This window comes from Panthera tigris, chromosome C2 (assembly GCF_018350195.1).
Source record: "Panthera tigris isolate Pti1 chromosome C2, P.tigris_Pti1_mat1.1, whole genome shotgun sequence".
Taxonomy (NCBI): Eukaryota; Metazoa; Chordata; class Mammalia; order Carnivora; family Felidae; genus Panthera; species Panthera tigris.
This window is the reverse complement of record NC_056668.1, coordinates 84,864,860-84,936,948: the sequence shown is the minus strand read 5'-3', so window position 1 is coordinate 84,936,948 and position 72,089 is coordinate 84,864,860.

Sequence of the window (72,089 nt, the reverse complement as noted above, 5' to 3'; positions counted from 1 at the left end):
GAAACTCTGCCCAGATGGCGAAGTCCTCAAGGCCCTGACCCACAAGAGGCCTGCAGAGATGGAGAACAAGGTGCTTCTCCACAGACTAATTAATTTACTAGTATAGCACCTGTTCCAGAATAGATAGGGCTGGAAGGGAAAGCAGTCCCTGGGCACAGTGGCAAGCTTGCGGGTAAATGGATTTCAGCTGATTATATTAAGCTGATGCTTTGATCATCTAAAGGCGTTAAAATGGAAATATGTTTTTTCTGGCTGTTGGCCTCCGTGAGTGTGGTTTGTGTTATTATTATTATAAATGTTGGGTAATAGAAAAGACGGTTTTAGATTTCACCACGTCCCATTTAAAAAGTGCACAGTATATTTGTCTATTTCTTTTCCAGTGTAGAAATGTATGTTGTTATAAAGCTGCACCTTTTAAACATTTCTGCTTTCTTGTTTCCATTTTATTCCAGCCAAATTACTAGCTGGAAATCAAACACCACACAGATTCCTTTTAGCTAGAACATTTTATTATGTACTCACACCTTTAATTCAATGTGTGTAATTAGGCTTTAATCAGCTGAACACTATTTGTGAAAAAATATCAGACACTTCTTTAAATGAAATTCTGGTAAAGTCATGCTATTTAAGCTTTGGTGACTAGTTACTGGCACGAATAAATCCTTGAGTAAACAAGGCTTGGTAGTAAATGGATTTACAATGTGAGTCTTTCTGCACTCAATTTCACTTTATTGCCTCTTTGATTCCCAAAAGGATTAGAGGTAATTTTTCCAGTCCTTTAGATGCCATAAAACTGTTTCCCTTTCCAAATTAACACTATGATCTTCCGTGTAATGTGTTTGGCAAACATGAGGAATTTATAAGACCACTAGTCTTATGTTGCATAGTAATGGAGATAAAAATATGGTGTCTTAGATGTCATGGCCTTATACTGGGTGGCTTTCAGCAAGGTTTTAAAAGGTTAGTGGTTTAAAAATAGAAAACTATTCTTGCTCATATGGAAGACAGCCTGAAGAATGCTAATGCTTTGGCAAGTTAAATGATTTCAACTATTTCTATTACCATTCTGTGTTAAATTCTGACATTGCAACAGTGAAGTGCTATTAACATTATGATGGGTAAAATTGGGTCTTTTTTTGGGAAGGTATCACACATAATATGAAAACAGAGCAAGCACACGGATTTAACACATAATCCTAAGGCTTATTTCCAGATTGTCCTGTCTGGTTGTATCCTTATAATCTTTGGAACTGTCTGTTCTGTGGAAGAAATTGAAAATTTCATGGCTGTTTTTCCTTGGCTTTCTTTTCTAAAACTCCAAAAACATTAAAAAATTTTTGTTTGAGTGGATTATTTTTCTGATATGCATTCTTTTTTTAAAATAAAAATATATAAAATGTATATAGTGAAAAGAATAAATTCACTGCTGTCTCCTGACCCTGGTCCCTCTCTTCAGCTTCCCTTATTGACCAATTCTTTGTGTGGCCCTCCAGAGGTATTTTAATAGTGTTTGGTATGAATTGAAGGATGTTTGGGTTGTTTCCAGGGATCTGCCTCTATAAGCAATCCTACTGTAATAACCCTGAGTATGTATCTCTGGGCCGGTGGTGCAAATGCACCTCTAGTATGTGTTCCTACAAGTAAAATTACAGTGTCATAGTTTGCATGCATTTTGAATTTAGATAAATATTAAGTTGCACTCCAAGTATGATGTATAAGTGTGACTACTTCTCCACAACCAGGTTTGATTTTTACCCCCAACCTGAAAGGTAAGTATTGTATCTTATTATTTTCATTTGCATTTCTTTAATTATGACGAAGGCTGAGTATCTTTTCAAATGATTAAAAACCACTTCATTTTCTTTTGATGTGAACAGCCTGTTCATGTCCTTTGCCTGTCTCTCTATTGGGCCATCAGTGTTATTCTTGGGGGTTGAAGAGCTCTTTATGGAATAAGGAAATCAGCCATCTGTCTGCCAATGTGCAGCGTTTGTCATTTCAGTGGCATTTCCCTCATATCTGTCGCCTCTCATTTACCATGCCTTCTTTTTCTCTTCTTTTATCATTGGCAGTCTGGATTTAGGGTTGCTTAATAACTCCTGGAAACTAGAAATGATAATGTCATGGAAAAGGGGTTAATTTAGGTGGTTTGCTAACTTTGACTTTTGAGAGGTAGGAGGAGAAGGACTGAAAGGGCAAAATTAAAAAGAGGGTGAAGTGACTTTAGTGATTTGCAAGAGGAGCTTTTATGCTGATAAGACCTTGGAAAAAAATAATGTTTATACAAAGAAAGGCATCAATTTATTTTATCCATAATTTTCTGCTGTCTTTTGCCATTATTACAAGTATTTGTGTTAGAGTAAGAATTTTCTTTCCAGATGCTTTGGCCATAAAGTCATATTTCTCTGTTTTGGACAATTTATGGTCAGGAAATGGAAGTTATTGTAGGGCCACAAATTCAGCGCAATGACCTTGATCCTGGCTGCAGTGGAGAGAGGAGAGAGAACAGCAAGACTGACAGCTCTTGTTTAAGCACAAGTAACTTTATACCCAGTGCCACATCGATGACAAAGTAAATACAGAGACAGGTTTTAGATGTTATGGCTTTATCTCAAAAGAAAATGTATTTGTGAAGTTACCATCATCACTGTTATCTTCAGAGTAATAGTTAAAAGCATAGGCTCTGGAAACCAACAGCTTGAGTTCAAATCTTGAGTCTTTTACTTCTCGGCTACATGTCCTTTAAGTTCTCATGTGTAAAATAGGGATAAAATAAATAACTTCATAAATTGTTCTAAGGATAAAATGAGAGAATGCATGGGACTGGCATAAACTCCATCAATGTCAGTTCTGATTCTTAGCTTTATTAATTATCCAAGAGTATTTATAAAACATTGTCTAAATTATGCTATCCTTGGCTGGTTTAAAGTAAGTGAATGGACATCTGTGAAACGTTCTTACATGTGCTAAAACATGTTACAGCCTTCATTAAACCATAATTGAATAGTTTCTGGGTGAAGTTACTCTGTGGTATCTTTTCTCCTTTTGGAACCCTTATCCAAACCTGGTTTAAAGGTAAACACCTGATATTGTAGTAGTGGTTATCGGAATGAAGTTAGTTCTGGCAAGGGGCCTCATGTATGCTTCTCTAGCCTTATGGTGAATATTGTCTAGCTTCTTCCACCTCAATCCCCATTGCACTTATATATTTGCTCATGCTGTTCCTTCTGTTTGAAATGCTACTCCTGCCTTTACCATTCATGTAGAAACATATATATAGTCCTCTATTTGTCAATGAAATTGGTAGCTAAATTTTATCCTAAGTCACTTCTGCTGATGAACAAGAATAATGCAAAAGAACACTGCTAAATTGAGTACGACTATCCAGGATTATAACGGAGACGAGTGTGTTTATTTATTAGTTTTAAGTGAATGACTTTCAATCACTCCAGTCAACATTTCTGATATGAATATTTCACGTGGAATGATTGCCATTGTGTTGGTTAGTTTTGCAAATCAGAACCTATTTGCACAACACCATTAGGCCAATATATCTTATCATAATATTTGCCAGTACCGCAGGTTTTACAAATTAGTTATTGTGACTGTAGTTTTCTATTAACATGAATTTACTGATTAACTAATTTATTTACTTTATGAGAGAATTCATATAGCACAGCATCAATGTTCCGTGACTAAGAGTGAGGGCCTGGATCCTTGGTATTAAAAACAACTACCACCCATTGTACTTTTTTTTCTTCCTGGCTGTGCATGCCTGGCGAGTGCCTTGTGGAAAAGATTATAAAATAGTCATTTAGGAAATTAATTGGTAACATTTATAGGCAAGATCCTGAATCAAGCCCACTCAATTTATGAGGGTTCCTTCATGAGTGACTGATTGCAACTTCATCAGAGGAAGATCATTGGAATTGTAGTTCCTAACAACTTCCTTTTCCCCCTGAAATAAATAAATAAATGAAAATAATGAACAAATACCATTTCCATCTATCAAATAAGTAAAGGTTCCAAAAACAGTAGTCAGTACTACAGAATGTAGTGAGATGGGTACTTTCATGAAAAATTGGTAAGGCTGTATATCAGTACTTTTCTGGAAAGTAATTTGGCAATACATATTAAGAACCTTCAAATAGGTTTCTTGGCAAAATGATTGATGGTTGATGAATTTAGCCTCCTCTCACAGGTTCCAATTAAACCCAATTAAAGGAAATATGAAAATAGGGAAATATCAATAGCTAAACTATATTACTATAACAACTACTGCTGCTACTACTAATCTAAAAGTAGATTTCCAGACACAACAAAAAGTTGGGAGATGGATGAAAGAAGGACAAGGAAGAAGTAAAATATGCTATTTTTGATCTAATTTGGGAGTCATTAGATGCTGTTTCTTTATGGGGAAAATTCTGTGCGTGTGTGTGTGCATGTGCATGTATGTGTGTGTTAAACCTAAGGGTAAAGGCTAATAAAACAAAATAGGAAAAACGTTTTCTAGATTGGTAGAGAAACAAATAGAGGGTATAACAAACATGGTTCAAGACGCAAAAACAGGCAAATAAGAGAAAATAATAAAAAATAAAATAATATAATGGAGAAAATAATATAACATTTCAAACTTCAATTTAGGGATGTAGGCTATATGAATAATAAGGCCAATTAAATTTTAAAATTTAGTTTAAAAATTTTTAATGGTGGCTATAAAAGAGGGTACAGTTTGGTACCCAAGGCAATGGGAGGTCTCATTCTGGATGTCCAGAGGCATGGCAGCACTCTCACTCCTGGTCAAGAGCTCTGGCTATAAATAATCCCACTTACCCAGAGTGAGCAGGTTTATACCTTTCAGTCTAGAAAGATTTAGAATTAATATCCTCAGTTAGTTGCCATGGAAATTGTTATCCTTTGGTAGGTATGCATGTTTCAACCCTAGGAAAATTTAAAACTAAGTATGAAAAGGCAAAGAGAATAAAAACCATAATATATAAATGTTTTTGTATCAGGAGTTACATGCATATATTTAGTATCTTATGTACTTGTGCTGTTGAAATTAATTTGGTCTATAAAGTCTATTCAAAATCAATTGATTTTAGTCTATTAAAGTCCTGTAACTCCATTTTAAAATCATAATTTGATACGTTAAATTGAGTAAGTGATTTAGATTTATATTTTTAAGTTGAAATCTAACTAAAGTTTAAGCACAACATCAACAACCAAAATAATTGTATTTATAAATGTAAACAATGGATTTTTTACTTATGCACTTAGGAAGGTTTGTTTTGTTCATTCAGACAACTGAATTACTTAAAAAAGCAAACAAATATATTAAATATATAAGTACAGTTTTAAATGTTTGAAGGTGTTTAATAATCTGTAAATGTGATTTAGCATTACCAAAAATCCTTAGAAATGATTGCTAAGGTCTGCCAAACTTGTAAGTAGAATTATACATTTATTAATTTAAGCTCAACTTAAAAAAAAAGAAAAACTAGGTTTTTAAAGTTTGTACCTTATTCCATTGAATATAAATTTTAAAACCAAAATTAAAACGAGTAACAGACATTTCTGTATTTAAAAACTACCCTCAAGGACAAACAAACAGAAACATCTCACATCAACAGATATGGCAGTAGATAAAAATAAATCCAGAGTTGGCAATATTAATATTAGAAAATGTAGAATTTAAGGTAGGAAGCATACAGTAGGATAAAGGAGGTCGGTTTATATTAATGAAAAATCCACTGTGAGGATAAAATAATCATGAACCATTATGTGCAAATAATAGCACTGAAACTTTTTATTAAACAAAAATTTACATATACATAAATAAAACTAATAGAAACATAAGAGTAGAAGGCTTTCCACACTAACAGCAGAAGATGTCTTGAAACCCTAAAGCCAGTTCAGTCCTTTCTACCCTGAATTTTCTTTAAACTTTTTTTCTTTAATGTTTTTATTTATATTTGAAGGAGAGAGAGAGACAGAGCATGAGCAGGGGAGGAGCAGAGAAAGAGGGAGACACAGAATTCAAAGCAGGCTCCAGGCTCTAAGCTGTCAGCACAGAGCTCCATGCGGGGCTTGAACTCACAAACCGTGAGATCATGACCTGAGCCAAAGTCAGACACTTAACCAACTGAGCCACCCAGGTGTGCGGTGCCCCTTCCCTGAATTTTCACTTCTAGGAATCCATCCTTATGATATCACTGGAAATGTAGACAAAGCTTTATAAGCAAGAATATTCATTAAGTGTTAGTTATAATAGTGAAAGGTTAATTATTCAAATGTCTAACAATTGGGAAGTGATCAGATTAAGGCTCGTAATTGAAAGGATCTGTGAACACCTAAAATTATATGCCAAAGTTGGTGTGCCTGTCTGTAACTTTCATTAGCCTCACATGTTTCATGTCCTCATTATAGTAAGAATAACTAAGTAAGATTTTGAGCATCTATAAACCGTGAATAACAAAGCCACTAAAACTTTCCAAATAATTTTAATAACATTAAAGATTAATTTTAATTTTTAAGTAACCCCAAATAGTTTTAACAAATTTAAAAGCAAGCATAACAAAATGCTTATTATATTATATGCAGTGAAAATCAGCTAAAAATTCTCCACATGTATAATGATTAATAAATCACACACAAAGAGCACACATCCATCAACTCAATCATGGAAAGAAATATCTATGTGGAAGCTTAACTAAGGGCAGGAAATTTGGGCTGTTTTCTTCACTGCTATAGACATCTAGAGTGGTGTCTAGCATGTCGTAGGTACTCAATAAATAGTTCTTGGGGTGCCTGGTTGGCTCAGTTATTTGGGCATCCATCTCTTGATTTTGGTTAGCTCAGGTCATGATCTCAGGTCATGATCTCATGGTGAGATCCAAGTCCTGCTTGGGATTCTTTCTGTCCCTCTGTGTCTGCTCCTCCTCGGCTTGTACTCTTTCTCCCTCTCAAAATAAATAAATAAACTTAAAAAAATAAATATTTGTTGAATGATTAAATGAAAGTTCATCAAAAGAGTTAATAATGATGGTCTCTAAGTGGTAGGATTGTGGGCGTTCTTTGCTCTCTTTATACTGCATTTTCCAATATTTTTCTTGTGAAAACTGGGTCAAGATATCCCCTATTAACAATTTTTATACCAAGGAGAAACCATTCTTTTCTTCCCCAAGATTCCTTTCTCTGAGGCAGGATGACTGTGATACAGTCTTCAGCATCTGAGGTAAATCATATCACCCTGCTGCTTAGAAGTCTTGAATGTTTTTAAGTCAACTTTTGTGTTCAGAGTTTACAGTCTGGTCCCAAAGTACCTTTCCAACTGAATTCCCAACTCTCACATGTTAGAAAATGCCGTTACCACTTTCATTTGCTGTTCAGACTTTGCCACCAGGGAGCTTCCAGGACCATTCTGGCTAAATGGCCATCTTGCTCTTCTTCCATCCCAATCTTCAGAAATCCTGCCCATCCTCACACTCCCTCATGCTTTGTCTGCACCGTCCCTCCCCAAAATGAGTTACCTCTCTGATGTTCTTCAGCACCGATTCCATCTACTGATTCTTTTGGCTCTTCACCCTGTATTTTTACTGCTTTTCTGAAATGTTTTATTAAGTGTATGTTAGGATTTCCCTAAGGTGCTAGTCAATTTCATGGGATTGGGGAGAATGGTGCTTACTTTATATCTCTCATGAAGCCTGGTAGAGTACATTGAACATAGCAGGCACCAAACACACATTTATCAAAAATGACTGGATGCTACTCAGTCCTGCCACTGGGAAGAAAAGTTGAAAAAGGAGAGTTTGGGAGTCATGCCCACCTCTGTTGATTACTATTTAACGTTGTGACCTTACGTTAGCTAATCTCTTCGAGCCTTTAACAGCAGTTTACTGCAGTCATTTTAAGATCTTACACTGTCTTCTTAGCTCTGACTGGCCCTGGGTAAATTATTCTGCCTTTCTAAGCTTCAGTTTCCTCATTTGTTAAATAGGACAACAATACCAGTTGGTTCATATGGTTGTCAGGGGGGTTAAATGAAATAAAGCTTGGGAAAGCCCTTGACATGGTTCAGAACACATGATCAAGGCTTGCTCAAAAGATAGCAATTATTTTGGTATTTGGGAGGACTACAATGGTGAAGAAATGGCACTATTTCTCAACCTACTTAAAATACTTCCTGTAAATTTTAAATGAACTAATGCATAGAGAGGTACTTAGCATGATTCTGACTCAATAGATGTTGACAGTCATTATTTTAGCTTTTTATACAATGGATAAGTAATAGCTATTTTGTCTGTAGGGTTGTAGGTTGGATTCAATGTGAAATTAGTTAGTATAAAATGTGATTAACAGATGATAATTTCCTTCTTTATCCGTTCTTATTCCCCTATCCTTAACCCCTGTGCCCTACTACTACATCTTGAAAGCCTTATGTCATAGTATTATACATCTGAAGAACTGTTGGGTCTTCTAGTCATGTATGAATATAAAAATGGTTTGTGGAGAAATGCTGGTTCCCACTGAGTTTCTCTCTATGTTCTATGTCTCCCAGTGACATTTGCTTTGAATGCATTATGGCTGAAGTAGAGATTATATTCAGATTGTTGTAGCATAAGACCAAAAGGAATCATAATTCCATAGTTTTGCAAATGTAGAAAATGAGGCCCAGAGACGTTCTGTGATTTACCTATGGTCACACAGCATGCTGTCTGTATAGTCGTATGCCTTATGCGGATCTACTTGCCTTTCCTTCCCCAGACTTGGTGATTACCTGTTATAAACCTTAAGACTCATGTGAAACCTGAACAGCATTCTGCAGAGAGCCAGAAAACATACCTCATTTCCTGCTGGATCACCCAGAAAATACATTGAAATGAAAGTTCTTTGCTCTTATTTTTCCCCATAGCTTATGTTATTCATTAAATGGCTATTTAATATAAAGAAACAAATTAAATAGGGGAGGGGGAGGAAAGTGTTTCTTTAATTTTTGTCCCAGTTGCTTTTTGTGCAGGTGGATTGCTGTAGGAGTCCCTTCTCCCGAAGCCCATCTGGGATGTTAGTTTAGCTCTATTGATGTTTAAGACTCCGTCTTTCATCATAACCACATGCCAAGACAATAAGTAATTGAACCACATGTTTTGCCTTTTTAAAAAGGTGTAATCTCCTTCTGAAGTGTAGAGACGTTTAGCAGGATTTTTCTAATTTATCTGTCATCACACCATGCGGGCTAGGCTCCAAGCCCCGACTGCAGTGTCTCTTTATCACTGTCTTTTGATGAACACCTGTTTCCAGCATACAAATATATCTGCTGAGATGCAAAATTAAAATAATTTCAACAGTATAGGAATAATTAGGAACCTTTTTTTGAAAGGTCCACCTGTTCCAAATATCAAAATACCCTCTTTAGTAGCATGTACATCCTTTTGTTACTATATATTGTTTGAACCAGGTATATATATATTTGAAAATAATTCTCCTCTGATATTCCATTAAGTCAAAAAATAAATATGTTTATTTTTCGTTATTCAATTGTAAACCATTTTTGAGAACAACCAAAGTTCCCTATGTTCACTGAAAGAAATTCCTAAAGAGACTATATCTCCAAAACATTTAAGGGAAGAAACTCTATAAATGTTTCATTATTTAATGACTAATTTTGTTAAGTTAGTTAAGGATTCGATTTCTTCATAAAGACAACAATAATTATATGAATCTTAAGTTAGTTTTAATAAATATTATTTTTTGAAGGAAAAGATAAGGGCCCTTATAGGAAAAGATTTTTCATTAAAATTTGATATATTAAAACACTCAAGTCAATAGATTTAATATGAATAATTATTATTTATAATTATCATTCATGTCAATTTATATTTAAGGCTTTATCCATCATGCTTACTTTTGGCTTTCCCATGTACTTTGAGCTGGGTGGTTTGAGCCTTCAAGATGAAATTATATAGCAACTGTAACCCCCTACTTCTTGGGGCCCTCACCAAGGGTGACCCCCTGTTCAACCACATTTCCAAGAATTCATATAAAAAAGATAAGAACAGATATTTTGAAAATCAATACCCAGAGTAAGAGACCTTGATATACAACAAGCTATGTAATAATTTCCATTTATCATTTAGCTATAGCGGTATTTGCTCTGGATAAGAAGTAACTCCATATTTATCCAAACAGCCAATGAAACAAATTCACAGGTGAAAGCTAAGTTAATGTAGAAATGTATTGTAATTTGTCTTTATTTTCAGAATGTGAAATCTGAAGTGCCAGAGTTTTGGTTGTTTTTCTGACAACCATACAAAAAAGTAAATCACCAGTTGCCTGGCCCTTACATGCAAAGTTGTCCATAAGACATTATGTGGCTGGTTGCTTTTTAGCTGTCGGGGACATTTTGGGCAATGGTTATATACACAAGACTAATTACACTAATTAGTCCACACCAATGTGTGAGCAGTAAGCATGTTTTTACAATTAGGATGTAATTTTTAAAAATCCTTTATTGGGTATATTTAGAGACACAGCAGTTTCAAATTTGCCATACAATAGGAAAAGCAGTTATCCAAATTGAATAAATATAAATTTCAGCTTGGGCAAATAAATTAATATATGGCAAATGAAGCCTACACTTGTGTCACAAGCACACACTTACATAAGAATTATTTTTCTAAGCAGGTATATGCATTGTAGCTCTTGTGGTCATTAAATTATAAGGATCTCAAATCACTTTGCTTAATGTGATGTAGCACATGATATTACTTCTATAGCTTTTACTTCTATTGTGAATAATTATGTTAGCCAGAATAATAGCCCTTCAGAGATGTCTGCAATCAAATCCTCAAACCTGTAATATGTTACAATAAAAAACAAACAAACAAAAAATTGAAAAAAAAACAATCTTGTATCTGTGATTAGGTTAAGGATCTTAAGAGGTCATTCTGTATTATCTTGGCAAGCCCAAAGTAATCACCATGTGTCCTAAGTGAGAAAGAGAAATCAGGAGAGTCAGTGTCAGTAATATGATATGAGCAAGACTCAGCCTGCTGTTTCTGGCTTTGAAGGTCAAGGAAGAGGCCAAAAACCAAGGAATGTGGGCAGCATGTAGAAGTTAGAACGGACAAGGAAACAGATTCTTCTCTGAGTCTCCAGAAAGGATTATAGCCTTACCACACCTTGATTTTAGCTTACTGAAACGTCTAGAATTATAATATAATAAATTTGGGTTAAGCAGCTAGGTTGGTGGTAATTTGTTACAACAGCATAAGAAACTAATACAGTTTTTTCTTGGCTTCTCCTAGTCTCAGATTCCTCATCTGTAAAGTGCTAATACTATTTGCTTATTATTTTTCTATATGAATGCATAAGATAATGCATGTGAGATTGCTTTAAAATGCTCAAAACTTGGAAAAGATAAGATTTTTCAATAAAATAAGTAAAACTATTTCTAAATTTTACAGTAAGACTGAACCATTTGAAAGTCTTCTCCAAATCCTATCAATTAAGAAGTAGTGACTAGAGAACGTGGAATATGTCCAGATTCATTAGAAAGCATCAGTCAGAATGTATCCAGGCAGCCAGAGAAAGGGATCGAGTAAATGAACTGGACAGTATAAAACACCGAGAATATAAGTGATGTCAACAGGGCAGCAGAGATTCAACAGACAGGAAATTATCTCAGCAGGGCTGAGGAAAACAAAAAATACTGGTATTCATTAAAAGAACAAACTAGATTACTTATAGTAAAACTAGTTTAAATACCCCTTAAACACTATTTTCTAAAAAGATGGGTAGACAAGTCTTTTTGCTCATAAGTATTCACTGCTGAATTATTGTAATTGGAAAAAAAAATTGAGAACCATCTTAAGTGTCCAACAAGTAGAAAATGATGAAATAAAATATGATTTAATAATAGGTTTAGATACTATGATTAAAAGTACTCATGAAAAGCTTTTAATAGACTTTGTGGGAAAACAGATACATAGATGGAGTATAATAATAACTACATAAAATCCTTGAAAAAAAACCGAGGAAATTTATAAATTAAAATGATGACTACTTTGTTCTAGGCACTTTGTTAGGTAGTGTGAAACTATAGCAGGGAATAAAATATAGTAATTGACTCCTAGGAATTTATAAGCTAATGGGCAGGAAATAATAAACATTACAGCACAGGTGTGAGGTATAAAGACAAGACTAAGGAAGAATAGGGGAAGTTGAGATTAGATGACTCATGGAAGAGGTAGGGTCTAAGCAGGGCTTTTATATATGACTAGGACATAAAGAGATTGGGGAGGACAGGAGCATGTGTGGGTAGAGTTGCCATTGGCACTGGCAGAGAACAAGGAGAGGATAAGGGTATGCTTGGAGAGCACTGAATATTCCCAGGCACTCAGAGCAGAGTTTGGGGAAAAATCATAAAAGACTGTGATAGAATGAGAGCGAAGAGTTGGAAAGGAAGCTGAAGGCTTGGCTGGTATATCTGGATATCAGCTTTGCCCACACTAAACCACCAGCTTCCTGACACTGAACCACCAAGACAAAAGACTAAGAAAAAAGGCATACAGTTATCTTAATATTTTACAGTAAGGTGGTTGACTACGTGTTTGCTCATCATTTAAATATTAGGGATGTTGAAGACACATCGATAGAACAAGTGGATTGTCCCACTGATTATATCTACCGGGGCAGAATTTTAAAGAGGTGATTCCAACTGGCGGCTCATTTGTCCCAGTCAGACCCTGTGGTGACTGCCTTAAGTAGTACTGTTACTAGAATTCAAATGCAGAACCTTGAGGTTGGCTTCTTCCATATTCAGCAAGTCCTCCCTCCCCCAACTTCTGTAACTTTTATTTGGTATTTGTTATACGCATTCTCTCTCCTTCCCCAAACAATAGCTCTTCAGTGGATAAAGTGGGGTCTTCTTGTGTTTGTTCTCCTTTCTCCTGTATTTGGGCATAGAAGGATAAACATAAAAGTTTTTTAAATAAATGAATTGGCATTCGGTCCATTTGTACCGATTGTGTTCAGCAGCACCTGCTCAGCATTTAGATTGGAAAGATTTCTGTTGGATTTAGAAGCCCTTGCCTGAGATATTTAGCAGGACCATGGCAACATCCTGAGTCCTCCAGTGTTACCTTACCCTTTTTCCCATTTCCACTATGTTTTCTGATTGAACATATTAGTCATAATGTGTTTTGCATGGTTCATAATTTAATTTTCCTTCCTTTTAAACTATTAATATAAATGTCTAGATTGAGAAAAAATAGCTCCATCTCCTTTTAGAAGATTTCTTTCCCAAATGGTATTTTAAAATCCTTTCTGTCTCCATCGGTTATCTGATCTGTTGGCAGTTTATGCTCCACTCTTTAAGGGTCTCTTTAATGGTGTGTTTTCCAGGTCTTTTGTCACTATTACTACCCCTTGGATTCTTTCCGGATTAGTAATCTATGTCTCTGTGTGTGTATGTGTGTATACACACATACATATATATGTACCCCCCCACACACACACACAAACATACAGCCAAAAAATTGCATGTAGTTTTCCAGATGGACTTTTAGGAGTGTGGTAAACAATGGAATAATTACTTCCCATGTGAGCTTCGGTGACACCCAAATGGATTCGTAGGTGTCCTGTTTTCCTTTCTGTTATCCCAAAGGATGATGTTCATTAAGAAATGTTCAGATCTTTGCTTGAGAAAAAGTTAATGAGGAAAAGTTTTGCTAAGGAACGAACTAGGTGATGCCAAAATACTAAAAAAATTATCTAAAAAATGGACATTTCTGTTGGGAAATATTACATTTGATAGAAATCTTAAGCTTCAACTAAGTAGTATATTTTGTGTTTGGTGCAGTAGTAGAGAGGAAGTAGAGACACTCGCAAAGAATGGTAATGAGAATATCTTATTAACACCACCTTTAACCATGCAGCATTGGAATTTCCATGAAAAATGGCCAAGAACATAAGAAGAAGTGAGGTTAGCATTAATTAGCATGTCATATTCCTACAGATACTTACATATGTTTATTAAATAGCTACCTGTGTTGGGCACTGTTCTATAAGCTATGGCTATAAATGTGAACAAAACTGTTTCTGACTATAAACCAAATTATTTCACTTATCTGCTCCAAACTCTCTAATGGCTTCTTCTCTCACTAAGAGTAAAATCCATATTCCTGACTCTGGTTTACAAGCCACCATAGAATCCAGGCCCTGCTCCCTCTTTGACCACATCACCAGCCCTCTCCTCAACTCACTCTACTCTAGTCACCTGGGGCCTCAGGGCTTCTGCCAGCAGCGCTGGCAGGGCAGAGCTCTGGGAATCACTGTCTATTAACTTCTATTTTATGCCAGGCACTGTGCTAAATGCTTTACAGACATTGTTGCATTCAAGCTTTACATTAAAGCAGAAAGATGGTTACTACTGCTCATATTATTTTTATTATTAGTGTGTTAAATATTACTAATATTAATAGTAGTATTAAACCATTACTACTATCTTATTAAAGAAGAGAAGTTAAATAACTAGCTCATGGTCACTCAACTAGTAGTGGTGAAACCAGATCACTATGCTCTAAAGACCTTCTTGTCTTTGGATTTTGTGTTGGAGGATTTAACAGAAGGAAGAGCTTGACACCAAGAAGCTTGAAGATTTATGTGCCGAACCCTTCATTCACATATTCAACAGAGTTACCTTGAGCCTCTTTTTAGATGAAAAGTCCATGGGAGGCACTTTTGTGAGTAATGGACAAAAAAACCTCATTTTTTCAAGAAACTTTCAATTCAGTACAGTTATTGTATGGATAGCAATCATTCAGCTGACTTCCTAATCTGAACAATTAACACTTCTCCAACTGACTTGTGATTATTTGAAACTAAGTATTTAACACTCTTCTAAATTCCTTTTGAATTAAACAAAGAAACATAAATTGAAAGTTAAAAAATATATATTTCAGTCCTAGAAAGGTAAAAAAGATTGGCCAGTAGACCAGAAATTTGGAATTTATATTATATCCTACAAAAAGATTTGTATAACCTCCTGCTATTGGAGTGCTCCATGGTTTCCTCATCAGCTTTTCTCTTCAGTTATACACAATGCACCTCAAATGCTGCTTTGAATTTTCCCCAGGACTTTAAATTTGTAAACCCCAGTGACTACTAGACATCATCACATCGACAGCTAATTGGCATTTTAAATTAGTCAAAATAGAACTTGTAATTCTGCTACCATCTATCAAACTGCCCCCCCCAGGCATTTGCATTTCAGTAAACACCATCGTTGTCTACCTAATTGCTGAAAATAAAAATCTAAATGTTATATTTAATTCTGCTCTTGTCCTTATACCCTCCCCGCCCACACCCCAAATGCATTCCATCAGCAAATCTGGTGATCTCAGTAACCAAAACATGCCCCAAATCTGGTGACTTCTCTCCATCTCCGTGACCTGACCAGGGGATGCTCTTGTTTCTTCTAGAGTGGATTCCTATACAGCAGCAGAGGGATCTTTTACAATAGAAAATCAGATCATGTTACTCCTGCCCCACAACAAAAACAGAAAGAGAAACAAAATCCACAGTTTAAAACTCTCCAGTGGCTTTGCATTACACTTAAAATGTACCCTCCTTATTTGGTTATGAAGTTATATTTATCTGGTAACTGCTACTTTTTATCACTTTCTCACTTAATACGCTCCAGCTTCTTTTAATTTTTAAAGCTCACCACCTCTTTCCCACCTCAGGATCTTTGCACTAGAGTTTTCTTTCCTCTCCCCAGTATCAGTAGGATCATATTTTATCTTTGTGTTACTGGCTCTTTCTCATCAAGTGGGTTTCAGCTCCTTAGAGTGAATGGCCCACCTCAATTTAAAGTAGATACCCCTCTTTAATTCTCTACGTAGTAATTACCACTGGCTGAACTTTTTCCTGAGTATATTTGTCTATGGCTGCTTTTTACCTTCTTTTAAAATTTTTTTTTTTTTACCGTTTATTTATTTTTGACAGAGAGAGAGAGAGAGAGAGAGAGACAGAGCATGAGCAGGGGAGGGGCAGAGAGGGAGGGAGACACAGAATCCGAAGCAGGCTCCAGGCTCTGAGCACAGAGCCTGATGCAGGGCTCGAACTCACAGACCGCGAGATCATGACCTGAGCCGAAGTCAGACGCTCAGGACGCTCAACTGACTGAGCCACCCAGGTGCCCCTGCTTTTTACCTTCTAAGAAGAAAAGTTCCCTAAAAACAAGCACCATCTCTGTTTTGTTTAGCACAGAATTCACTCTCCCTACATGATACATAGTGATCAATTAATATTTGAGCAAGTGGAATGATTTCCTTGCTACCAATATGGTTTGGAAATGTAACAAAAATATAAAAATTAATTATTATAATCTAAATGTAAAAATTATTTCAACAAAATCTGAGCAATAGGATAAAGCTATAAAAAGAAACATTAAAAATAAAAAATAAGATGACAAAAGTTAGACCAAATGCTACCATTTATTACAATAAATCTGGGTTAAACTCCACCATTAAACAACTATTTTCAGATTGAGTTGCAAAATATATTCAACATATTCAATATTCATATGAGACACACCTAAAGTAAATGGATAAAGAAAGAATAGAAATAAAATTAAGCATCTTTTCATGTGCCTGTTGGTCATCTGGATGTCTTCTTTAGAGAAGTGTCTATTCATGTTTTCTGCCCATTTCTTCACTGGATTATTTGTTTTTCGATCCTGAGAAACTTAACAGAAGACCATGGAGGAGGGGAAGGAAAAAAAAAGTTAGAGAGGGAGAGACAAACCATAAGAGACTCTTAAAAACTGAGAATAAACTGAGGGTTGATGGGGAGTGGGAGGGAGGAGAGGGAGGGTGATGGGCACCTGTTGGGAGGAGCACTGGGTGTTGTATGAAAACCAATTTGACAATAAATTTCATATTAAAAAAAATAAATAAATAAATAAAAATTAAAAAAAGAAAACTAAGGACAAAAAAAAATCTGGAAAATGAAAAAATAGGGGTGGCAGTATCAGACAAAATAGAAAAAAAAAAGAGACTTTTTTGTTACTCTTTATAGAATCTTTTAAATTTTAAATTCAGGTAAAGTTGACATACAAAATTATATTAGTTTCAGTTGTACAACATAGGATTCAACATTATATACATTATGCAGTGCTCACCACGATAAGTGTAGTTTCACCATACAGAGTTATTGCAATCTTATTGACTATATTCCTTACGCTGTACTTTTCATCCCCATCACTTATTTATTTTATAACTGGAAGTTTGTACCTCTTAATCCCCTTCACCTATTTTGTCTACTCCCCCACCCTCTTCTCCTCTGGCAATCACCAGTTTGTTCCCTGTATTTATGAGTATGCTTCTGTTTTTTGTTTGTTCATGTGTTTGGTTTTTTTTTGTTTTTTGCTTTTTTAAGTTCCACATATAAGTGACATCAAATGGTATTTGTCTTTATCTTATTTCATTTAGCACAACTCTCTAGGCCCATCCATGTTGTAAATGGCAAACTTTCATTCTTTTCATGGCTGAGTAATATCCTATTGTGTATGTATACCACATCTTCTTTATCCATTCATAGATTAATACACACTTAAGTTGTTTCCATATCTTGGCTATCATAAATAATGCTGCAATAAATAGAGGGGTACATATACCTTTTCGAATTAGTGTTTTTGTTTTCTTCAGGTAAATGCCCAGATGTGGAATTACTGGGTCATATGGCATTTCTATTTTTCATTTTTTCGAGAAACCTCCATACCATTTTCCATAGCATCTGCACCAGTTTACATTCCCACCAACATTGCACAACGGTTCCCTTTTTTTCCACATCCTCACCAACACTTGTTATTTCTTATCTTTCTGATATTGGCCATTCTGACTGGTGTGAAGTGATACCTAATTGTGGTTTTGAGTTACATTTCTCTGATTAGTGATGTTAAGCATCTTCTCATGTGTCTGTTGGCCATCTATATATCTTCTTTGGAAAACTGTCTATTGAGGTTCCTACCCATTTTTTAATCAATTGTTGTTTGCTATTGAGTTGTAAGAGTTCTTTATATACTTTGGATATTACCTCTTATCAGATGTATCATTTAAAAACATCTTCTCCCATTGAGTAGGTTGCCTTTTATTTTGTTGATGTTTTCTTTCACTGTGCAAAAAAGCTTTTTAGTTTGAGGTAGTCCCAGTTGTTTGATTTTTTGTTTTTGTTTCCCTTGCCTGAGGGGACTGATCCAGAAATATATTTCTAAGGCCAACGTCGAAGAGTTTACCTATGTTTTCTTTTAGCAATTTTATGGTTTCAGGTCTCACATGTAGGTCTTTAATCCATTTTGACTATATGGTGTTAGAAAGTGGTCCAGTTTCATTGTTTTTCATGTAGCTATCCAGTTTTTTCGAACACCATATATTGGAGGGACTGTTTTCTCCTCATTGTATATTCTTGCCTCCTTTGTTGTATAAATTGACCATATAAGTGTTGGTTTATTTCTGGGCTCTCTGTTCTCATTGATTTCTGTATTTATTTTTGTGCCTGTATCATACTGTTTTGGTGACTATACCTTTATAGTGTGCTCTGGAATCTAGATTTTGAAAAAAAAATTTTTTTAACGTTTATTTATTATTGAGAGACAGAGCAAGACAGGGCATGAGCATGGGAGTGGCAGAAAGAGGAGGAGACACAGAATTTGAAGCAGACTTCAGGCTCTGAACTGTCAGCACAGAGCCCAACGTGGGGCTCAAACCCACCAACTGCAAGATCATGACCTGAGCCGAAGTTGGATGCCCAACCGACTGAGCCACCCAGGTGCCCCTGGAATCTAGCTTTTGATACCTCCAGTTTCATTCTTCTTCCAGATTGCTTTGGCCATTTAAGGTCTTCTGTAGTTCCTTACAAATTTTAGGATTATTTCTTCTAGCTCTGAGAAAATTACTATTGGTATTTTGAGAGGGAGTTTATTGAATATGTAGATTACTTTGGGTAGTATGCATATCTTAACAATAATAATTCTTCCAGTCCATGAGTGTGGAATATCTTTCCATTTATTTGTATTATCTTCAAATTCTTTTATCAATGTTTTAAAGTTTTCACAGTACAAGTCTTTCACTTTTTTAAGTTTATTCCTAGATATTTTATTCTTCTTGATGTTTTCTTAATTTCTCTTTCTGCTAGTTCATTTTTAGTGTATAGAAATGTAACAAATTTTGTGTGTTAATTTTGTATTTTGCAACTTTACTGAAGTCACTTAATAGTTGTTTTTAAAAATATAGAGTGTGAGTGGGGGAGGGGCAAGAGAGAGGAGGAGACAAAATCTGAAGCAGGCTCCAGGCTCCTAGCTGTCAGCACAGAGCCTGATGCAGGCAGGAAGCCACGAACCATGAGATCATGACCTGAACCAAATTCAGATGCTTAACTGACTGAGCCACCCAGGTGCCCCCATTTATTCTAATAGTTTTTTGGTGGTGTCTTTAAGGTTGTCTATATATAGTATTATGTCATCTACAAATAGTGACAGCTTTGCCTCTTTCTTACCAATTTGGACACATTTTATTTCTATTTCTTGTCTCATTTCTGTGGGTAGGACTTTCAGTATTGTGTTGAATAGAACTGGTGAGAACAAGATCTTTGTCTTGTTCCTGATCTTAGAGAAAAAGCTTTCAGCTTTCCACCATTGACTATTGTGTTAGCTGTGGGTTTGTCATATATAGCCTTTATTAGGTTAAGGCATGTTCCCTCTATATGCACTTTGAGAGTTTGAATTTTGTCAAATACTTTTCCTGCATCTATTGAGAAGATCATATAATTTTTATCCTTCATTTTGTAGATATATTGTAGCATGTTGATTAATTTGTGGATATTGAGCCATTCTTGCATTCCTGGAATAAATCCGCATGATTATGGTGGCTAATCCTTTTAATGTATTTTGAATTTGGTTTGCTAATATTTTTGTTGAGGGTTTTTGCATCTGTGTTTACCAGGGATATTGGTCTGTAACTTTCTTTTTTTTTTTTTCTATAGTGTCTTTGATTTTCATATCAGGGTAATACTGGCCTTGTAGAATGAATTTGAAAGCATTTCTTCATTTTCTCTTTTTTTGCAGTAGTTTGAAAAATATAGGTATTACCTCTTCTTTAAATGTTTGGTAGTATTCACCTGTGAAGCTATCTGGTCCTGGACTTTTGTTTATTGGGAAATTTTTGATTACTAACTCAATTTTATTCTAGTAATTGGTCTGTTTAGATTTCCTGTTTCTTCCTGATTCAGTTTTGGAAGACTGTATGTTTCTAGGAATATACCCATTTATTGTAGGTTATCCAACTTGCTGGAATCTAATTTTTCATAGTAGATTTTTATAATCCTTTGTATTTCTGTGTTGTTGGTTGTAATTTCTCCTCTTTCATATATGATTTTGTTTATTTGAGTCCTTTCTCTTTCTTTCTCAATGAGTCTGTCTAAAAGTTTATCTATTTTGTTTATCTTTTCAAATAACCAGTTTTTTGGGTCATTGATTTTTTGATTGTCTTTTTAGTCTTTATTTCATTTATTTCTGCTCTGATCTTTATTATTTCTTTCCCTCTACTAACTTTGACGTTTGTTAGTTCTTCTTTTTCTAGTTTCCTTGGTTGTGAGGTTGGACTGAGATTTTTCTTGTTTCTTGAGGTAGTCCTATATCTATAAACTTCCCTCTCAGAACTGCTTTTACTGTGTCCCAAAGATTTTGAATCATGTATTTTCATTTTCATTTGTCTTAAGGTATTTTTAAAATTTCCTCTTTGATTTCTTCATTGACTCATTGGTCATTTAGTAGGATGTTATTTAGCTTCCATGTGTTTGTGTTTTTTCCACTTTCCTTTTTTTTTTTAAATGTATAACTCATTTCTAGTTTCATACCATTGTGGTCAGAAAAGATGCTTGATATGATTTCAATCTTCTTAAATTTATTGAGACTTGTTTTGTGGCATAACATGTGATCTATCCTGGGGAATATTCCATGTGCACTTGAAAAGAATATATATTCTGCTGTTTTTGAATGGAATGTTCTGTATATATCTATTAAGTCCATCTGGTCTAATGTGTCATTCAAAGCCACTGTTTCTTTATTGATTTTCTGTCTGGATGATTTATCCATTGACATAAGTGGAGTGTTAAAGTCTCCTACTATTATTGTATTACTGTCAATTTGTCTCTTTATGTCTGTTATTATTTGCTTTATATATTTAGGTGCCTCCATGTTGGGTGCATAGATATTTTCAATTGTTATGTCCTCTTGTTGGATTGATCCCTTTATCATTATGTAATTTGTCTCTTGTTACGGTTTTTGTTTTAAAGTCTGTTTTGTCTGATATAATTTTCTCTTCCATTTGTAGAATATCTTTTACCATGTTTTCACTTTGATTCTGTTTGTGTCTTTAGATCTGAAGTGAATCTTTTGTGAGCAGCATATATATGGGTCTTGTTTTTTACCCATTCAATCACCCTATGTCTTTTGATTGGAGCATTTAGACCATTTACATTTAAAGTAATTATTATATGTACTTACTGCCATTTTGCTAATTATTTTCTGATTGTTTTCTAATTCTTCTCTGTTCCTTTATTCCTTTCTTCTTTTTCCTTGTGATTTGATGTCGGTCTTTAATGTTATGCTTGGATTTCTTTCTCTTTATTTTTTTGTATATCTGTTATAGACTTTTGGTTTATAGTTACCCTGAGGTTCATATATAACATCCTATCTATTTAGAAATCTGTATTTATTTAATGGCTGCTTAAGTTTGAGCACATTCTCACTACATTTTATGCTCCCCTCTATTTTTTATGTATATGATGTCATATTTTGCATCTTTTTATTTTGTGTATCCCTTGCTAGTTTTTGTAGATATAATTGATTTTACTTCTTTTGTCTTCTAACTTTTATACAAGCTTTCTAAGTGATTGATCCACTATCTTTACTCTGTGTTTGCTTTTACCAGTGAAATTTTTTCTGTTTGTAATTTTCTACTTCTAGTTAATGGCCTTTTCTGTTCCACTTAATAAAGTCCCTTTACCATTTCTTGTAAAGCTAGTTTAATGGTGATGAACTCCTTTAATTTTTGTTTGTCTGGGAAACTCTGCCTCTTTTTAATTTTGGGTGATAATCTTACCAGGGAGACTATTCTTGCTTGTAGGTTTTTTTTTTTCTTTCAGAATTTTGAATATTTCCTGTCACTCCCTCTGGTCTGCAAAATTTCTGCTCAAAAGTCAGCAGATGGTGTCATAGGTTTTCCATTGTATGTAACTATTTAGGGGTTTCTTTTTTTGCTGCTTTTACTTAAAATTTTTCTTCTTTTTTTGATGTACAACATAGTGATTTGACAACTTTATATATTATGCTATGCTGACCAGAAGTGTAGTTACCATCTGTCACCATACAATGCCATTACAATACCGTTGACTATATTCCCTGTGCTGCACCTTTCATCTGCATGACTTATTTATTCCATAACTGGAAGCCTATATTTGCCACTCCCCTTCACCCATTTTGCCCACCCCACCACCCCTTCTGGCAGCCACCAGTTTGTTCTCTGTTTATGGACCTGTTCATGCTTTTTAGTTTGTTTATTTGTTCATGTTTAATTTTTTAGATTCCCACATATAAGTGAAATATGGTATTTGTCTTTTTCTGACTCATTTCACTTAGCATAATACCCTCTAGGTCCACCCATGTAGTACAAATGGCAAGATCTCATTCTTTCTTATGGCTAAATAATCCCATTGTTTTGGGCTTCCCTTGTATGTAACTATTGACATTTTTCTTGATGCTTTTAAGATTCTCTCTTTATCTTTATTTTGGGACATTTTAATTATTATGTGTCTTATTGTAGATCTCCTTGGGTTCGTCTTGTTTGGGACTCTCTGTGATTCTTGGACGTGGATGTCTGTTTGCTTCCCCAGATTAGGGAAGTTTTCAGTTACTATTTTTTAAATACATTTTTTTGCCCCTTTCTCTTTGTCTTCTCCTTCTGGGACCCCCTATAATGTGAATGTTAGTACACTCAATGTTGCCCCTGAGGTCCCTCAACCTAACCTCATTTGAAAATTCTCTTTTCTTTTTGCTGTTCAGCTTGGATGCTTTCCATTACCCTGTGTTCCAGATCACTGATCTATTCTCCTGCATCCACTAATCTGCTGTTGATTTCCTCTGGTGTATTTCTCATTTCAGTTATTGTGTTTGTTAGCTCTGATTGGTTCTTTTTATATCTTATCTTTGTTGAAGTTCTCAAAGAGTTCATCCACTCTTATCTCAAGTCCAGTGAACATCTTAATGACTATTACTTTGAAGTCTTTATCAGGTAGATTGCTTATCTGTTTTGTTTAGTTCTTGTTCTGACGTTTTGTCTTCTTCTTTCATTTGAAACATATTCCTCTTTCTCCACATTTTGTCTCACTCTCTGTGTTTGTTTCTGTGAATTAGGTAGATAAGCCACATTTCCTGGTGTTGAAAGTAGTAGCCTTACATAGAAAGCATCATGTGGTCCCCAGTGGAGCAACTCTCACCCCCTGTTACCAGAATTAGATGCTCCAAGAGTGTCCTATGTGTGTTTTGTGCATCTTCCTGTTGTGACTGAGCTGTGACTACTGTGGGCATGCTGGTGGGTAGGGCTGGCCTACAGTTGCAGGCCATGACTGTTGCAGGTGTAGTAGTAAGCAGCGCTGGCTATAGGCCCAGCTTGGCTGAGAGGTCTGGCTATAGTTGCTACAGGCATGTTGGTGGGTGGGGCCAGCCCCTGGTGCTACTGGCTGAAAGGCCCAGCAGCTCCTGCAGTAGGTATGCTGTTGGGTGGGGCTGCTCACCCCATGCCAAGGCAACAGTTGTTTTGAAGGGGTGTGGTCCTAGCTGGGGCTGCTTGACAAGTGTGGTGGGGTAATAGTTACTTTGCGACATGCTGGTTTTGACTCAGACTGCCCACCAGGTGTGACAGGGCAGGAACTGCTTTAAGGGGTGCCTGCTAAGGTGGATCTACAGAGCAAGCAGTGATGGGGCAAACAGTGCCAGCTCGGTAGATACTGTCAGAATTGGCTCTCACAACCATCTGGTAAACTGGGCTGAATGAGGGCAAGAAAAATGGCACCTACTAGTATTTTCTTTCCCAGAGAAAACTCCTACAGATCCCTTCCCCTCCAGAACACACCCTAAAATTAGTCAATAAATTGTTTTCACGTATAACCCTGGTGCTTTTCAAACTGCTCCCTCTGTGCTGGATCTCAGGCTGAGTGATATAGTATGCTGGCCTTTCAAGAGTAGAGTCTTGGTTTCCTATAGCCCTGTGGCACTCCCATAGTTAAGTTTTACTGATTTTCAAAGCCAGTTATTATGGGGGTTACTCTTCCTGGTGCATGTCCTCAGGGCTGGGGTACCCAATATAAGGCCTGATGCCCTTATGCCTGAGGAAGGACCTCCATGGCTGTGATTTCCCTCCACTTGTGGGTTGCCACCCTGGGGATTTGGTTCCCGATCTCATCTCTACCCCTCCTACTTTTCTTGATGTGGCTTTCTTTATGTCTTTAGTGATAAAAGATCTAATTTGATTATCTTTAGGTTGTTTCAGAGTGAGTTGCATTATATGTAGCTGTTGCCTTGGTGTGTGTGTGGGAGGAAGTGAGCTCAGAATCTTTCTACTCTGCCATTATCCCTCACTCAAAAGGATTTATATTTTATATTGTTCAAATGTATGTTTTATAAGGAAGCTGTAGCAGTGATATCTCCTGTGCACTCACTAACATAATATTGAAATACATAAAACAATAAACTTAGAAATACTAGATTTAAAAAACCACAATTATAGTAGAAGGCTTTTGCATACTTATTTTGAGACTTTGACTAATAAGACAAAACACACTAATACACAAAATACACAAGATAACACTGTCACTGGTAACCTTGTTTAAATGTGTATGAACTTCATACTCTAGTAACAGAGAGTATCTGGTTTTATAAACATCATAAGAAAGTTGCAGAGGTTGCTTATATCCTAGGATGCAAAGAAAGCATTTTTAAATAAATGCCAAAAAGCTATGAATACTTAACTTTGATAATGATGCCACAAATCTAAAAATAAAAAATGAACAATATTAAGCCACAAGAAAACCAAACAATCTATTTTTAAAAATGGTTTTCAGGGGCGCCTGCATGGCTCAGTCAGTTGAGTGTCGGGCTTCGGCTCAGGTCATGATCTCACGGTTCATGAGTTCACGCCCCATGTCAGGCTCTGTGTTGACAGCTCAGAGCCTGTAGCCTGCTTCAGATTCTGTGTCCCCCTCTCTCTCTGCCCCACCCCTGCTTGTGCTCTGTCTCTCTCTGTCTTTCAAAAATGAATACACATAAAAAAATTTTTTTTAATGGTTTTCAAAGAAGAACTAAAAACCTCAGGGATTAATGAAATAACTACATATCAAAATGTATGGAGCTACAAATTCATACTGAGGAAAATTCATAAATTTAAGTGTGTTTATTATTATAGAAGGAAAGATCAATAAGTGAACTAAGCATTTGAATAAATAATTTTAAAAACAACCAAAGAGACATGAGAAAGAACAGACCTTAATGAAGAAAAAGCAGAGATTATTGAAGTGGAGAGGAGCTAAAAGATTGAGTGTATAATCTTGGGAGTACATTTTTTGAAAGGGCAAATAAATAAACAAACTGAAGTCTATGTTGATTAAGAAAAATAATTGATAAAACACAGATATATAAGTGGGGAAGGGTGATAATAACAAAATTGAAATTTAGAAATTAAAATTATACTGAACCAATTCCATATTAATAAAAATGAAAATTTAACAAAAGTGATCTACAGATTCAATACAATCTCTATCAAAATTCCAATAACTTTTTTTATGGAAATAGAAAAAAAATCCTAAAATTCATATGGAACCACAAAAGACTGAATAGCCAAACTATCTTGAGCAAAAAAACAAAAATAAAATCGGAGATATTGCCCTACCTGATTTCAAAATATACTACAAAGGTATAGTAACCAAAGCAGCATGCTTGATGGTTGGTACCTTCATAGTAACAGATATGTAGACCAATGGAACAGAACAGAGAGCCCAGAAATAAATTCATGCAATTATGGTCAATTCATTTTTGACAAAAGTGCCAAGAATACACAATGGGGAAAGGACAGTTTCCTTAATAAATGGTGTTGGGAGAACTGGTTTTCCACACACAGAAGAATGAAATTAGACCCTCATCTCACTTCACATAAAATCAACTGGATTTTATGTTACTTTTATTTATAATTTTTGAATCTATACTTGTGAGAATGCATTTTTGAAAATAGATTAAAGCTTTAAATATAAGAACTGAAACCACAAATCCATAAGCAGAAAATAGGAAAAAAGATTCTTGACATTGGTCTGGGCAATGATTTTTGGATGTGGCCCCCAAAAGCACAGGCAACAAAAGTAAAATAGAGAAATGGGATTGCATTAAACCTCTGCACAGAAAAAAAAAAAAAAAAAAAAAAAAAGAATCAAAAGAATGAAGAGACAACAGATGGAATGGGAAAATATTTGCAAACCATATATCTTATAAAGAGTTAGCATCCAGAATATATAAGGAACTCAAACAACTCAATAGCAAGAAAAGAAATAACCTAATTTTAAAATGGGCGAAGGACTTGAATAGACATTTCTCAAAAGATGACATACAGATGGCCGATAGGTACATGAAAAGGTGCTCAACATAATCAACCATCAGGGAAATGAAAATCAAAACCCTAATGAGGTATCACTTCATACCTATTAGAATGACTGTTATCATAAAGATAAAAGATAACAAATGTTCCACTATTAGTGGGAATGTAAATATGCACAGCCATTATGGAAAACAATGTGGAGGTCCCTCAAAAAATTAAGAAAAAATTACCATATGATCCAGCAATCCCACTTTTGGGGAGATATCCAAAGAAAACAAAATCAGTATCTTGAAGAGATAAGTCCACTCTCATGTTCTTTGCAGCATTATTTACAATAGGCAAGACATGGAAACATACTGTTTGTCAATGGATAAATAGATAAAGAAGATGAGGCATATATACACAATGGAATATTATTCATTCGTGAGAAAGAAGGAAATCCTGCCATTTGCAACAACATGGATGAACCTGGAGAGCATTATGCTAGGTGAAATAAGCCAGACAGAAAGGCACTGTTATGTCCTTACTTAAATGTGGAATCTATAGAAGAGATCATGCTTATAAAAGGAGAGAGAGAGAGAGTAGAATAGTAGTTTCCAGGGGCTGTGGGGGAGGTGGAAGAAATGGTGAGATATTGGATAAATGTACAAACTGTTATGTACAGTACTTCTTATTTTTTCTTATGTAGGATGAATAAGTCTAGAGATCTAATGTGCAGACATAATGGCTATACTGTATCGAACAATATTGCCAACCGTATCGAACAATATTGCCAAGTGTTGATTCGGGTGCACTCTTCACGCACAAACATGGTAACTATGTGAGGTGATAATATATTAATTGACTATAGTCATCATTTTACTGTGTAAATTTATATCAAATCATTATGTTGTATACCTTAAATATATATTTTTTGTTTAAAAACTTAATGAAAAGATAATGCCCAAGGACAATATAGATTATGTAAATAATCTAGAGAAGAGTAAATATGTTACTTTTATTTATAATTTTTGAATCTATACTTCTGAGAATGCATTTTTAGTATTAGTATTAATTCATTGATAACTTTTTTAGTTTCTTCTCTACATTTTTTGTTTCTATTTCTTCCCAAATCCTCAGTGACCATCTGAAAAGCTTTTTTTTTAATACTCTTGTTTGATCTGTATCTCTTTGATTATTACTGAGACAGAAGTTTTAAAATCTGTTTATTGGCCATTTCATATTCTTTTGTGAATTGTGTATTATTATTCATTTATCATTTTTCTATCAGGTAGTTCATCTTTCTTCTAAACCTCTTTATATGCAGCTAGTAACCTTTTGTCTATGTGGATTTTTTAGTATTTTTTTCTTAACATTTTACATTTGCCTTTTAATTGTTTCATTTTGCCTTTTGTCAGTCACAAGCATTCAATGCTAATGTAATGAAACATGTCAATATTTTTCTTTATTTTCTCTTCAATGGTATTATGGTTAGAACATCTGTCCACACCTCAATATATGTCAAAATTTATCTAAATTTTAAATTATTATCATATTTTCACATTTAATATTTAAATCTTTAATCCATCTAGGAGTTACTTTTGTGTAAGATGTTAGGTAGGGATCTAACTTTGTTTTTTTTCTCCACTTAGAGTTGGCTATTCAATACCGTTTATTGAGTGATACTTTTATCTAGCAATTAGAAATTGTACCTTATTGGTATGTTAACTTCTTAAATATACTCATATATGTTTCTTGAATTCTATTGAGCCAACTTTGACACTAACATTACACCCTTTCAGTTACTGTTATTGTATAATACATTGTTTCAAAAAGGAAACCACTGTACTTCATTTAAAAGAATATTTTTGTCTGGACATTCTTTATTCTTTTATGAACTTTTAAAAAATCCCCCAGAAATTTAAATAAATTTCATTAAATTTTCAGAATAGTTTGGAGATAGTGGATATTTTTTTACAGTGAGTCTTACTATCTAATAGTATAGTACCTCTGTTTATTCAAATCTTTATGTCTGTCAGTATAATTTTATAGCAAATATACAAACTACTTGAGCTAATAATGCTACTGTGAATTAGCTTATATACCTCAGAACACCTTAGCAATCACTTCAAAAGCTAGGTATGATTAATTATGTAATTATTATTCTCTGACAAAAAGAAATATGCATATTTAATGGAGAGACAAATTATTCTTCTAACCTCTTAAAGAATTTATTGGTTAAACTTTGTCACTGGTCAACATAATAGATGCTAGTTGTGTGGTTCTCTCTTGCATCAACCCCTGGGGTGGGGGGCATCAATATGAACTCAAGAATATAACTTAGAAAACTTTGAAGAAAAAATAAAAGTACTATATCTCCAACTTTCCTCTCTAACTTTCCCAGGTGTTTTACAGCGTTTGGATGAATTGTCAGAGGTTGATTTTCAGTTCCTCCTTGAACAACCTGTGGGAACAGAGCTTTAAGCATAGGTGATCTCTTGTCAGTGCATCAGGGGAGATTCCATTCTCCTGTGAAAACTGAAGATCCTGATCATATTCTCCCTAAAAAGAGTTCCTCTGTACACTAGTAGTGGACCAATGCAGTAGTTTGATTAGGTCTATGTTTTGAATATTCAGAAGCCCTTTCCTTCAAGTTATGCATACTGTCTCTGTCCTCTCTGAGAGCCTACTCTGTGCTAAGGCAATCTGTAATCATAATTTCATTTAATGTCCAGGAAAAAACTGTAGGTATTGTTATGAATCCTGTATTGTATGTGAGGAACTGCCTCAATTCACATGTGAGTGGAACTAAGATTTAAAGTCATATTTTTACAGCCAAGTCAAGGCAGTGACCCTAACCACTACCCCACAGCACCTTCTCTTCTAAATGTACCAACATTTCTACAATCCAGCAGTAGTGTCAACAGTGTTCACCCTTGATGCAAATAAGACATGAAAACAAGAAAGTGCACTTTGTCTACTTAGTTTTAATATATGAACTTTTGCATTTTACAGTTAAATAAGAAGCATTTGGCTTGCTTTTAATTCTTACAGGGGTTCCAGAGTTTTGGCTAGAGTAATGCAAATACTTGGAGATGTTGCTAAAATGCAGATCTTATTTTAGTAGGTCTGGGGTGGAGCTCTAAATCTACATTCCTAACAACTTTCCAGATGATGCTGAGTCCACATACTACACTTTGAGTAGCAAGGGGCTAGAGGATCATCACCAACTTACAGTCCTGTAAATTTGGGGGCAGTTGTTAGGTATTAGATGAGGAGAGTGAATGAGAGAAGCCTCCAATTTGATGCACTGCTTTCTGGCTGAAGAAACTGGGTGAGTAGATAGAATCTAAGGGCTTTTATCATATATTTGTCTGGAGGATCTTGGCCAAAATTAGCTCACATTTTGAAAGAAAACAAGGACAGATATTTGCTGAGTGGTTAATGCCAAGCCCTGTGCTAGATACCTATGTTATGTCTTTAATCCTCACCAGTTCTTGCGAGGAGGATAGCTGCTCACCCTGCTTACCCACTCATGATAGAAGTAGTATAATGGGGAGGATGGTGGGGGGCAAGTGTGGAGAGGTGAGGGGAAACAGCTCGTGAGCCCTACCATGTTCCTTGCATTGTACCAGGTACTTTCATTTATGTCACTACATTTCACTCTTACAACTACCATATGAAATAATGTATTCTTACCTCTGGTTTTTCCAAATGAAGAAACTGAAGATCAGAGATGTTAAATTAACTTGTCTGAGGTTATTAAACTCAAAGATTGAAATGTAGGACTGCCTGCCTTCTCAGTTCATTTTTCTACCACACCCTAATATATTATCAAACCCTTCTCCCACTTTGTGGAGATAACATATTTTATTATGATCAGAACCCATGATTCATGGTTTGTTGTACACATATTCTAACTCTTAAACACAGGTGTAAGATAAGTCAGTGTGAGTTCAGTCAGCCTTGTTTACTCATTTTGCAGACATCTTGGCTTGGAGCCTTTCATCACCCAGAGGTAGAAAAGGGAGGCTGCTATTGTAGTGATAAAGCTATAATTCATTGTCCAAGTTAGGCTGTATCCAGTAATGGAATCCATAAGCCCTGCACTACTTTCTTCCTTACATTGTCCCCATTGGGCTTTATCTCCTTTATCCTGGGGGTGTTTGTAGAATCTTCACTTCGATTGTTGGGCTCTAAGAAGGAGAGAGCTCATTTCAGCACCTCATTTTACAAGTCCAAAAGGAAATCAACAAAAGAATAAAAAAATGGAGGTAACATTATCACCCCATTCTCTTCTTTGAAGACATTACTACAGTGAATCCTTTTCCACATCCTGGACCTTTGGCCCTCTCACATACACTATGATTTTTTTTTTTTCCTGAGAAACGAGGATGAGATCAAGATGACTTCCCCTGGTGGCTCTGCTCAGAGTGGTTTCATGGGTCATGAACTAGCTAATCTGGGGAGAGCAGACCAAAAATAAAAATGTGAGTCTAGAGTTAGCTAGTAACTTAAAAATTCCAAACAGTGTGTGCGTGTGTGCACACTCATACATATATTATATTAGAGGATGCCTCTGATATCTAATCTGAGTGTTATGTCAATGGTTGTTTAGAACTAGGCTAGAGAAAAACAATGTGGGAGAATAAAATTGAAAGTGGTTGCTACAGATGGCTACTGATGTATGACAGTGTTTTGTGTATAGAATCAAATGATGAATGAGATTGGAGAGGAGGGAGGAGAGAGAAAAGGAAGAACAGAAGCAACAGCCTCTTACTAGCCCCTCAGAAAGAGACAGAAAGAGAAAGCTTGATTATTTCCTGGGAAATAGTATAGAAAGGCTGAGCAGGAGGTGAGTGTATGAGGGAATTTGAAAATGAAGAAGAGAAAATTACCTCTCTGGAAAAGCAAATAGAGTGCAAAGATATGAGCACCAAGGAGAAAACAAGTTTTGTTTTGAACAGGCTTGATGTTCTGCCAACGTTCTGAACAAAAGTGCGCAGAGTGAGATACATTTCTGACTGCTGCAGATGACTTCCTTTCAAGATCTACTCACATCTAGTTTGCATTTTGTGTAGTTTTGAAATTTGTGAAATCATCTTGTAAACCATTTCCACTAAAGCCTGGGTAGGGTGTGGAAATGAGGTGAGTATGCTGAGGAGAGTGAATTAGTGTTGTAAGGAGAACAGCAAGGAGCTCTGTTTCACTGGAGTATAGGATGCTTGGTGTGGAAAAGAATAGGAATTGGGGAGAACTTAGATTGGAGTAGGATCACAGAGGTCTTTACGGTGTGGAATAGAGTTAGAAATTTGTTCAGTATAGAGTTTTGTCCTGAGAACTTGCTGCATTTTATTTTTGTGAGTGTATGTATGACATACTTAAGGGTGGGTGGAAATGTCTCATGCTGTGGAGAGAGGTCAAGATTCATGATACCAATTTCAATGCCTTTTACAGAGAGACCATATTTGAATCCTTGGGAGAGATGGTATAGTCCAGAGATAAAATGTAGGGGAAAAAAAGATCACTTTGGAACAGAACCTTAAAGAAGGCTTACCCTTTTAGGTAATCAGGATAAGAAAATAAGCCATTGATGAGGATAGAGAAGTAGGAAAAATAATCTGATTACACATTGCCATAGGAGCCAAAAAAAGAACCCAGAAAGTTTTAAAAAGCAGGAATGTATTTAACTATACTAAAAGCTAGGGGGGGATTAAGGAAAACGTAAACAAAGATGAATTTGTGGGGCTTGACAATTTGCAGGTCCAAAAAACATGATAAATATAAGATCCATAGCAAGACTCAGTCATTGATAGGTATAAACCCATTTCTTGTACCATTTCTGTAAGGACTGGGAAAGGATCAATGTGTCAGTATTCTAACAGACAGAAAAGGCCCTTTCTGTGTCTACACCTGGAGCATTTTTATAAACATGCTTAACATTTAGATCTCTTAGGGGAAAGGGTATCCAATACTGTTGAAAGTCAACAAGATGGAGTAAGGTTAAGAAGATACAGGTCTAGGGAAAAAAACTTCGGAGAGGTGGTGTTGTCCTTTTGCAGGCCCAATTCTGCCTTATTTTACTTGTAGGGTTGGAGTTTTTAAAAATATTTTAAAACATAGAAAGATGTAGAATAGAATAATAATAATGAGATGAAACATTCTGAATTTGACGTTTTTGCATCTTGTGATCATAGCCAGGCCTATGCATTATGAGCCTAAGGCTTAATTTCCTTGACTTCTCTGCCCTAAGAATTAAGGACTACATATTTCAAAGTGCTGAACAGTGGAAGAATCAGAAAAGAAAAATCTCTTAGGACTACCCCTTTCTATGTGGTCATTTGATTTGTGTTCAACCCCCAAACTTGTCTAGACTCCCTCCCACCATTCTCACCAGCTAAGTACTACAAGCAGAATCTCCCTTTTCCCTTTCCCTTCTAGGAACACATCTGTTCCTTGCAGATACACTGACTTTTACTTGACAATTCTAGGATGACATTTTAGGCTGGGCCTAGTACTTTCTGAATATAGAGTGAACTTGTAAAGTATATGGGAGGGAGACAAGGGGCCTCTGATAAAAGATACTGCTGAGAAATGTATTTCATTGTGTTAATATTGTAAAACACATTTTAATTTGCAATACATTCAGAACCCATCTCAACATTATGTTTTGTTGATTGTAATTTCCATTCGTTATGTATGTGTATATATTCATTCACCCATTCCACCCATTCCTTCTTCCATGAATAAGACTTGCGTGTTAGTCCTCCACCTTTTCATAAAGAAATTATAAAGAATATGATTTCTCCAGTCCCTTTGAAGTTAGGTTTGGCTATATGAATCACTCTGGCCTATTGAATGTTGGCAGAAGTAGTGTTAAGCCACTTCCAGAGTGAAGGTTTAAGGCCTGGTGTATAATTCAGCCCACTTCTCTTCTCTCCCTGCCCCCATCATGGCATCTGGTGGTTCCCCAGATGGTGACTGCTCTATTAGCTTGATCCTGGAGTGAAGACACTGTAGAGCAGAGATCCAAGCCAACCCATCATGGACATGTAGGTTGAGAGAGAAATACACTGAGATTTTTGTCCCTATGGTACAGCTTCCAACAACTTGAAATGCTCTTATGAGTTTAAAAGCGTTCTTGATCCCTGTGCCTGAGTCATAGCCTTGGTAACATGCCCAGCCTCCAGAACTGCTACCTGCTGATACCTAACAGCTGCCTGCCTGCCTTTCTTAGCATGTTATTCTGCATAATTTGTTGCAAGGCTTCTAACTCCTTATGTCATCCCTGTTGTTTTTTGTATTGTACTTATCTGGCTCATTCATCATCTATTACTTGTTACTGTTCTCTCCAGAGGTCCTCTTCTCTCTGATAGCCTGGATTCCTCCAACCTCTAGCTGAATCTGTTCTCTAAGCATCTGGCCCATCCCAGGTGTTCTGCCTTTGCCAGTTTCTATGGAATCAGTAATGCCCAATAATGTCTCATGATGTGATGAATCCAAATGACTCGAAACTAATTGAGGGTAGGATTGATGTCAGATTCAGCATTGTAAATGCTCCTGTTTCAAAACAGGTGTTCTATAAACATGAAAGAAAGAAATGCACACTTGTATCAAATTTCATTAAAATTTATTCAAGTTTATTCAAATTTGAGAGAGTCCCACATGTTAAGTGGATTGGCTTACATTTTGTTTCAAATTAAGCCACAAATTTAAGGTAGAGTGTCTTTTGTAAATTTTATCATAACAAGTCAATTTTTTTGACAAACAGAGCAAAATATGTCAGTTATTTGATTAGATATTAAGAGGTAGAACTATCACTTTTTCATGCTCTTGGAAGATATTCTTAAAATCTCCAGAAAGTCAATACAGGTAACTATAGCACATACCTCTAGTACATTATATCTTATCTCATTGGCCGACCTCTGATTTCAGCAGCAGTTGGAATACACAGTTCAGTTCAAGTGCTTGCCTTCTGCTTTCTGCCTTAGGCTCCTCTCCACTGGGAGTCTTCTAGCTAAACCACCCAGGAAGCTCAAACTTTTAATGAAGGGAGCTTCATGCCAGTGCATGAAGGAAGGGAGCCTATGAATGTATCAACCTCCCATCTTTGAGGCATTCTGAACAGTTTTTAGTTAATCTGGTAAATCAAGCCCCTATTTTTCACAGCTGTAAGTTTGATATTGAACCTTAATATTGGCCTTCCTTCCCATCTATCACTCCCTTCTCCTGCAGTCTAGCTTCCTTAGCTTACCTCCCAAATAAACCTTCACCTAAGTCCTTGTATCAGGCTATTCTTATGGGGGTACCCAAAATAAGACAGAAATACTGTCTGTATCTAGTCAACTACAAAAATTAACCTGCCTTGTATAGATTTTTTTAATGTTTATTTATTTTGAGGGAGAGAGAGAGTGCAAGCAGGGGACAGGAGAGAGAGAAAGAGAGAGAGAGAATCCCAAGCAGGCTGTGCACTGTCAGCATGGAGCCCAACGTGGGGCTCGATCCCACAAACCATGAGATCATGACCTGAGCCAAAATCAAGAGTTGGGCATTCAACTGACTGAGCCACCCAGGTGCCCCTGCCTTGTATAGATTTCATTTGTTCTTATTTGAAAGTGTTTTATGTGTTTTTAAATGTTCAGCCAATTACTGTGTACCTGCTATGTGTTCTACACTGTGCAAAGACTTGCAGGAGAGTATACTGGAAAAAAGCATGAGGCTTATACTCGGAAATTCTGGTTTCAGTCTTGGCTTTACCATACACTAATATTTGACAAATTACTTAAATTCTCTAACCTTTGCCTATAGCATAGGGAAGATTATAATGCCTCTTTCTGAGAAATGGTGAAAACATTGCCAATATTTTAATTACTCATACTAGTATAGCACATGTAGTCTGCACTATAAAATATATCACATAATTATAGAACATCATCTTGGTGTTGGTGTTTCCCTCTTGTGAAGGTTGTAAACACATCGAAACCATGGAGTGTATTTTATATTTTTCTGATCTTCAAAAATACTTTACAGTGCTAGTACTAAATATATATGCATCAGTCAATTAATACGTTATTGGTTGGCGTAAAAATACAAGTGACACAGTGGGGTGCTCACTTTTCCTTTTTTTAATGTTTATTTATTTTTGGGAGTGCACAAGTGGGGGAGGGGCAGAGAGAGGGGAACAGAAGATCTGAAGTGGGCTCTGCACTGACAGACTGACAGTAACAAGCCCCATGTGGGGCTTGAACTCACAAACTGCGAGATCATGACCTGAGCTGAAGTCAGACACTCAACCAACTGAGCCAGCCAGGTGCCCCAGGCTATTCACTTTTCATTTTGAGATACTTGTAGATATGTTTTCTAGGCACCTGACCTGTATGCTAAAAAGTATAGTATATTGTTAATTGTTAATTTTGTAGGTATAAATGGTAATTTATTTGTGTAAGTGTGTGTGTGTGTGTGTGTGTGTAAAGAGAGAGAGAGAGAGAGAATGAATATCAATTCAAGAATGGTTACTTACTTCTCTCCCCAAAACTATACTTTTGGTGATTAGGAGAAGATATCATTAGGGTGGGAGATGAACAGTAACATGTAGAATAAACTTACTGTCAAGTGTTAATCCAATTCAAGAGCCCATGTAAAGCAACTAAATCAAGGCTCAACCTTGAAATTTGAGCAAATTGGTCCATATGGTTATTCTAAGAAACAAAGTAAGCAAAGACCAATGGTATAGAGGGTGATTATAAGCATTTGTACTATTAGAATAGCTTGACCTCAGGTGATTTTTCCAGGTATTGTCCAGGTAACTTGGAATTTCCAAATATGCAGTGCTATCTGGAACTACACAAAAACTAAAGATGTGGTTCTTTTGTTATGGAAGACAAACCAGAAGTAATACTAACCATCTGTCAAGGAAAATACTTTAAACTGTTCCCTCTTAACTGGTGGGTTTATCTTTATGATCTCCCCTGCCCATGAACAGGATAAGTTACAGACCTGGCTTGAGGTCTTTGGACCAGAGTTAGAACTGGGCTTTAATGGCAGTGGGGGTTGTCTTTTCCCATGGTCCTTAACCCAAGAAGGCCAGAGGCCTGGTCCAGTAGAGACAGGCTCATTTTTAGTATAAGCATTTTGTGATTCTGGTCCTTAATAAGAATCAAGTTGAGAGACAAATTAATATAGAAGTAATCTAACCCTGGTGTATGGCTTTCCAAATTATCATTGGTGGTGTATGAGATAATTTAAAGTGGCTCATAAATGTTTTTTACTTTTAAAAGTTATATGTTTATTTCAGTATTTATTAGGTACCTTCTATATATGATAAGTAATTCCAGTTATGGAAAATAAATAAGTAAAAAGGTGTGAGTAAACTAAATAAATATTAGCTGCCTTTCAAAAGATGGGATTTATATGATGTATGAGATGATTTTACATGCTATAGGGATAAATACTCCTTCACTTTTTTAAAAAAATGATTTTTTTAATGTTTATTTTTGAGAGAGACAGATAGAGTGTGAGTGGGGAAGGGGCAGAGAGAGAGAGGGAGACACCGAATCTGAAACAGCCTCCAGCTCTGAGCTGTCAGCACAGAGCCTGACGCGGAGCTGAACCCATGAACTGTGAGATCATGACCTGAGCTGAAGTCAGACACCCAGCCGACTGAGCCACCCAGGCACCCCCTCCTTCACTTTTTTTTAAACTGGAGAATAAAATGTATGTAAAAAAGCATGCATAAAACAAGACATGGAATTTAATGACTTATCAGAAAATAAACACCCATGTGCCTACCACCCGAGACAAGAGAGAGAACATTGTTGTCACCACAAAGTCTACTTCCCTTCCCATCACTCCCTTCTGCTGATCCCTAAAGAGCCACTATCCTGACTGTCATCGTACTCAATTCTGTGCCCTTCCTTAGTTTTCCCAAATTAAGATGCACTCCTCAACACCATCAAGTTTGTTTTGACAATTATTTTAATTCTTTATGAATGGAACTGTACACTATATGTATTCTTTGTGTCTGACTGTATTACTTTATTTTGCCTATGAGATTCATTCATGATGTTACATGTAACTCTAGTTTCTTCATTTTCAGTGCTTTATAGTATTGTTGAATATTCCATATTTTATTTATTCATTCTGTTGTTGATAGATATTTGTACTTCTTCTTGCTTTCAGCTACTAACAATAATATTGCTTTGAACATTCTTGTACATGTCTCTTGGGATATATATACACACATTTATTTGGACACAGAGTAAGAGAATAGAATTGTTGGATCATAGGATATGTATAAATTCAACTTCACTAGGTGATAAAAACTGTTTTCAAAGTGGTTATACCCATTTCTGTTACCACCAGCAGAATATGATCGCCCACATCCTCATCAGTACTTGTCAGTCTTTTTAAATTTTAGCCATTATGGTGTATATGTGTAGTGATATCTTATTATAGCTTTAATTTTCATGTCCCTGATTGTTAATGAAAATAAACCCCTTTTCATGCTTATTGGATATTTGTATATCCTTTTTTATAAAGTGTCTATTCAAATCTCTTGTCCATTTTTTTATTTGTTTTTTTTAAATGTTGATTTCTTTATGGATTCTGGATACTACTCTTACATGTATTAATGAAGACAAGTTCTTAATTTTAAAATAATCAATTCTCCAATAGTTTAAGGTAGGTGTTTGTCTTCTGAGAAGTACTTCCTATCTTAAGATCATAAACATACAGGGGCACCTGGGTGGCTCAGTTGGTTAAGCATCTGATTTCGGCTCAGGTCATAATTTCATGGTTTGTGAGTTCAAGCCCTGCATTGGGTTCTCTGCTGTCAGCACAGAGCCTACTTCAGATCTTCTGTCTCCTTCTCTTTCTACCCCTCCCCCACTCTCAAAAATAAACATAAAAAAAAAAAGATCATGAACATACACTCTTGTATTACTTTCCAGCAACTTTGTTGTTTAGGCTGACACACTTACATCTGTAATCCACCTGAACTTAATTTTTAAATAAGATTTTGGTATACAAGTTCCCACTATTTTCCATTACCATTAATTCTTTCTCCAGAGCCATATAGTGCCATCTTTTTATAAATCATGCCTTGATATGCATGGGTCAATGCCTGAGATCTCTATTCTTTTCCATTGCTTTGTCTATCCCTTGCCAATACTATACTGTCTTAATTCTTGTGGCTTTATAGTAAGTCACATTGCCTGGAAGCATGTCTTTCCACTTGGTTTTTATTGTTCAAGTTTGTCTTAACTATTGGGTTTGTTTATTTTTTGCCTTTCCATATCAATTTTAGAATATGCTGAGTGGTGTGCTGACCAAATGACTCTTTAGGGCAAAAAAAATTCTGATTTGTAGTGTTTGTCAATTTCAGTGGAGTAAATACTCCCATTAAAGTCTGGTTTCAAGCCACTACAAATACCACTATAACTGTTTTGATTTGAATGGCATTGAATCCATAGATTAGTAAAAAAATTGACATATTTATAATAGGGACTTATCCAGCCCATAAATATGATATATTCCTCCATTCATTTAGGTATTCTTTAATTTCTCTCAAGAATACTTGATAATTTCTTTCTTTTTTTTCTGTTTTTTACATAGAGATTCTGGTAATTGTCTTTACATTTATACTAGAAATTTAATATTTTTGATGATAGAAATGTATTTACATAATTTATAATTTATATGTAAGTATATCATTTTTTAAATGTTTGTTGCTGATATAAAGAAATGCATTTTTGAAAAAAGGTTATATTGCCCTTGTACCTAGAAATATTCCCTAATGACACATACATTTAAAAATTTATCTGTACATTTTTAAAATGTTCTATGTATGAGTCATTTTTTGTGTCATTGACAGTTTTATTTCTTCATTTTTTAATTTTTTAAATGTTTATTTTTGAGAAAGAGAGCATGCTCATGTGTGAGCAGGGGAGGGGAATAGACAGAGGGGGATAGAGGCTCTGAAGCTGGTTCACACTGACAGCAGAGAGCCCAGTTTGGGGCTCAAACTCACAATCTGAACCATGGGGTCATGACCTGAGCCGAAGTCAGTTGCTGAACCGACTGAGCCACCCTGGCACCCCTATTTCTTCGTTTTTTAATTTTTATGCTTTATATTTCTTCTTCTTGCCTTGCTGCATTGTATTTCAGTACAGTGTTGGATGAATTAGTGACTGTTGGCATTCTTATTCTATTTCAGATTTCAAAGTAAAAGATTTCAGTGTTTTACTATTAATTATGATGTTTTGCTATAGAATTTTGTCATTGTTGTTCTATTTGTTTCTGTTTATTTTTGTACATGTCCTTTATTGAATTTTGGAAGCTCCTTGCTAGTCTTAGTTTGCTAAGAGTTTTTAATTATGAATTGTTACTGAATTTTATCAAATGCCTTTTCTCCATATATTTAGCCATATTTTTTTCTTTTTTATACAAATGTAATGAATTACACTGATCACTGTCCTAATATTATACAAATATCAAATTCCTAGATAAACTAGTGAATACTACCACTGGTATTAATTTGCTAAATTTGTCTAAAATTCTTACATCTATGGTCGTGAGTATAATCACCTTTAATTTTTATTTATTTTTTAATATCCTTGTCAGGTTTTGTTATCAAAGTTATTCTGGTCTTATGAAAGGAGTTAGAGTATATTCCACCCTTTTTTCTATTCTCTGGAAGATATTGAATTTATTTCTTCCTTAAATGTTGGGTTGAATTCAATATTAAATATTAAAAAATTATATTAAAGAAAATAGGACTGTTAAAGTTTTATATTTCTTTTTGTGTTAGTTTTGGAAAGTTATATTATTAGAAATATCCGTTATGTCAACATTTTCAAACTAATTGACAAAAAGTTGTTCATAATAAATATCCTCTTATAAACTTCTCATTTTCTGCAAGATCTATAGTGATGTGCCCTTTTTGTTGCTGATACTGATTTTTCATGCCTTTTTAAAAAATAAAATCAATATGGATTTTTAAATTTTGTATGGCTTTAAAATTTTACTAATGCCCTAAAAGAAACAATATTTGATTTTTGATCTTCTCAATTGTTTATTTTCTGTATCATTTTCTGCTGTTAACTTTATTTCTTCCTTCTACTTTCTTTGGATTTTGTTTTGTTGTTTTTAACTTTTTTTTAGTTCTTTAAGTTTTTATTCAAATTCAAATTCGTCAGCACACAGTGCAATATTAGTTTCAGGTGTAGAATTCAGTGATTCATCACTTACAGACAACACCTAGTGCTCATCTCATCAAGTGCCCTTCCCAGTACCCATCACCCATCCAACCCATCCCCCCACTCACCTCTTATTTTTAACTTTTTGAGATAGATGCATAGCTCATTGATTTTCAGCTTTTATTCCTTTTATTAAATTTTATTATTTTTTTATTATTTATTTTTAAAAATTTTCCAAGTTAGTATATAGTGCAATAATGATTTCAGGAGTAGAATCCAGTGATTCATCTCCTATATATAATACCCAGTGCTCATGCCAACAAGTGTCCTCCTTAATGCCCCTTACCCGTTTAGACCATCCCCCTACCCACAACCCTTCCAGTGCTCTCAGTTTGTTCTCTACATTTAAGAGTCTCTTATGTTTTGACCCCCTCCCTGTTTTTATATTTTGCTCCCTTTCCACATAGGAGTGAAGTCATATGATATTTGTCTTCCTCTGACTAATTTCGCTTAGCGTATACTCTAGTTCCATCCATGTTGTTGCAAATGGCAAGACTTCATTATTTTTGAGTGCCAAGTAATACTCCATTATATATATATATATATATATATATATATATATATATATATATATATATATATACATACCATATCTTCTTTATCCATTTATCTGTCAATGGGCAATTGGGCCCTTTCATACTTTGGCTATTATTGATAGCACTGCTATAAACATTGGGGTGCATTTGCACCTTCAAAAGAGCACACCTGCATCCTTTGGATGAATACCTAGTAGTGCCATTGCTGGGCCATAGGGTAATTCTATTTTTAATTTTTTGAGGAACCTTCATACTGTTTTCCAGAGTTACTGCACCAGTTTGCATTCCCACCAGCAGTGCAAAAATGTTCCTCTTTCTCTGTATCCTCACCAACATCTGTAGTTGCCTGAGTTGTTAATTTTACCAATTCTGACTGATGTGAGATGGTCTCTCATTGTGATTTTGATTTGTATTTCCCTGATGAGGGGTGATCTTCAGCATCTTTTCATGTGTTTATTAGCCATCTGGATGTTTTATTTGGAAAAGTGTCTATTCATGTCTTTTGCCCATTTCTTCAATAGATTATTTGTTTTTTGAGTGTTGAGTTTGGTAAGTTCTTTATAGATTTTGGATACTAACCCTTTATCTGATATGTCATTTGCAAATATCTTCTCCCATTCTGTTGGTTGCCTTTTAGTTTTGTTGATTGTTCCATTTGCGTGCAGACGGTTTTTATCTTGATGAGGTCCCAATAGTTCATTTTTGCTTATGTTTCCCTTGCCTCCAGAGACATGTACAGTAAGAAGTTACTATGGCTGAGGTAAAAGAGGTTTTTGCCTGCTTTCTCCTCTAGGATTTTGATGGCTTCCTGTTTTACGTTTAGGTCTTTCATCCATTTTGAGTTCATTTTTGTGTAAGGTGTAAGAAAGTGGTCCAGGTTCACTTTTCTGCATGTTCCTGTCCAGTTTTCCCAACACCATTTGCTGAAGAGACTGTCCTTATTCAATTGGATATTCTTTCCTGCTTTGTCAAAGATTAGTTAGCCATACGTTTGTGGGTCCATTTCTGGGTTCTCCATTTTGTTCCATAGATCTGAGTGTCTGTTTTTGTGCTGTTACCATACTGTCTTGGTGATTACAGATTTAGAATATATCTTGAAGTCCGGGATTGTGATACCTCCAGGTTTGGTTTTCTTTTTCATGATTGCTTTGGACATTTGGGGCCTTTTCTGGTTCCACACAAATTTTAGGATTGTTTGTTCTAGCTCTGTGAAGAATGCTGGTGTTATTTTGATAGGGATTGTATTGAATATATAGATTGCTTTGGGTAGTATTGACATTTTAACAATATTTTTTCTTCCAAACCATGTGCATGGAATATTCTTCCATTTTTTGTGTGTCTTCTTCAATTTCTTTCAAAAGCTTTCTATAGTTGGCAGTGTATAGATTTTTTACCTCTTTGGTTAGGTTTTTTCCAAGGTATTTTATGGGTTTCAGTGCAATTGTAAATGAGATTGATTCCTTGATTTCTCTTTCAGCTGCCTCGTTATTGGTGTCTAGAAATACAACTGATTTTTGTGCATTGATTTTATGTCCAGTGACTTTGCTGAATCCATGGATTAGTTTTAACAGTTTCTGGTGGAATATTTTGGGTCTTCCATTTAGAATATCATATTATCTGCAAAGAGTGAAAGTTTGACTTCCTCCTTGCCAATTTGGATGCCTTTTATTTTTTTGTGTTGTCTGATTGCTGAGGCTAGGACTTCCAATACTATGTTGAATAACAGTAGGGAGAATAGACATCCCTATTGTGTTGCTGACCTTAGGGGGAACGTTCTCAGTTTATCCTCATTGAGAATATTAGTGGTGGGTCTTTTATATATGGCTTTTATGATCTTGAGGTATGATCCTTCTATCATCCCTACTTTCTTGAGGTTTTTATCCAGAAAGGATATTGTATTTTTTAAACGTTTCTCCACATCTATTGAGAGGATCATGTGGTTCCTGTCCTTTCCATTATTAATGTAGTGTATCACATTGATTGATTTGTGGATATTTAACCAGCCCTGCATCCCAGGTATAAATCCCACTTGATTGTGGTGAATAATTCTTCAAATGTATTGCTGGATCTGGTTGACTAGTATCTTGTTGAGAAGTTTTGCATCCATGTTCATCATGGAAATTGGTCTATAGTTCTCCTTTTTAGTAGGGTCTTTGTCTGGTTTTGGAATCAAAGTAATGCTGGCCTGATAGAATGAGTTTGGAAGTTTTCCTTCCATTTCTATTTTTTGGAACAGCCTCAAAAGAATAGGTGTTAACTCTTCCTTGAATGTTTGGTAGAATTCCCCTGGAAAGCCATCTGGGGCCCTGGACTCTTGTTTTTTTGGGAGATTTTTCATTACTAATTCAGTTTCTTTACTGGTTATGGGTCTGTTCAAATTTTCTATTTCTTCCTGTTTCCGTTTTGGTAGTTTATACGTTTCTAGGAGTTTGTCCATTTCTTCCAGATTGCCCAATTTATTGGCATATAATTTATCATAATATTCTCTTATTATTGTTTGTATTTATGCAGTGTTGGTTGTGATCTTCCCTGTTCCATTCATGCTTTTATTTATTTGAGTCCTTTACTTTTTCTTTTTGATCAAACTGGCTAGGGGTTTATCAATTTTGTTAATTCCTTCAAAGAACAAGCTTCTGGTTTCATTGATCTGTTCTACTGTTTTTTGTTGTTTTGTTTTTCTTTTTAATTTTGATAGCATTGATTTCTTCTCTAATCTTTATTATTTCCTGACTTATGCTGGTTTTGGGTTTTATTTGCTGTTCTTTTTTCCAGCTCTTTCAGATGTAAGGTTAGGTTGTGTATCTAGGACCTTTCTTCCTTCTTTAGGAAGGCCTGGCTTGCTATATACTTCCCTCTTATGACCACCGTTGCTGCATCCCAGAGGTTTTGGGCTGTGATGTGATCATTTTCATTGGCTTCCATGTACTTTTTAATTTCTTCTTTAACTTCTTGGTTAACCCATTCATTCTTTAGTAGGATATTCTTTAATCTGCAAGTATTTGTTGTCTTTCTGACTATTTTCTTGTGGTTGATTTCGAGTTTTATAGCATTGTGGTCTGAAAATATGCAAGGTATGATCTCAATCTTTTTGTACTTGTTGAGGGCTGATTTGTGTCCCAGTATGTGACATATTCTGGAGAATGTTCCCTGTGCACTCGAGAAGAATGTGTATTCTGCTGCTTTAGGATGAAATGTTCTGAATATTTAAGTTAATATCTGTTAAGTCCATCTAGTCCAGTGTATCATTCAAAGCCATTGTTTCCTTGATTTTCTGCTTAGATGATCTGTTCACTGTTGTAAGTGGGGTTGAAGTCCCCTACTATTATGGTATTATTATCAATGAGTTTCTTTATGTTTGATTTCTTTATGATTAATTGGTATATATATTTGGGTGTTTTCACATGGGGGGCATAAATGTTTACAATTGTTAGGTCTTTTTGGTGGATAGACCCCTCCTTAATTATGATATAATGCCCTTCTTCATCTCTTGTTACACTCTTTATTTTAAAATCTAGATTGTCTGGGGCGCTTGGGTGGCTCAGGTGGTTAAGCGTCCGACTTCAGCTCAGGTCATGATCTCACACTCCGTGAGTTCGAGCCCTGTGTCAGGCTCTGTGCTGACAGCTCACAGCCTGGAGCCTGCTTCAGATTCTGTGTCCCCCTCTTTCTGCCCTTCCCTTGCTCATGCTCTGTCTCTCTCTGTCTCCAAAATAAAAACATTAAAAAATTTTAAAAAATCAAGATTCTGTGATGTAAGTATGGTTGCTCCAATTTTCTTTTGACTTCCAGCAGCATGAAAGTTGAATCTCCATCCCCTCACTTTCAATCTGAAGGTCTAAAATGGATCTCTTGTAAATAGCATGTAGATGGATCTTGTTTTCTTATCCATTCTGTTACCCTATGTCTTTTGATTAGAGCATTTGTCCATTGAGATTTATAGTGAGTACTTAAAGATATGAATTTACTGCCATTGTGTTGCCTGTATAGTTAGAGTTTCTGGTGGTCTCTGGTCCTTTCTACTCTTTGTTGCTTTTGGTCTTTTTTGTCTTGTTTTGTCTTTTCACCCCTCAGAGAGTCCCTCTTAAAATTTCTTGCAAGGTTCGTTTAGTCGTCACTAACTCCTTTAGTTTTTGTGTGTCTAGGAAACTTTTAATCTCTCCTTCTATTTTGAATGACAGCTTGCTGGATAAAGAATTCTTGGCTGCATATTTTTCTGATTCAGCACATTGAATATATCCTGCCACTCCTTTCTAGCCTGCCAAGTTTCTGTGGATAGTTCTGCTACAAACATGATCTGTCTTCCATTATAGGTTAAGAACTTTTTTTTTCCCTTGCTGCTTTCATAGTTCTTTCCTTGCCTGTGTACTTTGTGAATTTGACTATGATATGCATTGATGATTATTGATTTTTGTTGAATCTAATGGGAGTTCTCTGTGCTTTTTGAATTTTGATATCTTTGTCTTTCCCCAGGCTAGGAAACTTTTCCACTATGATTTGCTTACATAAATCTTCTACCCCTTTTTCTCTCTCTTCATCTTCTAGGACCCCTATGATTTGGATGTTGTTCCTTTTTAATGAGTCACTGAGTTCTCTAATTCTTATATCATGCTCTTTTGCATTAGTTTCCCTCTTTTATTCTGCTTCACTATTCTGTAGAAGTTTGTCCTCTGTATCACTGATTCACTGCTCTGTTTCATCCATTCATGCTGCTGTGGCATCTATTTGAGATTGCATCTCAGTTATAGCATTTTTAATTTCATCCTGACTAGATTTTACTTCTTTTATCTCTGCAGAAAGGGATTCCATGCTTTTTGAACCCTAGCTAGTATTCTTATTATCATGATTCTAAATTCTAGTTCAAACATCTTGTTTATATCTGTGTTAAGTCCCAGGCTGTCATTTCTTCCTGTTATTTCTTTTGGGATGAATTCCTCCATTTTTTTCATTTTGGAGGAAGAAAAAGAATTAATAAAATTAAAAATTAAAAACAACACAAAAAATCAAATAAAGGAGGCTATATCCTAGGTATATTTTGGTCTGGTTGTTGAAAGAAGCTTGAAAGAATAGAGAAAAAAGGGAAAGAAAATAAGTGAAAAAAAGTAAGAAAATGTTTAACAATTACAACAAATGTATAGAATAAAATAGGATAAAATGAAATGAAGAAAGTAAAATAGAATAAAATAATTTACAAAAAAATAAAACATATAGTAAAAAAATTAAAAAAGAAATTATAAAACTGAAAATAAAAATAAATGTTTTCTCTTTCTGTATCAAAGATTAAGAAAAGAAAAAGAAAGAAAAAACACAAATAGTTGGACCAGCAAACAGAATGAAATTTGAATGAAATTACATCCAGTTTCCCCCAAAAGTCAAACTATGAAGCACTTTATAGTCTGTACACTAAGCAGGTGGAGAGACTTGTAGTTGTCCTCTAGGGCTTGGTTGGCACAGTTGGATGGGGCTTGGTGTAACAGCTCCATCTCCACTAAATGGCACTGCTTAGCTTACTGGGGTGGATAGGTGTGGCATGCATACACATGTGAATGTTTGTGTACCTGTGGGGAGAGGTGAAAATGGTTTCACCCAGTTTCCCAGTCTGTGGCCCAGTAATACTGCACTCTCACCCACTGGCAAATCAAGCACCCATCCTTTGTCTTTGGCTTCCATCCACTCCCTGCTTCTACGCTGTCCCAGTCCAAGCCGTCAGCCTACCAGGCTCCCCCTTCTCCCAAATTTTATCTCAGATGGGCTATGTTTCTAAAACCCTAACCTCTGAGGGCTCTGTGGCTTGAACCACTCCAACCCTCTGGGGAACGGTCTGGCCGAGCAATGGCAGAGTGCTGGCTTGCCCCTGGGAAATGTTCGTGCAATCATGCTGCTGCAGAGGCTCAAGGATTATGGTAAATTACCACACACAACTGGTGCCGGGATTCACTGTACCATAGCATCTTTTTTCTAATGCCAGCAAATGAGGCTGTTCTCTGGGGTCCACTGGGACCTTTGCCTATGTGGAGGCCATATGGCCTCTACCAAGTGCCCTGTTAGTAGGGGATCCGCTTCTTCCTGTGTGGCCTGCAGACACTTTGGACCTTGCTGCCTGCTCCTGGGGATTCATCCCTCCCACCAGAGCACTGCCAGGTATTGAGCTTCAGAATTTCTGACTGCTCTCCCCTGTTTATCGAGTCCTAATGGCATTGAAACCCTCTCTTTTCTCCCTTTTTTGTTCGGTCATTTGTGGGTGTTTCCACTCTTTCTCTTCAGCTACTTTCAGGGGTAGTGCTTTTCCTGTACTCTCCCCACTTTCTCTGACCTCCCTCTGCAAAAATAGCTCTCTCCCCCAGTTCACCTCTCTGCACTGTGTACCTGCTGAGTTCTGTGGCTCAGATTATGCAGATTGTTATGTTAGTCCTCAGATCAGTTTTCTAGGTGTGCAAAATGGTTTGGTGTTGATCTAGTTGCATTTCAGGGAGGAAAGAAGCAGAAAGCTTCCATGGTGCTCAGCCCTCTTGGCCCCTCTCAGCTTTGATTCCCTTTGAATATGTGCTTGTAAAGCTCTAAATTTTCCTCTAAGCATGCCTCTAGCTGTATCCTACATATTTTGATATTTAGCAATTTTATTATCCTCCAAATAAAATATTTTATATTCTTCAGTATATTCTCCTCACTGAGTCATGATTTACTTAAAACATATTTCTCAATTTCTAAATCAACAGGGATATTCTGGTAAAATTTTAATTGATTTCTAAATTAATTGTATTGTGACTTTAGACAATACTTTGTATGACTTTAATTCTTTAAAATTTGTAGAATCTTGTTGCCCATAAAATGGCAAATTTCTGAAATGTTACAGGTGTGCTTAAAAACAGTGTGTATTAATTTGTTTAGATGTATTATTTTATGCATGCTAATTAGGTCAATTTTTTGTTTATGTTATTCCACTGTATCTTAAATGATTTTCTATCTGCTTGCTTTTATAATAAAGAAAAGTGTGTTAGAATCTTACACTATAACTGTGGGTTTGTCTACTATTTTTTATGGTTAATTGTTACTTTATTTTAAGGCTATGTTATTAGATACATACAAATATAGAATTGTTATAAAATATCTTTTTGCTTTTAATTCTACTTTATCTGACAAAATGGTTACAGAAATTTTGCTTTATAAATTTTTTCATCTTTTTACTTTCAATATTTTTTTTTAATTTTAATTCCAGTTAGTTAACATACAGTGTAATGTTAGTTTCAGGTGTACAGTTTAGTGATTCAACACTTGCATGCAACATCTGGTGCTCATCACAAATGTACTCTTTAATCCCCATCCCATATTTAACCCATCCCCCCACTACCTCCCTTCTGATAACCATCAGTTTGTTCTCTATATTTAAGAGTCTGTTTTTTGTTTTCTATCTCTTTTTTTCCTTTGCTTGTTTGTATTGTCCATAGATTTTAGATGTCTCATAAAAAGAATATGGTTTCTAATGTAGTCTGATAATATTTGTCTTTATCTTTTAATTGGTATATTTAGTCTATTTATATTTAATGTAATGATTTATCAAATTGAATTTAAATTTAGCATTTTATTATGAGCTTTCTGTTTATTCTGCACACTTTGTTCTTTTCTGCTTTTTCTCTCACTTTCATTTATATCTATAATTTTTTATTATTCCATTTTCCTATTTCCTGAAAAGATATACACTCTTACTCTTCTTTCAGCAGTTATCTTAGGGATTGTAGTACATATGTTTGGCTTATCAAATCTATATTAATTGGTTCTTTCAGACTCTACCCACATGAATGAAAGCTGGTCAAAGACATGGGAATAATTTAATTTCATTTACCCTCACTTTAATTATATATATACTCATATATGTGTATTATTTTATAATAATATATATATACATATATAGGTACTGATGATGCCACACACATATAGAAAGGATATGAAAGGTTTATTACTTTCCTGATAAAGTTGTCTAGGGAAAACAGGGCAGATATCCCAAGTTCCTATCCCAAGAATAGGAAAAAGAGATTGGTTTAAGTTTTTTATGGTAGTTAGAGGGTGGTCCTGGGATGAGGGTTCCTATGCATGGGTAAGAGCTTGACTAGTTTTAATCTTCCACTGGCATCAAAGGAGGGAGTAAGCACCCAGGCCTTCTTATTAGCATGCTCAGATGTGGAGCAAAAGGGGATGAAAGGAGGGGATGAACCTTAAAAGCTTTTAATAGTCAAATATCAAAACAAGGGTCCAGACTCCTTACTATTGTAGCCTTTCCATTGCTCTTTATTACTTTCAGTATTTCTGAGCTTCAATCTGAGATCTTTTTTATTCTGTCATTTCAGTCTGAAGAATATCCTTTAATGTTTATTTTAGTGTGCTTCTGGGAAATTGCCTAATTTTTTTAATCTGAGAATTTTTTTTTTCACCATCAATTTTAGAAATGAGATTGACAGCTTTTTTTTTTTAACACTTGGAAGATACCATCTCATTATTAGATGAGGTTAGTTGTTTTTCCTAAATAGTAAGCTATAGGTCTAGTTATTGTTCTTTTAAAGGTAAAACCTGTCTCTGACTTTTAGATTTATTTTTTTCCATTTTTAGGGTTTAGCAGTTTTACCCTTGAATGCCTCAGTGTCGATTTCTGTTTCAGTTGTTCTACCTGGGATTTGTGGTAACTCTTGAATCTAAAGCTTAATTTCCTACTCTAGTTTCGGGTGGTTTTAGGTATTATGACTTCAGAATTTGCTTCAATATAATTATATCTATCCTCTCATCCTGCTTCAGTCTCATTATTTTTTTTCTCCTCTATATTTAGTACTCCATTTAAACATTAGTCTTTCTCACTGTGTCCTCTATGTCTTTTACTGTCTTTTCTGTATTTTACATCGTTTCATTTCTATAAGCTTTACTGAGGATCTTCCAGGTAACTAAGTTTCTTTTTGGCTGGGTGAGATCTATTAGTCCCATTCACTGAGTTTTTTATTTCAGTTCCTGTTTTCATTTTTAGAGTTTTCACTATGTTTTTTTCTGCTGGAACAATCTGTTTTTTATCTTCTTGAGCATGATAAACAGATTTATTTTAAAGTCTTTATCAGGGTGCCTGAGTGGCTCAGTCAGTTAAGTGTCCAACTCTTGATTTCAGCTCATGTCTGACCTCATGGTTCATGAGTTTGAGTCCTAAGTCAAGCTCTATGCTGACAGTGTGGAGCTTCTTGGGATTCTCTCTCTCTCCCTCTCTCTGCTCCTTCCCTACTTGTGCTTTTTTTCTAAGAAAAAAAAGAAAAAAAAACTTTAAAGTCTTTATCTGGTTATGCTTATTTCTGAAATCTCTATCAAATAATTTTTATTGTTATGGGTTTCTGCTGGGCTTTTCTCATCTTATCTTCTCCTTATGGGACTATTTTTCAAAATTATGTGTTGGAAATTACAGCTCTAAATTGTTTATAGAAATAATGTAGTGTCTAAGAGCTTTTGCTTCTTCTCTAAAAGCTTCTTAAGATGTCTGGGGACACAAGCACTCTTAAATACCTGAACTCTCTAATAATATGGTATTACTTTAATTCTGTTTCAGGGATTAAGATAATTCAAGGCTGGACAAAAGAACTTATCTATTTCTTGCTTACCCTGTTCCTTAGGATAGATCCCTTGTGGTTTCATCCCAAAGCAGGAATGCTCACTCTGTCTACATATCACCTGTGGGCTCTGGACTAAAATCTCCTTCATGTAACTCTATGAAGATGTCAAGGTTTCCTTCAGCCTCTCAGTTGCTTATTCCAGAATCAGAAAATTCTACTAGGGCAAAAGTGGCCCTAAATTCCTGACTCACTTTTGGCTGCCTCTTTTCCTAGAATCCTAGACCAATAATTCTTCATTATCTTGTTGGGTCTACAATAACTTCAAGATAATTAAAAAAAAAATACTTTTCCCAATTTTCTAGTTGTCTTTTGTGAAATTATTATACCAAACTACATACCAAGTTCTACCATTACCAGAAGTGGAAGCAAGTGGTTGCATAGTTTAACAATTTTAGTAGTTAATAGTTTATGTTAATTTATACCAGAAAGGTCACTAGTATATCCAACCTATTATTTCATAGATACTATTGTTTAGGATGAATAAAGAAAATTTTAATCCTTCATTTTTAAGGAGGACATTTAGGAAACAATAGGTCACTGATAGTAAAAATTATTAAATTGGAATGAAATTAATTATGGAAAACTACTCTAGTAGAATTGTGAGGTAGAGCCTAGAGAAATGTCCTGAGGCAATAGTGCATGGGCAATGATAACTTTCTAAAGAGGAAGTAGTGTTCTCTAGTGAGTAATTAAGGACAGAATACTAATCTAGGAAGTGATTAAGGGCAGATTACTAACTACAAGTGGGCTTTGAATAATACCCTTACCTCATGCTTGAAGTTAATCAACATCTCACAGTTTTGCTGACAGGAAGATCTTTGCCACATTCGTCTTTTCCCAATTTCAGCAATAGATACTCATGGAAGAGAACACCAAAACATATGAGGGGACATGATGATTTAAGTGCGATCTCTTTGGAATTCCTTTTATTCTTTATATTTTCCATATTTTATTGAGATCTATCTAGAATTCCAGATATTATTTTGGTGATTTATTGATTACGAGTTCTACAAAGACTAAATTGATTGAAAATTTCCAGAAGTCCTGTGTCATTTTAATATATCACGTTTATAAATAAGAGAAATGTCAACTTCTCAAATTACTTCACTGCTATTGGTAATGACCTCAATTACTTCAAGAGTTATGCAAACCAAAATTTTGCTCTGTCTTAAATCAAAGAAGGAGTTACAAACCTTCATAGAATTTTTAACCTTCTACTACTGGTTTTTTTTTTTTTTTTTTTTTTTTCCGAGAAAGTCACTATGGCCCTTATTCCTTTCTTACTGGAAAAAAGTTTTCTGTAACATTGAGTTGACACCTTGGGGACATGCTGCTGAAAAATAAATTTACCTGTTTATTTGAGAGTATGTTAGTACTATATAATAAAAAATTAAGCATTGTTTCCTATCATTGGGTCTTCACTTAGATTATTGGTGCTGTGGTTGGCCACACAATGCCACCATGAAACCCTATTCTTTTTTTTTTTTTAAGGACTTTATTTATTTATTTTTTATTTATTTTATTTATTTATATTTTTTTAATTTATTTTTTAATTTATTTTATTCTTTTTAAATATATGAAATTTATTGTCAAATTGGTTTCCATACAACACCCAGTGCTCATCCCAAAAGATGCCCTCTTCAATACCCATCACCCACCCTCCCCTCCCTTCCCCCCCCATCAGCCCTAGTTTGTTCTCAGTTTTTTAAGAGTCTCCCATGCTTTGGCTCTCTCCCACTCTAACCTCTCTCTTTTTTCCTTCCCCTCCCCCATGGGTTCCTGTTAAGTTTCTCAGGATCCACATAAGAGTGAAACCATATGGCATCTGTCTTTCTCTGTATGGCTTATTTCACTTAGCATCACACTCTCCAGTTCCACCCACGTTGCTACAAAGGGCCATATTTCATTCTTTCTCATTGCCACATAGTACTCCATTGTGTATGTAAACCACAATTTCTTTATCCATTCATCAGTTGATGGACATTTAGGCTCTTTCCATAATTTGGCTATTGTTGAGAGTGCTGCTATAAACATTGGGGTACAAGTGCCCCTATGCATCAGTACTCCTGTATCCCTTGGGTAAATTCCTAGCAGTGCTATTGCTGGGTCACAGGGTAGGTCTATTTTTAATTTTCTGAGGAACCTCCACACTGTTTTCCAGAGTGGCTGCACCAATTTGCATTCCCACCAACAGTGCAAGAGGGTTCCCGTTTCTCCACATCCTCTCCAGCATCTATAGTCTCCTGATTTGTTCATTTTGGCCACTCTGACTGGCGTGGGGTGATATCTGAGTGTGGTTTTGATTTGTATTTCCCTGATGATGAGTGACATTGAGCATCTTTTCATGTGCCTGTTGGCCATCTTGATGTCTTCTTTAGAGAAGTATCTATTCATGTATTCTGCCCATTTCTTCACTGGGTTATTTGTTTTTCGGGTGTGGAGTTTGGTGAGCTCTTTATAGATTTTGGATACTAGCCCTTTGTCCTATATGTCATTTGCAAATATCTTTTCCCATTCCATTCGTTGCCTTTTAGTTTTGTTGGTTGTTTCCTTTGTTGTGCAGAAACTTTATCTTCATGAGGTCCCAATAGTTCATTTTTGCTTTTAATGCCCTTGCCTTTGGGGATGTGTCAAGTAAGAAATTGCTACGGCTGAGGTCAGAGAGGTCTTTTCCTGTTTTCTCCTCTAGGGTTTTGATGGTTTCCTGTCTCACATTCAGGTCCTTTATCCATTTTGAGTTTATTTTTGTGATTGGTGTGAGAAAGTGGTCTAGTTTCAACCTTCTGCATGTTGCTGTCCAGTTCTCCCAGCACCATTTGTTAAAGAGACTGTCTTTTTTCCATTGGATATTCTTTCCTGCTTTGTCAAAGATTAGTTGGCCATACTTTTGTGGGTCTAGTTCTAATGTTTCTATTCTATTCGATAGGTCTATGTGTCTGTTTTTGTGCCAATACCATGCTGTCTTCATGATTACAGCTTTGTAGTAGAGGCTAAAGTCTGGGATTATGATGCCTCCTGCTTTGGTCTTCTTCAAAATTACTTTGGATATTCAGGGCCTTTTGTGGTTCCATATGAATTTTAGGATTGTTTGTTCTAGCTACGAGATGAATGCTGGTGCAATTTTGATTGGGATTGCATTGAATGTGTAGATAGCTTTGGGTAGTATTGACATTTTGACAATGTTTATTCTTTCAAATCATGAGCACGGAATGTTTTTCCATTTCTTTATATCTTCTTCAATTTCCTTCATAAGCTTTCTGTAGTTTTCAGCATACAGATCTTTTACATCTTTGGTTAGATTTATTCCTAGGTATTTTATGCTTCTTGGTGCAATTGTGAATGGGATCAGTTTCTTTATTTGTCTTTCTGTTGCTTCATTATTAGTGTATAAGAATGCAACTGATTTCCTTACATTGATTTTGTATCCTGCAACTTTGCTGAATTCATTTATCAGTTCTAGCAGACTTTTGGTGGAGTCTATCAGATTTTCCATGTATAATATCATGTCATCTGCAAAAAGTGAAAGCTTAACTTCATCTTTGCCAATTTGATGCCTTTGATTTCCTTTTGTTGTCTGATTGCTGATGCTAGAACTTCCAACACTGTGTTAAACAACAACGGTGAGAGTGGACATCCCTGTCGTGTTCCTGATCTCAGGGAAAAACCTCAGTTTCTCCCCATTGAGGATGATGTTAGCTGTGGGCTTTTCATAAATGGCTTTTATGGTGTTTATGTATGTTCTTTCTATCCCGACTTTCTTGAGGGTTTTTATTAAGAAAGGAGGCTGAATTTTGTCAAATGCTTTTTCTCCATCGATTGACAGGATCATATGGTTCTTATCTCTTCTTTTATTAATGTGATGTATCACGTTGATTGATTTGCGAATGTTGAACCATCCCTGCATCCCAGGAGTGAATCCCACTTGATCATTGTGAATAATTCTTTTTATATGCTATTGAATTCGATTTGCTAGTATCTTATCGAGAATTTTTGCATCCATATTCATCAGGGATATTGGCCTGTAGTTCTCTTTTTTTACTGGGTCTCTGTCTGGTTTAGGAATCAAAGTAATACTGGCTTCATAGAATGAGTCTGGAACTTTTCCTTCCCTTTCTATTTTTTGGAATAGCTTGAGAAGGATAGGTATTATCTCTGCTTTAAATGTCTAGTAGAACTCCCCTGGGAAGCCATCTGGTCCTAGACTCTTGTTTGTTGGGATATCTTTGATAACCGATTCAATTTCTTCGCTGGTTATGGGTCTGTTCAAGCTTTCTATTTCCTCCTGTTTGAGTTTGGAAGTGTGTGGGTGTTTAGGAATTTGTCCATTTCTTCCAGGTTGTCCAGTTTGTTGGCATATAGTTTTTCATAGTATTCTCTGATAATTGCTTGTATCTCTGAGGGATTGGTTGTAATAATTCCATTTTCATTCATGATTTTATCTATTTGGGTCATCTCCCTTTTCTTTTTGAGGAGCCTGGCTAGAGGTTTATCAGTTTTGTTTATTTTTTCAAAAAACCAACTCTTGGTTTCATTGATCTGCTCTACAGTTTTTTTAGATTCAATATTGTTTATTTCTGCTCTGATCTTTATTATTTCTCTTGTTTTGCTGGGTTTAGGGTGTCTTTGCTGTTCTGCTTCTATTTCCTTTAGGTATTCTGTTAGATTTTGTATTTGGGATTTTTCTTGTTTCTTGAGATAGGCCTGGACTGCAATGTATTTTCTTCTCAGGACTGCCTTCGCTGCATCCCAAAGCGTTTGGACTGTTGTATTTTCATTTTCATTTGTTTCCATATATTTTTAAATTTTTTCCCTAATTGCCTGGTTGACCATTCATTCTTTAGTAGGGTGTTCTTTAACCTCCATGCTTTTGGAGGTTTTCCAGACTTTTTCCTGTGGTTGATTTCAAGCTTCATAGCATTGTGGTCTGAAAGTATGCATGGTATGATCTCAATTCTTGTATACTTATGAAGGGCTGTTTTGTGACCCAGAATGTGATCTGTCTTGGAGAATGTTCCATGTACACTCGAGAAGAAAGTATATTCTGTTGCTTTGGGATGCAGAGTTCTAAATATATCTGTCAAGTCCATCTGATCCAATGTATCATTCAGGGTCCTTGTTTCTTTACTGACCGTGTGTCTAGATGATCTATCCATTGTTGTAAGTGGGGTGTTAAAGTCCCCTCCAATTACCACATTCTTATCAATAAGGTTGCTTATGTTTGTGAGTAATTGTTTTATGTATTTGGGGGCTCCTGTATTCGGTGCATAGACATTTATGATTGTTAGCTTTTCCTAACATTTATAGGACATTTATAATTCCATAGACATTTATAATTGTTAGCTCTTCACAGGATAGACCCTGTGATTATTATATAATGCCCTTCTTCATCTCTTGTTACAGCCTTTAATTTAAAGTCTAGTTTGTCTGATATAAGTATGGCTACTCCATCTCTCTTTTGGCTTCCAGTAGCATGATAAATAGTTCTCCATCCCCTCACTTTCAATCTGAAGGTGTCCTCAGGTCTAAAATGAGTCTCTTGTAGACAGCAAATAGATGGGTCTTGTTTTTTTATCCATTCTAATACCCTATGTCTTTTGGTTGGCACATTAGTCCATTTACATTCAGTATTATTATAGAAAGATATGAGTTTAGAGTCATTGTGATGTCCATAGGTTTCATGCTTGTAGCAATGTCTCTGGTACTTTGTCTCACAGGATCCCCCTTAGGATCTCTTGTAGGGCTGGTTTAGTGGTGATGAATTCCTTCAGTGTTTGTTTGTTTGGGAAGACCTTTATCTCTCCTTTTATTCTAAATGACAGATTTACTGGATAAAGGATTCTCAGTTGCATATTTTTCCTGTTCATCACATTGAAGATTTCCTGCCATTCCTTTCTGGCCTGCCAAGTTTCAGTAGAGATCAGTCACTAGTCTTATCGGTCCCCCTTTATATGTTAGACCACGTTTATCCCTAGCTGCTTTCAGAATTTTCTCTTTATCCTTGTATTTTGCCAGTTTCACTATGATATGTCATGCAGAAGATCGATTCAAGTTACGTCTGAAGGGAGTTCTGTGTGCCTCTTGGATTTCAATGCCTTTTTCCTTCCCCAGATCAGGGAAGTTCTGAGCTATTATTTCTTCAAGTACCCCTTCAGCACCTTTCCCTCTCTCTTCCTCCTCTGGAATACCAATTATATGTAGATTATTTCTCTTTAGTGCATCACTTAGTTCTCTAACTTTCCCCTCATGCTCCTGGATTTTTTTTATCTCTCTTTTTCTCAGCTTCCTCTTTTTCCATAATTTTATCTTCTAGTTCACCTATTCTCTCCTCTGCCTCTTCAGTCCGAGCTGTGGTTGTCTCCATTTTATTTTGCAGTTCATTTGTAGCATTTTTTAGCTCCTCCTGGCTGTTCCTTAGTCCCTTGATCTCTGTAGCAAGAGATTCTCTGCTGTTCTTTATACTGTTTTCAAGCCCAGCGATTAATTTTATGACTATTATTCTAAATTTACTTTCTGTTATATTGTTTAAATCCTTTTTGATCAGTTCGTTAGCTGTCATTATTTCCTGGAGATTCTTTTTGAGGGGAATTCTTCTGTTTTGTCATTTTGGATAGTCCCTGGAGTGGTGCAGAACTGCAGGGCACTTCCCCTGTGCTGTCTTGAATACCTTGTGTTGGTGGGTGGGCCGCAGTCCGCCCTGATGTCTGCCCCAGCCCACTGCTGGGACCACAGTCAGACTGGTGTGTACCTTCTCTTCCCCTCTCCTAGGGGCAGGATTCACTGTTGGGTGGCGTGGCCCGTCTGGGCTACTTGCACAGTGCCAGGCTTGTGGTGCTGGGGATCTGGTGTATTAGCTGGCGTGGATCGGCAAGGTGCACAGGGGTGGGAGGAGCAGGCTCAGCTCACTTTTCCTTCAGTGATTCACTTCGGGAGGGGCCCTGCTGCACCGGGAGGGAGTCAGACTCACCGCCGCCAGAGGGATGGATCCGCAGAAGCACAGTGTTGGGTGTTTGCGCGGTGCAAGCAAGTTCCCTGACAGGAACTGGTTCCCTTTGGGATTTTGGCTGGGGGATGGGCGAGGGAGATGGCGCTGGTTAGCGCCTTTGTTCCCCGCCACCTTGAGCTCTGTCATCTGGGGCTCAACAACTCTCCCTCCTGTTGTCCTCCAGCCCTCCCGCTCTCCGAGCAGAGCTGTTAGCTTATAACCTTCCAGATGTTAAGTCCCACTCGCTGTCTGAACACACTCCGTCCGGCCCCTCTGCTTTTGCAAGCCAGACTCTGGGGGCTCTGCTTGGCCAGCGGGCTGCCCCTCTGCCCCGGCTCCCTCCTGCCAGTCCGTGGAGCGCGTACCACCTCTCCGCCCTTCCTATCCTCTTCCGTGGGCCTCTCGTCTACACTTGACTCCAGAGAATCCATTCTGCTAGTCTTCTGGTGGTTTTCTGGGTTATTTAGGCAAGTGTGGGTGGAATCTAAGTGATCAGCAGGATGCGGTGAGCCCAGCGTCCTCCTATGCCGCCATCTTCCAACCCCCAGAACCATGAAACCCTATTCTTATCATAGGTATATGAAAGTTGTATATCTGTAGCCAAATTTTAACTATGTCCAATGACTTTTCTCCAGGTGTATATCTAGTGCTTTATTATGTTATACATATAGTACTAAAATCTTTTGAATTTTACTTTTGGCTACACAATTTTTCTTAAAGCCAGGAAAGCACTATGTAATTTTCAGACATAAGACATCTGTTTATTTTGCCACTTTCACTAGGAATCTTGATGTTAGAAAATTTAGATGAAGAGACCTATTCTTTAATCTTGAACTAGAGAACTATATAGAGTTTAGAGTCAACTTCTGTATTAAACTCAGGATTAAAAAGAGGAGTCGGTAAGAAATGTACCAAAGAGATCCATACCATTTGAAAAACAAGAATAGAATTCTCTGCTTCTAAATTATATTCTTTGTTTTGATGCAACCAAGTTGTTTTTCTAGGTTTACATTCTTATTCACTACCACCTTTAGGAATGTTTGCATCAAGGCTTTGTGCATCCCAGTGGCCTATGAATAATCTTAATATTTTAAAAAATCTATAGAAGTTGCATCATAGGTAATAATAAAACAGGAAAAAAAGACAAATGACCAGCAAAGCCAAAAGTTGAATACCTGAAAAAAATTAATAAAATAGATATACCTCCATGAAGATTGTTCAAGAAAAAACAAAATGGACAGATAATAAATAAAATATTAGGATTGAAAAAAGGACATAAGTTTAAAAGAAACAAATGTAAAAGTACATAAGAGAATATCATGAACAACTTTATTCCAGTAAATTTGAAAACTTAAGATGGGGGGAAAGAAGAATATTTTATCAAAACTGACTCAAACGGACTAGAAGCACTACATAATTCTATGAACATATAAAAATGAAATCAACAATAATGACTTTTTTGAAAGAAAAAAAGAGAAGAAACAGACCTAGTTTGTTTGTCAAGTACCTTCTAATGAACGTGTAAGGAACAGACAATTCAAATTTTACAGAAAGTTTTCAGAAGATAGAAACATACCACCGTTCCTTAACACACTTTGTGAATCTAATATAGATTTGATAAAACAAAAACAACATCAAGTGTGAGGGGAAGAACAATACAGAGAAGGTTAGTTGTATGCTAATCTTACTCAAATATGCTAAGATCCTAAACAAAATATTAGCAAACTGTTTCTAACTATTTATAAAAATATTTTTAAAAAAGAAACATTACCAAGTTAGACATATATCCAGAAATGTAAGGTTAATATGATGTTAGAAAATCTGTTAATATAATTTGTATGTTTATCAAGTAAAGCAGAGAAAAAAAGGAAACTCTACAGCAAACATTATGATAAATGGTGAAATGTTAAAAAGCATTTCCTTATACTTAGGAACAAGAGAATAATACCCACTGTCAACACTTCCATTAAAGTCCTAGCAGTTAAATAAGACAAAAAAACTTTAATGAAACAAGGGTATGAGGATTGGAAAATAAGCAAAAAGTTGTTTTTATTCATAAGTAATGCTATTCTATAAACATTGATCTAAAATCAAATTTTTTAATTAGTAAGAGAATTTGGCAAGATGAGTGGTTATAAAATCAATATATATAAATAAACTGCATTTTTATACAATTAGATATTGTAATTTTAAAATATACTTTTGAATAATGTACATAAATATGAAAGGACACAATAAAATATACTTAGACAATTGATTTTCAAGTTGGAAAAAATAAAATTTAATTCACATATCACGCAGCATACATAGAAATCAATTCCAAGTGTATTAAAGACTTCATTATATTCTGATGAACTCCAGGTGTTGTATGTAAGTGTTGAATCACTGAATTCTGCACCTGAAACTAATATTATTACACTCAATGTTAACTAACTGGAATTGAAATAAAAGCTTAAAAAAAACCCTTCATTGTAGAAAGCAAAACTTTAAAATTCTTACTAGAAAATTCAATATCTTTATGACCTTGATGTAGACAAGGATTACTTATACAAGATAGAAAAAAACACTACTTATAACAAAAAACACCGATGGACTTGTCTACATTAAAATCAAAACTTCTTTTGTCAAAGATACCATTTTTTTTCTTAGTTTGCTGAATTTTTTTTTAATTTTTAAATTTTTTATTTATTTTTTAATTTTATTTTTTATTTTTTAAAATTTACATCCAAATTAGTTAGCATATAGTGAAACAATGATTTTAGGAGTAGATTTCAGGAGTAGATGCCCTTTACCCATTTAACCCATCCCCCCTCCCACAACCCCTCCAGCAACACTCAGTTTGTTCTCCATATTTATGAGTCTCTTCTGTTTTGTCCCCTCCCTGTTTTTATATTATGTTTGTCTCCCTTCCCTTATGTTCATCTGTTTTGTCTCTTAAAGTCCTCATATGAGTGAAGTCATATGATTTTTGTCTTTCTCTGACTAATTTCACTTAGCATAATAGCCTCCAGTTCTATCCACGTAGTTGCAAATGGCAAGATTTCATTCTTTTTGATTGCCGAGTAATACTCCATTGTATATATATACCACATCTTCTTTATCCATTCATCCATCGAGGGACATTTGGGCTCTTTCCATACTTTGGCTACTGTTGATAGTGCTACTATAAACATTGGGGTGCGTGTGTCCCTGCGAAACAGCACACCTGTATCCCATGGATAAATGCCTAGTAGTGCAGTTGCTGGGTCATAGGGTAGTTCTATTTTTAGTTTTTTGAGGAACCTCCATATTGTTTTCCAGAGTGGCTGCACCAGCTTGCATTTCTACCAACAATGCAAAAGAGATCCTCTTTCACCGCATCCTCACCAACATCTGTTGTTGCCTGAGTTGTTAATATTAGCCATTCTGACAGGTGTAAGGTGGTATCTCATGGTGGTTTTGATTTGTATTTCCCTAATGTTGAGCATTTTTTTCATGTGTCAGTTGGCCATCTGGATGTCTTCCTTGGAGAAGTGTCTATTCATGTCTTTAGCCCATTTCTTCACTGGATTATTTGGTTTTTGGGTGTTGAGTTTGATAAATTATAGATTTTGTCAGAGATACCATTTTAAAAGTGAAAAGGCAAGCCACAGTTCATATAATGTTTGAAACACATATAACCAATAAAGTAATAGTATTGAAAATGTATATTTTTCAATTCCTCCTAAAAATCAATACAAAATTATAAATAATCCAGAAGAAAAAGTCCTCAAAGAGACATTTAGATATATCACAAAGAAGGACATATGAATGGCCGACAGACACATGCAATATGTAAACATGCAATATGTAGACAGATAAATACAATAGTTATAAACCTCACTGAGATACTCACCTAACTGGCAGTCGTGTTAAAAATGTCTGGCAAATAGGCCCATGAAAAGATGCTCAACGTCGCTCCTCATCAGGGAAATACAAATCAAAACCACACTCAGATATCACCTCATGCCAGTCAGAGTGGCCAAAATGAACAAATCAGGAGACTATAGATGCTGGAGAGGATGTGGAGAAACGGGAACCCTCTTGCACTGTTGGTGGGAATGCAAATTGGTGCAGCCACTCTGGAAAGCAGTGTGGAGGTTCCTCAAAAAATTAAAAATAGACCTACCCTGTGACCCAGCAATAGCACTGCTAGGAATTTACCCAAGGGATATAGGAGTACTGATGCACAGGGACACTTTTACCCCAATGTTTATAGCAGCACTCTCAACAATAGCCAAATTATGGAAAGAGCCTAAGTGTCCATCAACTGATGAATGGATAAAGAAATTGTGGTTTATATACACAATGGAGTACTACATGGCAATGAGAAAGAATGAAATATGGCCTTTTGTAGCAATGTGGATGGAACTGGAGACTGTGATGCTAAGTGAAATAAGTCAGGCAGAGAAAGACAGATACCATATGTTTTCACTCTTATGTGGATCCCGAGAAACAGAAACCCATGGGGGAGGGGAAAGGGGAAAAAAAAGAGAGAGGTTAGAGTGGGAGAGAGCCAAAGCATAAGAGACTCTTAAAAACTGAGAACAAACTGAGGGTTGATGGGGGGTGGGAGGGAGGGGAGGGTGGGTGACCGGTATTGAGGAGGGCACCTTTTGGGATGAGCACTGGGTGTTGTATGGAAACCAATTTGACAATAAACTTCATATATTGAAAAAAAATTTGAAAAAAAAAAAAAACAGCCAAAAAAAAAAAAAATGTCTGGCAATACCAAATGTTTCAAGAGTATGGAACAATGAGAACTCTTACATATTTTTGCTGAAATATAAATTGATACAATTACTTTAGAAAACAAATCCAGCATTAATGAACACATCTGAAGATATATAAACTGTATGACGCCAAAATTTCACTCCTTGTATATATTCCAAAACAACATTTTCATGTATGCATTGAAAGACTCATAAAAGACTTTATAAAAGCATTGTGTAAAATAAGAAAAATAAACAAACACTGGAAACAGCTGTAATGGATAGATAAATTTATATATATATATATATATATATATATATAGAGAGAGAGAGAGAGAGAGAGAGAGAGAGAGAGAGAGGAGACACACACATACACAATGGAGCACTATATAGCATTATGAGTGAACAACACTATATACATTAACATGGATGAAATCTTGAAATAAAATCTTGAACTCCAAAAAATATAAGTCACAAAAGAATATGTAGTTTATGATTTTCTTTATATGAAGTTCAAAAACATGCAAAACAAAGCAATATATTCAGGGGTTATGGTACATTGTATTATTTAGTCAAAATATTCACTACCCTATCTTTGTTGTGGATTTCATTTTTTACAACACTGATGTTAGTCAGTCGTGTGACTTACTTTTGAAATTGAATGTGAGTAGAAGTGATGCATGCCACTTCTGAGAGTAAACTTCAAGAATCATCATATGGTTCTGCCATCACCCTCCTCCATCTGCCACAAGCATAGCATGTCCTACATAGGGTCTGTTCTCTTCATCCTGGAAGAGTACACAGGGAATAAAGCTTCAGCCAACACATAGTCAAGGTAGAACTATATAACATGAGTAAGAAATACTTCTTCATTTTTGTAACATAGAGCTTGTTACCTTACAGTAGATGCTGCCATAACAAAACCCCCAAATATGTCCCACTAAGTTTGTCACAGAGTAGTGGGTAGCAGGATTAGAGGCTAGAAGGATGGCAACTCATTATGCAGTGGCAAAACATTTAGTGAAACTATAACTACAATAACATAAAACACAGATAATATACTCAATGACTTTGTGACATTAAGCTAAGAGATTTGGAAACAAAATTACTAGCGAATCCTAAGCGCTATTGGCTTCATTTGACATGGTGGTATAGAAAAAGAAATGAGCTCACAAAAGCATTGGCCAATTTGTAAGCAAATATGAAAAGAAACGAAAGAAAGTCAGAAAGCTGGGGATTTAGAGGGTTGGAAGACGCAACTTATTCTCATATCCAAAAGTAAAGCTAAGAATACCTCTGAGTGACAAAAGCTGATTAAAACTTAGATTTGGGGAGTCATAGACCAAATCAAAGGTGCTAGGGGTGCTTTTTGTTGAGCTGATTATAGCAATAGCTGGTAAATCTTTTCAGGTGCACAAATGGCCTAAAAGAGCCTAAGCATATGTCTTCCCCCACAGAAGTCTGATAAGCTAAACAACAACAAAAAAATCCTCTGTGTAAGTCTACAGAAGAGAAGCTTGTCTTGAAAAAAAATTGCCGATGTGGCTGTTGGTATAAAAAGCTGATGAAGTTGTTGAGAGATTCATACTGCCAAAATAGCCATCAGCCTAGATTAAAAAAAAAAAAAAAAAAAAACAACAACTGTCTGTTCTAAGAGCAAGAAAATTGTCATCCCCAAGACAACATATTCTCCAGTGCTCTTTTCAGATATGGTCCAGTGAGGATAAGGGACAAGGAAAACCTGCCCAGACAGTAGAGTCAAGAGTTCTCTAGAAGCATGGGCTGGAGAGATAGATACATAAAGAGAAAAGTGGCCCTCATCAAGAGGCATTTGTCCCATGATGGTGGAGGGTCTTACAACGATTACTCAGTGCTCAGAATTCTATGTTCGGCAGATAGTTTTAGTTTTAGTTCATGGGTCTATAAATGAAGAAGAGCTATATCTGGATCTGATGTTAAGGTGATCACAAAATCCTGGACCTATAGTCTGGTGCTGTGATGGGATATATCATCTCCTTGGGGATGGGGAGAGTGTATTATTACATGAAAGAGTAAGATGAATATTTGTGACCAAGACAGCAGATTGCAGTCAATTGTACTATTGTTTTTTACTCTTCACTATAATTTTCTGTAAGGGGGTTATACATCCCTGTCCTTTGCCGTTTCTTGTAGTGTCCCTTCTGTGATACATCCTTCTAACTGATAACAGGTTTAGCCAGTGAAACGATGGAATTGATATGTGTCATTTTCTGGCAGCTGTAAGAGTCATCACACGGTTTTGCCTTTTCTGATTTTCCTTTACAATGACACTGAGATAGGTGCTATTCCTGTAGCCTGAGTCATGAAATGAAGACATGGAACAGAGCCAAAGCTGACTCATAGGCACCCAGCCAACCAGCACCAATGTATACTTGAGCAAAAAATAAATAAATAAATAAGCATCTCTTTGTATAAGTTAGTACTATAGCATAATTTAGTAAAGTGTTAATTCGGGAATATACATAAGTGAGAAAAAATGAAAAATGAGACAATTTTAAAGACAAAATTTGGGACAATCATTCCCTTTAGTGGGGAGGCGGGAGAATACAAGACGCACAAGCGTATTTATTTAGGTGGTGGGGATATAGGTGTTTATTATATTATTCTTTCACTTTCCAAATACAGATGGTAGATAGATGGATAGATTGATAGAACATATTATATGGTTCATACATATGTGTGAGCACATAGGCAAAAATATACACACATACATGCCTATGTATGTTTTATATGCAAATATACTCTTATATGTATGTTATAGTCTGTTGTTTATATGAAACATTTTGTAATTATAACTGGGGAAAACTATATTAAACTATTAGATAATAAACTAACACCTGCTTTGACCCATGCTTCTTCCCAAACCACACTAGAATAATAGAACTGTACAAATTTTAAAAATGGCAAAACAACACAAAGACAAGGAAAATGGGAGACGAGAAACAGTGATAATATTTTGACCTAGACAAAAGAAACCTGAAGCTTAGACTAGTAGCCTAAGAAGCCCCATCTCCAAATGATTCATATCAAATTATTCCAGAAAAGTTCATGAACTGTAGGCACAATGTCCTTTGAAAATGGTATTCAGTTAATGCTGAAAACAGGAATTACCTTAACATCCTATAATTCACAGTTGGACCCCCACTTCTACTCCACCACAAGCAGCTGGGTTACTTCTCATTCTCTACCCTGCAGAAGACTGGAGGTTTAATTTTGAAGACATTGAACTACAAGACATCAGACAAAGCTGATCCAAAAAACATCGTATTAAAAAACCAGGAGATCAAATAATAATTCGCAGCAAAAAATGTTCCTCCACTTTTTACATTTTCAATGCCAGAATGACTCGTAAAGAATTAGCAGTTAATGCTACAAAGAGATTAAAATGATTATTCTTCCAGGGCTGTTACAACTCCTAAAATGTGGATATATGGGGAATCCTGAGTCATTCAAAAAAACAATTTCTTGAGTGGCTACTATATGACAAGAATGACCTAAGCAGAGGAGATACAAGAAAGAAATTGTTCCTTGCACTCTCAAGTGGTGAGAGTTTGAGGGTGTGAGGAGACATTAAACAAATACTTACACAAGTGATTAATGAATTATAATAATAAAAAGTGCTTCATTGGTGACCATTCTGGTAAATATTTTAACATCAGGAAATAAATACTTAACTGCTGTGATGTGGGTATCAACTAATCAAAATAGACCTAGTGGTAAAAGGTTCCAGTGCCTTGCAGCTAAATAGCATCACTGAATATAGTAAGTAATAGCCTCTCATGCAAAGTTTGGTTATTCCACTTTTATTATTATTACTATCAGAAATGAAAGGAATGAAAGGAAATGAAATGACAATGAAAGGAAAACTCTTACGGAGCATAGAGTCATATGATATTATGGTCATACTATGATACTAAAAACAGTTGAACTGTAATATGTCAGGTGACTTGTCATCCTTAAATACAGTTAACTCATCTTTTCCCACACCTATAGGACAAGTGAGGACTAATAGAAATAATCATCAGGTCCTGATTATTAGATGATGGAAGAATTCCACAATGCTCCTTGCATTTTAAATGATGTTATTTTATTTTAGGAGGTAGGGATCAGAGTCCGCAGTCAGGGAAATGTTGAATTCAGCTTTTTGAGGTGACAGTATTAAGACCTGGAGCCAATACAGAAGTTAGGGTTTTTTTTCCCTTCCCTTCCCTGTAGCATCTGGGGTCTTAAATTTGGATTATGGAAGTCAGAAAGGGTAGGAGTCTAAAGGTTTTAAAGAAATCACCTACAGAGTGGAGGTTAAAAAAGAGTCCTCTTGATGTGTTTTGAATTCTTCGAGAGTATCTAAGCAGCCTTTTTTCTTTCCTCACTCAGCTCTTTCTGCCTCCCTCATGCTCTTTCTCTCTCCTATCCCCCATTCCAGACTTCAAGGTGACCTCCTCCTCGTGGTGGGTAAATGATAGATGAGAGAGACCACCCGGCTGGGCCTACCACACTGCAAGTGCCACCCCAGGTCTGGTAGGGTTCAGAGAGGCCCCCCCATTTAGAACGCTTTGTATTTTTTGTTACACTGTTCTCCCAGCACTGGATAAAAAACATGGCTTGAACAATAGAGCTGTGTGAGATTTAAAATATCTGAATACATAATAATTTCACCCAGCTTTCAGAAAAAACTAAAAAGTAAATAACAAAAACCACTCCTCAGAATGTGTGAACCTAAATTTTCAGTCACTTTGGAAGCATTTTCTTCTTTTTCTAGTTTTTCATTATCTAGGCCAGTTGGCAATAAAACAGCATTTAATTATACATAAACGTGAGAACTCTGGTGAGAGAATATGGGTTGTGATCTACTCAGAACTAGTTTGAGGCCAGAAATTGTTCATTCTTGATGCCTTCATTCTTATCTGCTTTCCCCCTATTTTGTACTTTTATTTTTCCCCGAAATTTTTCTTTCTTGACTTTTTTTTTTTTTGGTATATGGCCTTCATTTTCTGTTTCCTTTCATTATTTTCTCTTTTAAAAGTCCCACCTTTACTAAAGTAAAAGCAGTTTCCTTGCAGGAAAAAAAAGAAAGAAAGAAAGAAAACTATTTTGTGCAGGAAATAATTACTCAAAATTGGCAGGATTTTTTTGAGTTGGTTTTTTTTTTCAGCAATGTAAATTGTAGTCACATTAATGAGATCACATTTTATAGTGAAAGGTACTTTCAGGAAAGGTATGATAAAAACATGCTCCATTTAAACTTGAAGCTTCTCCTGGAAATGCATTATGGACTTCATTTGAATAAGATTTATCCTGTGAATCTGTTGCTTCTTACGGATTTTGAGAAAGTACCCGGTTCTTCCTGTCAGTGGCAGGCAGCATCTTTTTAATTTTTTTCCCCCAATAATATTGCAGTACTCCAGTACTCATTTTAAAGATAGATGGATTTTTTTTTCTCTCATAAAGAAGAACATTGTGGGGGAAAAAACGCTGGATGTGATTTCAAAAAATGTCAAAATATGTCAAACGCAGATACCACTCAAGGGTTTCATTAACTGAAGCTTTGGTGATAAGTGTCATCTTGTCAAAGACCCACCCATCTCTTCCAATACATTACCAAATGTACTAATTTCCTTGCCGAGCTTGATGTTTATTGTATAGCTGAAATTGAAAATGGTCGGTAATGGAGTGAGCTTCAATCCAAGACCAATTCTGAATCTAAATTACTTGCTTCTTTCAATAGCATCGACAGAGGAGAGCTTTATGCACCTTGTACCTAATCAACCCTTACTGTGACCCTAAATTCAGCAGTCTTCAGAGATTAATAATAAAATCCTCAGTTCAAACAATTATTTGCCCTGAACAAGTTGCCCATTTCTTATGCTGGGAATGAAAGAATGTGACATTATTTTTTAAAAGCTCTGCATGTTGTGGCCCACCATTTATTTTTGATCTCTGACCCCCCCGTTGCAGCCTGATTGCAAATCCCACATGCTTACTTGAATATTTTTGGGGGGTGGGGAGGGGGGAGTTGTGAGGAGATTTCTTTGTTAGCATTTTAATATGCCTGTTCTCATTCCATATCCCCTTATAGTTCTGTTTTTCACAAAATAAATGAGATATATTTTATCAATATATATTTCTAAAGTTTTTAATATACAGCTATTGATCTTGGAAAGCATGACCTAATTTTGGCTTTGTACAAAACTACTCTGAGTCTCTAGAAGATAAACTCTCTGGAAAAATCAACTATATCTCTACTTTCTCAAAGAATAAGGTTCAGAGAGTGTCTTATAGAGACTCACACCCTAAGTAATCTTTTAATCAGTTATTTTTCTTCCTCAGTTCTGCTTGGCAATGTAGATGATAGCCCTTGAGTGAGATTAGCTGAGCCATATCAAATTCTTTTACTCATATTTACAATGAAAAATATTTTGTTACATTCAGTGCCAGAGGTGTTTTTTTGTTTGTTTGTTTGGCTTTTTTTTTTCTCTGTGTCTCAACTTCCTTATGTCCAATTAGTATTCATTAGTGTGGTTATGATAATAGAAAAGCTTAATCCTTGCTCTTCATAACATTAGGGAGTTGGGGGAAAGTTCTGAAACAGAACAGTAAAGGAAATATTTGGACACCCTAAATGGCTCCTTTGATTCATCATCGAGAGTCAGTCTTCTGTCTAGGAGCCTGCTAGTGGAGGGAAGAGACCCATAGTGCATCGCTGTCCTAGAAATTCTGCCTGACATTTGACATTGTCAACATTTCCTCTGGCTGTCTGCTTTTGGAGGAAAACTCTCCCTAAGGACTGCCCTGCTTGACAATATGAGTGTCTCCAGAAGATTTTCCTGTCTTTTGAATGCATTTTTTATGCCCAACAGCAATAATGGCCATCTAAGTATTGATTATATGTTATGTCTGCTGAGGTGGCAAGTACATTATTGTTGCAAAAGGCTGAGAGGTTGAGAAACTAGGTTATCTATAAACTCTCTCGCCATTGAGTATTTCTTCTAGTGAGGGTCAACATACAAAGCTATCTTTGGACTTTATTTTACCTTATTCTGTGATTCCAATTGATGGTTAATGCAATGAGATGGCCAACATATTCCAAGTTCTTTGAAAACACACTCATGTTTACCATGGAAAGGACATAAATTTGTTCATCACCACAAGGGGACAGTAGTCTTATGGAGGTCTGATACATGAAGAAGGCTAGGAATTACCCAGAGTGGTGCCCTACCAGGGCACCCAGATGCTAATTAGCAGCAGTGAATTGGTTAAGTAGACTTTGAAAGGCAGTCAGGACATAATCTAATACTTTCTCTTTCATCCAAAAAAATACAATAGATGGTATATAGTAAGTCTGCTGTGTATAGTAACAGCAATAAGGACACTGAGCTTTTATTATAAACTGAATTACATCCCCTGTGTGGGGACACTAGAGAGCCTATCGTATAGTAAGAATTCAGCTGAGATCACAAGCTTGCCTCACCTAAACCTTCTGTGATGTGATGAGAATGACTTTTGGTTACCGTACATCAAAGAGGGTCTAGCAGGCTAAACAGTGATTGATCCATTCTCCTCTTTCAAGTCCTCTCTTCAAAAATAGCTTTAAAGCAATCATCTAATAAGTGTCAGAATAGAAGATAGAAAATGTTAGTACAAGTGCTAGGCATATGTCTACACTAGCTAAATTTTCTGCAAGATGTTCAATGACTGAATAAGGTTTCCGGAGTAAATGCTATCATCTTGTAAGAGGCAAGAAGCACTAAATGGGCTGCCATTGACATGGAAACAATGCTGAGATTTAAAGTGATTTAAGGCAAAATACTGTGATTTGCTCTACTAGCAGAGAATTCTGTTAAGAAAATTTGGGAATAATTTTATTTATATACAAAATCTGGTATAGGACTTGTATATGTACACAAAGGAAATAGTATTTTCGTAATATTCTTTCACAGATGAATATTGTGAAAGCTGAGTTAAGGGGACCAAACATGTGACTGACCCAATGTGATGGTCATTAGAGCTATTCACAAATATTTTGATTCCCTTCTTCCTTGCTTCCGAAGTCAGATCTGGCCATATGATTTGCTTTGAATGAAATGTGAGACTAGGTGAGTTGTGTCACATCTGGATGGAACTCTAAGAGCTAGTGGAAGATTTGTTACATCCTTGTCTCCTTGTCTTGATGACTGTGGAAGCTTGAGTCAAGATGAAGCCTCCTGGATTCCTGAATCATTATTATGAGCAGATCTTGCTGCTAATCTGCACTGGACATGCAGGATGAGCAAGAAATAAACCTGCATTATGTTGAGCCACTGAGATTTTGGAGCTGTTTGTTACCACACCATAACCCAGCCTATCCAGACAAACACATCACAGTATTAAGTGACACTAAGTAACTTAATACTTCTATTAGGTCTGAGTAATGTAAAATGGCATATAGTAAGTTATCATTGTGGATCATATGCCTTCATTTATACGGGCCAACAAGTATGTATTAAGAATATACTATGTGCCAGACAGAGTACGTGGAAATAACAAATAATTGGTGAATGTGGTTTGATGTGTCACCCTTTGTTACCTCTTTGCTAAATCCCTGAAGAGGATTACTGGTGTCTTGACTTTTTTTTTTTTTTTTTTTAAATGAATGGCATTGTTTCAGAGGACAGTGTATTGGAGGAGAAAATGGGTTTATTTCAGAAAATCCTGAGATTTCTTATATTGGCCAAATATTTCTAATTCTTAACCCCTACAGTTCCGCCATTCCCTAACCACATCGGGCACTTCCCAGGTTTGCAATCTTGTTCAGGCTATGTTCTGCCTTGAAGGTTCTTCTTAGCCCCTTCTCATTTTTCAGAGACCAGCTGAAATGTCTTTTCTTTCATGAAACTTTGTTTGCTCTGTCTCCCCACAGCATCAGGTACAGACCTCTACTTAGCACTTATTTCAGTCCACTTTACATTATGATTATTGTTTACATGATAGAACTTCCTGCTATAAGACTCGATCCCCCCACCCATAAAGGCTGTACATTCATTGTAAGTAAAGGCTTTTGTTTTTTTCCTGCTTTACATATCTCCAATCTGATGCCCCTCCTTACAGCTCAATACATGTTAATTGATATTTGAATTGATTTGAGAGATTTGTTTGGGTGTGATCATGGATTTCTTAAAACAGATTGCAATTGCCCCAGCTCGGAATATTGAAGAAACAAAGAAACCCTTTCAGCTCTAAGAAGGGCGGTTGTAAAGCTGA